Source organism: Myxocyprinus asiaticus, chromosome 16 (assembly GCF_019703515.2).
Source record: "Myxocyprinus asiaticus isolate MX2 ecotype Aquarium Trade chromosome 16, UBuf_Myxa_2, whole genome shotgun sequence".
Taxonomy (NCBI): domain Eukaryota; kingdom Metazoa; phylum Chordata; class Actinopteri; order Cypriniformes; family Catostomidae; genus Myxocyprinus; species Myxocyprinus asiaticus.
The window spans coordinates 6,714,284-6,786,372 of NC_059359.1; the positions used below are offsets into that span (position 1 = coordinate 6,714,284).

The 72,089-nt window shown below is 37.0% G+C and overlaps 1 protein-coding gene across 1 annotated transcript; it reads right to left on the reverse strand.

Annotated features, from left to right (window-relative positions):
- Positions 1-20,999: 20,999 nt before the first annotated feature.
- LOC127453588 (nuclear receptor subfamily 2 group F member 5-like) lies at positions 21,000-38,909 on the reverse strand. The gene is made up of 4 exons (XM_051720058.1): positions 37,786-38,909; positions 29,147-29,427; positions 28,045-28,291; positions 21,000-22,910 (listed from the first exon to the last, which is right to left on the reverse strand). Exons 1-4 carry the CDS (start codon positions 38,150-38,152, stop codon positions 22,594-22,596), a joined length of 1,212 nt encoding a protein of 403 aa, XP_051576018.1. The 5' UTR covers positions 38,153-38,909; the 3' UTR covers positions 21,000-22,593.
- Positions 38,910-72,089: the final 33,180 nt, after the last annotated feature.

The window sequence follows — 72,089 nt, forward strand, 5'->3', positions numbered from 1 at the left end:
ATGAAAGAATTTTCATTTTTGGGTAAACTATTCCTTTAACTGGCCAAGACAGCATTATACACCAATGTGATTATTTCAAATTGGCCAAAAATTTAAAATTAATTGGCCTGGTCAATTTATCGCTCTAGCACTAGTAGCAATAAACAGCAATATTTACACACATATGGGTGTTTCTTCAACTTCAGGCAATTTCATGTCTCAGGGGTTGATTTTTATTAAAACTAAAAGGAATACGAAGGTCACATTAAAACTGACTTGGAACTTTTTAACAGACCTTAATCATTTATTTTTGGTACTTTTCAAATGCCCCTTATTTACAGATTTCACTGTTTTAGCCTTGTCCAAGTCATAGATTTTCAGTTGTAAACTATGAAACTCCATTGTAAAAATACAAATTATGTTTAAAACTATGATAATCTAAACATAGAGGGAAATAAACATAAACCATTTCAATATCTATTCAAAAAATTACAGCTGTCTCTCAGTTGTGGCATCATTTCCACCACACCAGACAAAAAAATTTTTTTTTCAAAAGGTTAGTTAGTGTATTTTTTAACCAAGTCAACAAAAGTGTCAGTGAATAGTATGCTTGAGATGAAACATGAGACAAATTATGTTTTCAGAAAACAAAGAAAATTAAATTCCAAAATATTTTTTATTTGGCATCATTTCCAATCAAGCTGTAATTTTGCCAAATTATGCAAAAAGTGTGAAAATATTATTTAATTGTGTTTATTTAGGATACATAAAGTGCTACCTAGGAAATTAGCCATTTTATTCCAAAAACATAAAAAAATGTCATTTAAATCACCGTCATTTCCACCATGAAATTCTATTAAACACAATACAGAATTTGAGATATGGTGATCTACCAGTGTTGAAAACTATCCTACACCCTTGGTCTAAACCACATTTGCTTGTTTAAGGATATTAAGAAATATGTGCTTAATGTATTTTATAATACAGCTTCACCAAGAGTTTGTTTTGCTTTTTTCTAAAAGTTTGATGGGAAAAATGAAAAACATGATCTCAAGATGGAGGGCCATGTGGCGGGACAAGCTTATAAGGCAGATGTTTATGACTCGTTATTTACAAGCTCTTTAATCCAGAATTTTTTTTTGCCCTTGGCAGTGGACGGGTCTGTGGGTTGCTCCGGCTGTACCCAAGCACCGCCGGTCATTCATCTCCTCCTGGGCAGCTAATGTGGTGGAGTCGCTGGAGCGCAAAGCTGTCAGGGCTGTTTTTCATTTATCGCCTGTTTTCCTGCATACATTTCAATTAAAGGGGCTTAGGGATGCTACTATTCCGCCAAGGGAAGATTCTGGCAAATTCCTTATTTAATACTCCCATCTGTAAGATAAATATTAGCCCCATTGCTGCCCACATCGATTTGCACTAAGGTTAAAAGCTTTGAGGACCTTGGCTTGAATATGGGTTGCTTGACAACTTCCCTTCACCCCCGCTGTTAGATCATGCGGCGGCCTGACCCAGACAGTCGAATTGTGGCTCTTGATTTCTTCCCCCATATATGATTAAATGTTGCCTCCCTCCCTGTCACCCCAACCTTAACCCTGGACCTCTCCGCTCCCAGGTCGCTTAGCCTTGAACCCAATTACAAGATAAGGTTACTTAAAGGTGACCCTCGCTTTGCTTTACTCAGCTAATCGGACGGTCAAGAAAAAGGCCGGCGCAGCTGATACGCTTCTAGCTAATTCACAGGGGTTGACAAAGGTCGCACTCAAGCCATAAAGCAGAGCTTCGATCTTTCATGCAAAATGAAACTCAGCAATACATAAAGACAGGCTGGCAAAGAGCCAAGAGTGTATCATCCTATTTAGATCCTATTTAAATAAGACATTTTTGATACACAACAGTCAACTTGAAGTGTTAACATTCAAACACTGCCACAAAACACATTTTAGCTCACGTCTTAATGACTTGGATTTCTCGCAAAAATTAAAACACATTAGCCAGCAGTGGCAGCTCATCTGTCAATGTATTTTTCCTTTTGATTATAACCCTTTAAGGAATAGTTTAATAGTTCTACGAGCAACATTTCATAGTGTACATGTCTGTCAATAAAAACACAATACACCTTAAAAGTAGTCCATATGTCTTGTGCATTATATTCTGAAGCCATACAATACCTTTGTGTGAGGAATAGACTGATATTGAAGTCATTAATTTACTGACAGTCTAACCCACATCATAGCTCTGAAATCTCATTTACGATTCTGGCACCTCGACACGTCCCATCGGGTTTAACGGCATTGACGCACAACGGCAGTTGTTTTTATTTTTGTCATTAGCGAACGTGTCTTTACATGCATAACAGCCTAAATTTAGGTCTGTTCCTCACACAAAGCTATCATATGGCTTCAAAAAACTTTGTGACAGTTGTCACTATGAACTTTTCTTTCTTTCTTTTTTTCTCCCCTTTTTCTCTCAGTTTGGAATGCCCAGTTCCCAATGCGCTCTAAGTCCTCGTGGTAGTGTAGTGACTCAATCCGGATGGCGGGGGACGGACCTCAGTTGCCTCCGCGTCTGAAACCGTCAATCCGTGCATCTTATCACGTGGCTTGTTGAGTGCGTTACAGCAGAGACATAGCGCGTGTGGAGGCTTCACGCTATTCTCTGCGGCATCCACGCACAACTCACCACGTGCCCCACCGAGAGCGAACCACATTATAGCGACCATGAGGAGGTTACCCCATGTGACTCTACCCTCCCTAGCAACAGCGCCAATTTGGTTGCTTAAGAGACCTGGCTGGAGTCACTATGAACTTTGAACGATTACGATAACGTTTATCGTTAATATAATAATGATTTACAATGACATGAGGGTGACTAACTAATGACAAAATTTTATGTTTTTGGTGAACTAATCCTTCAAGCAAATGCAATATGCATCTCTGCCCTTGAATTCAACTCAATGACTGTTAAAGGCTGAAACATACTTTACACAAGCATGTGAATGCAGATGCTTCTAGTTACACAAACTCGATATCTTGCATTTTTGCGTTCCAGAATGTGTCAGACCGCAATTCATAACACATCGCATGTACACGTTGTATTCTCAACATCGCCATAAGAAGCACTATACCAGACGTTAGTGTGAACCATCCGCTTCTACGTTTAGTTCTCTTTCAAGTCAGCTACTGTAATGGCAGAGCAACAGTTTGAAGAAAATATTGCTGAGCTTATAAGTTAGAGTCAATATATTTATAGTATCTTACCTAAATAATTGTACATCTGGTTGTGTGGCACAAAATTATGAAAATAAACCTCAGTACTCAAGGGCTCGATAGAGTTAAAGTGGTTACCACCACAGTAATGCAAGAACACAGGTTTGTTCAACCGGACAGCACACTGGCAATGCACTAACCAAGTACTCTGGTCAGCGTTCGCATACTTGTGTAAAGTATGTTTCTTGCCTAACTGCTCTAGAGGGGAAGATTATCATTGAAAAGTGACTTAAATTTTAAGAAATGCTTTGCCATGAAGTCAAAATAGTCATCTGAATTGTGGCAAATGCATTAGAATGCACCAGATAGGAGGCTCTTAAAATTCCTTTTGGTAAAAAGACTCTGAACGCCAAAAAAAAAAAAAAAAAAAAAAAAAAAAAAAAAAAGGCACAATATTTTATGAAGAATTTCAGGGTATTCTTTATTAATTTGTACTGTAGATGTAGGAATGAATCTTACAAAACATGCCGAGAACATATATTTTGGTCATATTTCACCCCAAAATCAAAAGAAAAAAATACATTATATTTTGCTCATTGAAAATGTAGCCCAATTTTTAATTAGAGGATTTTATTTTTGCTGTGTGAAATAATTTTCATTAATTAAGTACTTCCTTAATCGTCCTAATTTATATATATATATATATATATATATATATATATATATATATATATATATATATATATATATACATTCTTCTTCTTCTTCTTCTTCTTCTTTTGATTTTGGGGTGCAATGTGACCTGGACATACAGTATATAATAACAGAATGATAACTATGAGAATTTATGTACAATTTGGGAAGAAGTTACATCAGCACTGATTCATGCTTTTCTATGTAACATCAACATTTACATTGTCGATCAAGAAACTTGAGATTAAAACTTAGCAACAGATTCAGACAAATTATGATGTTTTTATTTACTTGAAATTTCTAAAAGTGCTAGATTCTTTAATAGATAAAAGAATTGCACTAAGAGATTGTGGGTGATTTTGAGCAGCCTGATTCACTTCCAAGGTTGAAATGAGGTGAAATGTGATTTTGTAATGTGTATTTATTGCTTCAAGAATTTTATTTGGGCTTTCCATCGTGTGAAAGAATGCTGCTCGCAGCCCCCAACTGCTTAAACTTATCAGCTCATTGTATTTAAGTAAAGCCTTGAAATAGGTCATTGCATTTTTGTGAGGAACAAAAGGGACTCTAATGGGACCCGATATAAAAAGCAAATAGAAATGCAGTGCCAGACCAGTATGCTCAAAAGATCTACATTTGCCTGCAAAGATTAAATGATACTCTTTGAAGAAAAACATTTAGCACAATCTCATACAGAATTAAGCACCTTTGCCATAACCAGCAACATTGCTTGAAGTAGGAATGTGCAAAAGGACGTATTTTCAAAATAGAATAGTCAATGGGTTTCCTGAATGACTGGTCGACTTATCATGTATAAGCCTGTATAATTACACTAGTTTCAGGTTCACCGAGTGATCAGACGCATTTCTTACACATCGAACGCTAGTGGAGGTCAGTGAGAAAGAGAAGTCGGTAGATAATGTTTCAGATGTGGGTAGAACAGCAAGCAACACACACACTTTGGTTCCGGCTGTAGAGCCCCCGCAGCAGGGCGTTTGGGTGACGTCTCGGCGGCATACTTGTTCAGCAAAGCGACACCACTCTCCCGTTCCTGTTAGGGTTTCTAATCGATTCTCCCCACTCATTGATGCACCCACTGAGAATCATTATACTCGTCTTCTAAAGCGAAAAACTAAGGTTTTATATTTGATACCAATCTGTCCTTTGAAAATCAAATTTCCAATGTAATAGCATTCTTACACCTCAGAAATATTGCTAAGTTACGACACATGCTCTCTGTTGCTGATGCCAAAAAACTAAATCATGCGTTCATGACCTCAAGACTAGATTGTTGTAATGTATTACTTGGAGGATGTCCTGCAAGTTCAATTAATAAACTTCAATTGGTTCATAATGCAGCTGCCAGAGTGCTGTCTAGAGCCAAGAAATATGATCATATTAGCCTCATTTTATCATTGTTACATTGGCTACCTGTTAAATTTCATATTAATTTTAAAATTTTGCTAACTACGTACAAAGCTTTGAATGGTCAAGCTCTGCAGTACTTAAGTGACCTTGTACCACGCTATATTTCATCACGTTCATTACGATCACAAAATTCTGTTAATAGTTCCTAGAGTATCAAAATCTACAAAAGGAGGTAGATCATTTTCCTGTTTGGCTCCTAAACAATGGAAGAGACTATTTCTAACACTTTTTGAGATGCAGACACACTCACTCAGTTTAAGTCTAGACTAAAGACTCATCTATTTAGCCAGGCATATCTGCCTTATAAGCTAATTTGTCCATCAACTCACAATTAGGCTGCTTCAGATAGGTCTGTCGGAACCAGAAACATTTATCATGATCTATAACTCTGCAAAAAATTTAATGGCATCTACGCTAATAGTATTCTCTTTGTTTCCCAGTATCAACATCGCGATTCATATCCTGAGGTTACCAGAGCTGGCCAGATCCATCTCCGTTCCTGCTTGTTGTCGGACTCCACTGTTACGTGTCTCTGAGTGATGATGACTAAATGCAGCCGGTACCAGCCAGACATCACTTCAGTCTATTACGATGGACTTCAGCGGATGAACTGATGCCAACTCCAACTGCAAGACATTGGATACTTCATATGCCACTGTCCGAACCTTGGATTTAGGATAGACCTCACCGAAATGACCTGCCATTTGAACTGCGATGCACCTCACGGATTTCTGCCTGCATCACTTGGTCTAATGATGGACTACACTCTTAAAATGGAATACATAGACTATCAATTAATTGCCAACAAAAGCCTTCATTAGCCAACTAACAAAGGACAATGCATCTATGTGAACTTCTGTAGTTAATCCAGGATGGACTTCAAAGACAATAGTCATTAATCTTACAGTTCTTACAAAATCTTTGTTTAAACACTGACCCTTAACACTTACATAGATTACTAATTTTAAATCATGACTTGCACTGTACACAAATAACTAATATTGGCATTACATTCATGCTGTTTAGCCAGAGGGGAACTGGCCCCCACAGTGAACCTGGTTTCTCCCAAGGTTATTTTTCTTAACATCTTTCTTAACATCTAATAACATGGTTATTAACCAACATCTTATGGAGTTTTGTGTTCCTTGCCACAGTCACCTTTGGCTTTCTCACTGGGATTCAAAATACAATTATTATTTAATTATTTAATTATTTATTTTTATACATAATTTACAATCATATTTAGTCAAACTACACAATAATGGCAGGGGCCTGGGTAGCTCAGCGAGTATTGATGCTGACCACCACCCCTGGAGTCGCAAGTTCGAATCCAGGGTGTGCTGAGTGACTCCAGCCAGGTCTCCTAAGCAAACAAATTGGCCCGTTTGCTAGGGATGGTAGAGTTACATGGGGTAACCTCCTTGTGGTTGTGATTAGGGGTTCTTGCTCTCGACGGGGTAAATTGTGCATGGATTGCGGAGAGTAGCATGAGTCTCCCGTGCTGTGAGTCTCCGTGGTGTCATGCACAGCGAGCCATGTGATAAGATACGCAGATTGACTGTCTCAGAAGCAGAGGCAACTGAGACTTGTCCTCCGCCACCCGGATTGAGGTGAGTAACCACGCCACCACGAGGACCTACTAAGTAGTGGGAATTGGGCATTCCAAATTGGGAGAAAAGGGGATAAATAAATAAATAAATAAAAATGCACAATGATGACTAAGATTTTATAGATATTACAGTTTCATTTTCTGTTAATGCATGATTTTCTGTAAAGCTGCTTTAAAACGATGTGTGTTGTGAAAAGCGCTATACAAATAAAAATGACGACTTGACTTGACAACACACTCTCATGACAGAAAGGTTTTTGCCTGCACCCCCAAAACGTCGGCCTTGGTCCGAATTTTAAATGTAACTCCGATGCTGTACTGAACTAATTTCGGAACATCCCATTACTTTACCCAAGGCTAAATTGTCAAATTAAATGATTTTAAAATTCTTTCATCATTTACTCATAGCTTTATTATTTGATTTTGATTGTATTTGCTGTGGGACATAAAGGGAGATTTCAGAATGCCTGAGTTGCAGCTTAAAAAATGAGAAAATCACCATAACATTATCATACAAATAATATATATTTGTGATGCCGTTTGATGGCTTTATGTGAGGAACAGATCCAAATTTAAGTCTTTATGCAACAATTAGCATTCCTATGCACCATAACAGTCAGATCCCAAGCTTCATTAATTTAAACAATAAAAAATTGCTGCCTAAAGAAGCGTTACGACAGCTTTGACGTCATTGATGTCAAATTCCAAAGGCTTGCACATGACTGTGACATTCTACATTTTGAATGTGTATTTTTAAATGACATGTGACTGCCTTCAAGGAGAGGAAGATTTTCAGCTATTCAAACCTTCAGTTTCACAATGTTCCTCACATTGAGCTGTTGTGTAACTTTGGAGGACTTTGAATGCAGCATGAGTCATTTGGAATACTTTTACAGTGCATTTTTTGTCATCTTTTGGAATAATTTATTCTGGCTGCACTTTTATCTGCTTGTTACATCTTTTATGTTGTTGAGAACTGGTTAGGTTTAGGCATAGGGGTGGGGTTAGGTGTTCAAAAATATCTACTGTATATTATAGTGCAATGTAAGTATTGTAACTAAATTTACCTGTCTATTACATGTTTTATATTGTTTATAAGTGAACAGGGGTAGGGGTTGGGTTAGGGGATCTAAAATATTAAAATGATAGTTAGGGATGCACCAATGTATCGGCTGTTGATATTTATTGGCCAATTATTGACCAAATTAAAACCATCTGCATATTGGTCATAAGCATGAAAATGCTGATATGAAAATCTGATGCTGTATTTATAATTAGTAACACACTTTGTAAAAACTCTGTGAATTCAAATGTACAATGCAGAAATAATAATAGCCACAATACAGAGAAGGGTTGGCACTCCTACGAACATATTATATTTAATTTTTATTCTTTCTTGTTCTTGCGTTAATGTGGAAAAAATGGACGTGACCGGTGTGAAAGCAGAACTTACCTATACACTACACAATGAGGGAAACCATCCAAAACACTTTGAAACCAGCAGACTTTGACTTCTGAGATATCCGAAATTATATATATTGGAAATTATTTATTGTTAGAACAGTAAAAAAAGCTTTTGTACCTCTTTATAATTTTTTTAAGCATTCCCAAGTAAAACAGTGATCTAATGACAAAATAAGGAATGTGACAAAATATTGGTATCGATGTCTGGATATAGTTTTTTATTAAAATCTGTATCGGCCAAAATGTTTCATATCGGTAATGATAGTATAATGTAACTAAACTAATGCTTTTGTAAGTATATATAAAACACCTGTTTAAAGACACCATAATTTTAGCAGATTGCTTAGCCTATGTTGGAATTGTTCAAACTAAGGTGAGACAATAGCCGCTTTTCCAATATCGAGCCAAATAAGGGCATGCTAGTGTGTGCCAGGGCCAGTTGCATTCCCACTGTCACTTCCGGGGCTTCATCGTGCCTACTCAGGGGTTTCTCTGGGCCAACAGCCAATGGCCTTGGGCCAAACAAGGCCAACCAGGGATTGAGGCAGATTCAATGTCAAAGGCGGAGTTTCAACGGACTTCCCAGTTTGTCTGTCCAGCACACAACAGTACAGGTTCAGGAAAAAATTCATAAAAAAATGTGAGCACAGTACAAATCCATTAAAACAACCACTGGACAAAGCGGTGCCCAAAGAACTTACTTTCCATGGTTATGGTAATGTCTCTGTTTTGAGACTTGACATAAAACATAAAGACTCTAAAATTCGAATTTCTAAAATTGGACCTACCTGTATTTTGAAATAAGCGGCACCTTAGAAATGCAATGCTCGTGGCCTAGAAAAAAGTCGCGACACAGTGGTCAAATATGTCAGTCTGCACGTAACGATGATGCTTTAAAGATTTTGTACAGACTCAGGGTTTTACTGTGCAAACTGTCTCAACAGCACTCCATTTACAACACTGTCTCCAAAATATAAAAACTGAAAAAAACAAATAAATAATAATAAATAAAAATGTCTAAAACTAGTCAGCCTCACTAATTGACTTGTCTGTTGTTGGATGACCAATCAACAATAATGCCCCAAACCCATCTGGTGATAATGAAAGAGAGAGGGGGAAAAATTGCTTTAGTTTTTAATACATTGTTAGTGTTGCCTGATTGCTTAATGCTGGAAAACCGGGAGAGAATGACTGAGAGGTCAGAGAGAGAGGGAGAGAGAGAGGGAGAGAGAAAGAGTGAGAGTGCCCTGTTAGCGGAATAGCCGGTTGACCGCTGGTTGAACCTTCCTCTGAACTGAGGATGAACCCTCAACTTGAGGAGCGTTGGTCACAGATCTCCCTGGGAGCTACAAACAGGGGCAGCCACTAGCTCTGGGACCAACACACAAGCACTTAATACCCACATCTCACACTAGTCACACACTTTTCTCGCTTTCTCACACCTTCATGATTACTAAGACGCAAGCATACGCACAACGGCACTCATCATTCTACTTTCTGGCATGTAACCATGCATACATGCGGCATCTACGTAGACACATTGGGAATTCATGATTTGAATCTTTTGATACACTATGAAAATAAACAGCTGCACTACCAAAAAAAAAATACAAAAAATACAAAAAATAAAAAATAAATTTGTTAATCAGAATTTTTGGTTTGGTTAACTGTACAAATATCTAAACACCCTTAAAACAAGATATTAAGTCACACACACACCAGCAGCAAATTCTTTATCAAGCATACAGTATATGCAATAGCCCTGCAACCATCCCAACACGACACGCCCAGCGGGGCAATTGTAAAATGCAGAACGGGGGTCATGGATGGGTCAGTGTTGAACATAACATTCCTGTCTCTGTTTGGCATTCTGCTGCAAATGTCACAAGGGAGGGGACTACAGCGATGTTTGGCAGTAGGAACTGGTCATTATGAGGTGAAAGCAGAATTACTGGTAAGAGTCGCATTAAACAACAGCATTGTGCTGTGAAGTGGGCCAAACGTAAACCTCAGGGTGTCAAACAGGGGTGAATGGGAGATCTCAATCTATAGGAAATGCACACGCTGGAGTACTAGATTACTGACAGTGCGCTAGACATAGAAAGCAAAGACGTGACACAATCCAACGCATTGATTGTTTTTTGTTTTTTTTTACCTGTTGCCTCATTCAAATGAAGTAGATTTAATGGAAATGTAATATATTATTTCATAAATAATTCAAAATAAATATTTTTTTTTAGGTTTGTCAAAAAAATAACTAAAATGAATATAATATTATTAAAAATATGTATTAAAATATGTATGAAGTTATTATTATTATCATAATTCTGACAAATTTATTCCTCTGTCAAGATTTTTTTCCATGATGCAGGGAATGTAGTGAATTCCTTACACTACTGGTGGGCGATTCCTTCTGGCAGGCGGTATCGCAGCATCAGGACCCACACCAGCCGACTTCATGACAGCTTCTTCCCCCAAGCAATCAGACTTACGAAATCTTGATCGCTCATGATACATATATCAGCACCACACATTATTAGCATCATACTGGACCCACATTTTATACTTCACTTAATAACACACTGGCAACTAACTATCAACCGACAGCTGAATGTAAACACAATACATATTTATTTCCACTGATTACATGGGGGGAGGGGGGGAGGGAGGTACAGTGTATTTTTATTGTATACAGTCTTCTTATTTTGTGTATACTGTATATTGTATATTATTATTATTATTATTATTATTATTATTATTATTATTATTGTATACAGTCTTCTTATTTTGTGTATACTGTATATTATTAGGTGTATATTGTATATTGTGTTGTATAACAAGATGTGTAAACTGTGTTATTTGTCAATCAGATGTTTATTGTAATTGTCATGCTTGGAATCGCACCCAAGACTTTCTCCCACCGTTGCACTTGTGTATATGGTTGAGTGGCAATAAAGAGATTTGATTTTTGATTTTGACCACCTATTTTCTTTTGGATCCGATACCAAGTACTGTCAAGGCCAATATTGCCGGTATCAATACCAATTACTTATTAAATAGATTTTTTATTTTTATTTTTATGCGATTTCTGAGAATAAAATTGGTCATTTTAGCCTTTTAACAGTATATTTAAAATATTTTTTTTTTATTTATAGGCCTAAACAACAAATTATCAGACATCTATTTTTGTTGAGCATTTATTAACAACAGAAATTAACATTTAAATTTAAACATTTAAATATGTTTACAACAAATGAGTGTGACAGCTTGTTTCTTTCAGCATTTCTGCATGTTAAGATGAGCAAAAGGAGAACCAATTGTACGCAACTCTTTACTTATATAGCTAATTTTTTATCACTTTGAATCTTATGAAACACAATAGTTCTTATTGTAAATAAATAATGTATTTAAAAATAATAAATACAATAACTAGTTTGTATAAATAAAATTAATGTCAGAAACCTTTAGCATTGATATTTTTATGTGAGTATCAATCCTCTTAATACAACATCAGAAACGGAAGTATTTATACTTTAGGATCAATCCGCCCACCCCTTCACAAAACCTTTAGCACCTCAAGGTTGTCTTGGGACAGTGCAACAGTGCAGTCCACTTTTCCAGGGGCCGGCGTTGCTATCGAGAGTTTTTCCGGGAGTTGTCAGTGGAAAAACAGCGGTGTATTCTGACTCTTGCAGGCAGCATGAATCGCAAAGATTATACTTAATTATACTTAAGTAGATCTCTAATTGTAGTAGTAGTAGTAGTAGTAAAATAGTGTTTTAACATTGAAAACATTACATACCTCATTTTCAAAGTAAATATTTAATTAGTAAAATACATAATGAAAACCAAAGCATATTCAGGTTTTTCTTTTTCTGTTTTGCGCCATTGAGAAAACACTAGCCTCAGACCATTTTAGCTATAAAAGAACATTTGATACTTCTTAAATCATTATGTTCTCATTGTATTGCAGGAAGGCCCAGAGCCAAGGACACCTTGTCACTGTGAAAACAAATGGGGAGACAACTGTGACTCAAAAGGTCAGAACAGGTGCTTTTGGGACCAGCCAGAATCCACTGGGACAGCTGCTCTATTCTTGAGTCCGGAACAGAGACGGCTGACTGTGGATCCACTACGACTAATGACAGATGGACAGGTGGATGAGCCCTTGAACATCCCAAAGGTCTGTGTTTTACACCAAGGGGTCAAGGTTTTTCTGGTTAGCAATTAGCCCCTGGTGGTAGATGCCGTATTATGCCGTAAATTATTTTTGCTTGGCTCGTTATACGAATTGCGTAGAGGTGCTACAACAACAATTACTTTTATTCACTTTCACAAAAATCACCAGTAAAGCGACAGATTATCAGTTCATAAACACTTACTTTTCGCCCTGTTCCCGACACAATGCTGTCTTATGTCATCTAAACACTTTTACTATTGTGCATGACTCGCAATACATTTAAACGTTTGCATTACATAATCAACCAACTAATTTTACAAGCTTATTTGAATGTGACAATTTGCATGGTTATCCCAACAGATAGAGTGCAATGCAAAAGAATGTGGTACAAGTCCAGAAGAGCACACAAGTTGAAATGTGAGCCAAAAGTGTCATAGAAGCACCATAAAATTTCCTGGTTGCTTCAGCAGTTGTGTTTTCATCTCACATTTGCTTTTTATGACACTATCGGTTAGGTTTACATTTACAGTTTAAGATTTATAGATTTTGTAGATTTAAAACTTGAGCACTAACCATTAAAACATCATCTCTCTGGGAGAAAATGTAACTTGCTTTTAGTGCCACACAGAGGACATTTAATCTCGGAACTGCCGCGATACCTGTACTGAACCATGTAATTTCATTTTGCAAAAATGTCGCCACAGTCACATACTTTAATGAGATTAGGCTGAAAAAGCATGTTTCAAAAGGATATGTTAGGCAGAATGACAGCTTCTATCACTGATCACTTTCATTGAATGGGCAAAAGATGCAATGAAAGTGAATGGTGACTGAGGCTGTCAGTCCCAAACATTCTGCTAAACAGTCATACGGGATGACAAAATATAAATTTTAGGGTAAATTAGCCCTTAACCACTAAACAAGCCCACAAAAATTAACATAAAATTGATGTTTTTATTGTCTGATTTTAATTGCTCACACGAAAAATGTAAAATCAACAGGTATTTGTTTCTAATTGTTTTTTGATGTCCTTTGGGGGTGGGGGGGTGGGGGGGGGGGGGTTATTTACTCTGATGAACAATATTCACACACACACACACACACACATACACATACACACACTCAGACTTGTGGAAAAACACTGCAAATCATGCAGCTGCAACACCCCACGCCAATTAACATGACTGCGACCTCACACATCCGGGTCAGTGCATCCGAGTTGAGAACAAAGGCAGAGCTGGTCCCAGAATTTGAGTTCCCAATTACCCTTCAGTGAGATCCGCAGAGCACAATGCTGCAGGTGAGAAGTTGGACAGGGCTTCTGTGAGGAGCTGGCAGAGACACAATGGACCTCTGTGGCACTGGCTCGAAATTGCCGCATGTCTGTGATGAAAAATGCTGAGGGCACAAGACAAAACAGACTAATGAATTCAGTGCATGTGTAATTTATGACAAACAGACGACCCTCTCGATTCCTTCTAGTGTTAAACTGCATGTTGCGATTGTGCAAAATTCTGTAAATTAATTTTACATTTAAGAGCAGGTTATCAAAGTGAAACAACTGAGAAAGTCACTTGATGTCATTCTAAAATTGACATGCTACTTTCCGAACCTTGACTATCAACCACTGGTAAACACGTAATAGTGTCTTAAAGGATTAGTTCACAAAAATAAAAATGTCATCATTTATTCACCCCCATGCTGTTCTAAACCTGCATGCAGTTATTTTTTTCCTTGACTGTAAGGATCCAAAAAGGGTAAAAAAAACACCAAAGAAGCACCATAAAATTAGTCAAATTGACTTATGGGCAATGTTGTGACTCTTTTGAAGTTATACACTATCATTTTGTGAGAAACAAACAGAAATTGAAGTTGTTATTCACTGATAATCTTTCCCTCTGCTGAAGCTCTAAAATCTCATTAAAAGTATTGAAGCCAGACTGCATTGTTTTATGTGTGTTGTATCCAAACATAACGTGCAGTTCGAGTATGCAGAATAGAGAATGAGATTTGAGAGAGACAGAGATTTTTAGTGAATAACGACTTCAGTTTCGGTGTGTTCCTCACACAGAGCTATCGTACAGCTTCAGAAGTCTTGAAATATAGTGCACAAGTTGTATGGACTACTTTCATGGTGCTTCTGTGGAGTTTTTTGATAGCCGCTCTCACTATCAACTGCCACTGTATGGAAAAGAGCTGCGTAAAGACTATTCAAAATGTCTTCTTTTGTGTTCCATGGAAAAAATAACAGCATAGGGGTTTGGAATGAGATTACGATGAGTAAATGATGACAGAATTTTCATTGTATGTGCTCTATTCTTTTAAAAATCAGTTACCCAAATGTATTCATTGATAACTGCTCTGGCAAACAGCAGCAAATGCAATCAATTACCAAAGTGAAGTGTGGAAAATACAATATGGCCTAAAGGCCACGAGGAGTGAACGCTGTTTCTCTGTATCTCATCCCAACTCGTTGCCTCTCTGTTAACAGCTCAATGGCATATCATCAGTGCAACAATTACCCTGCCCTTACTGTATAGTACAACTCAATAGAATATGACTGTGATCTAATGTAGTACAGTAGATCCATTATGCTGGTTTCACTGCAACAGAGTTCACACAGGGATCAGGAATCAATGTGCAGCTCTGTAAAGGTTTGTTATTTGTGTACAATTTGAAACAACATAGCCAACATGACAACTCGTAATAATTTGTACGAGATGGTGAAATCGTAAGATATCGTACGACTTGGCTCATCCGGAAAAGTTTAGGGAGTAGGAACATTTTATTGCCGTAGCAGTGAAGTATTAAAGCTTAATGACATTTTTGTGCCAAGTTGTTCATAACAGTTGTCAGTTGTGGGCACTATTTTGCTGCTTTTGTTTTTGACAACCGTTCCTGCTCAATGTCAGTCTCAGTAAATCTCATTTGGTGTTTTTGGAGTGTGGGGTTTTGGAAAGAGGGGGCGTGGCTAATCCAACGGCTCAGTTTGTGGAAATTCTAGAATGGCCAAAATTGCTAACAGCATCTTCAAGTCCTTTTTTGCTATACTTTCTCCTCCCTGCCCAGTAGGTGGCGATGTGCACAAAGAATGTGAATCGCCAAAAACACAAAAAGAATAATGTGAAAGTGAAAGTGGAAATTGATAGGAAAAAAAGGACTTAAATACTGATTTGTTGTGAGTTGAGTTTTTGTGTTTTCTAAAGCGACTAGCCCACATATTCTTGTTCTATATACAAACCATGAGAACATAAATGTAATCATTGAAAATTCTAAATTCTTGTTATTTTAATCAGTTACTTCCAACTGTTTGCAATTAGCTCAATTGTTTCTTTCTGTTCATGAGAGCTCACTGATTCATATACTGAACTAAAGCCCAGTGACATTCAATGCGCTAGAAGTTCACTGATTCCAGACAGTTCTACGAGAGTGGACAGAGCGATTAAATGTCCAGGATTCGCATGCTTTTTATAGATGTTTGCTGGCGAATTTCCTCAGGGCTTTCTCCTTCCTGTTTCATTATGATTTCCATTCTCTGCATTAATGATATCATACACATGCTGTTGCCAACCCTTCAGTCGGAGCATAGATATGATTACACTAAGGCTGTTTCTGGGTCAGTAAGTTAAATATTTCAGATGGTTATTTTTAGACACGTCTGTTTCCATTTTGTGTTTGCTCTCCCCCCGTTTTGCCTTCCCTCCATCTCTCTCTCTCTCCCTCCCTTTCTGTCTGTCTTGGCCTTGGGCACCATTTGACCCAAAAAGTCATCATCATGTGGCTTAAAGGCCTGTCAGTGTTACCAAGAATCAGTATGTGTCATTAGTATAAGAGTATAAAATCAAATAAAAGAGTTGCGGAGGAATGTTATTTGTGTTTTTATTATTGTACATTTCAGTGCAGAATATCTTTATATGAAGTGCTCAAACTGTTACGTCACAATGTAGAATTTCTTTAATGGTTATCTTGATGTTATTTGCTCAAAGATTCATGCTGTAATGCACTTTGCCAGGCCCAGATGGACGTTTTTTGTTTTTTTTTACACTGATTTATGGGGAAAATCTGTGGAATACTGCAAAACGGATTCAATCTGTTAAACAGAGCTGAGAGTACTACATTACTGGTATCTGGAAGCATTGTCAAATTAGCCAAAATATTTAATAAACACGCAAGGGGCGGGGGATGTGTCCCAAGTGTAACCCCTAATCCAAACCCTACACCTAAACCTAACCATGATTTAGATAGGAAAATAACTTTTGTGTACCACAGAAGAAAGAAAACATTGGGCTTTGGAATGATTCGAGGGAAGTGTATTACAGGTTGACATACAGTACATCAGTAATTTGTTTTGAAATAATAAATATGAAATGAGTAACCAAATTTGCTCACAGATGTTTCCTTTCTTTAAATAGTGTGTTGGATAGGAGTCTAGTTAAAATTTGATCCCTGAAATCCTGTTTGTTGATTGGTTGGTCTCCGTGGAAATACCTTTTTGTGCAAGTCAAGTCATACGATATCTTAGAATTTCATCATCTCGTATGAATTATTACGAGTTGTCATGAGGCTATGTTGGAAATTTAAGTCGATATTCACTAAAAAACTTCCCCTCAATCATAGATTGCACATTTCATTCTTGCACTTGCAAATTAATACGTAGCGTGTCGCGATTGGTCACAAGGCACGCGGGAACCAATGGCAGTTGGCATCACTGACGTCAAACCAGTGCTGTGTCTTTAAGCGTCATATATAAATCTGAACGCAAACATTTTTGGGTGAACTGTTCCTTTAAGAGAACTTTCCCATGCTAATGCAGTATTATTATAAAATTATTTAGGCTAATATTGTTTTGAATCATTTACACATTTCACAGAATGAGAGAATCAGAAAAACATGGACCACCCGATGCCTAGCACCCCCAATTAAGAATCTGAAAAGTTTAAATATAAACGAGGGAGATTTACAAATCATTAAAAGAGTATCCTTGTGTTTATTTGGGATTGGTAATGCTGAAACTCCTGCTCTTGGTAATTACTATCTGAGAGTTGCTCTGAGGCAGTTGAGAGACAGCACAACACCATCAATATTGATGCCCTCTGGGTTTTTGGAGGGACTTTCAAACAAATCAATATTGATGCTATTGCCATATATCCTCACCAAGCCCTCTTTAAGGATTCATAACAGTTACAGCAGGGGCATACAGCATTTTTAAAATGACATGGAAATGTTGGTCCCAGTGACTGTGGTGGAGGAATTTATTAATTCTGGATTTAGGTTTGAGGAAGGGTGCTCTGGAATGTGAAATGGATTTCATCAGAGAAAAATGGCATTTTCATAATCAACACTGTATTTTCAAAAAAAAAAAAAAAAAAGGAAATACATAAGTAAAAGGGGCTTTGATTTTAGTGCATCGAAAATGCACAGCCTTATCTTGAGCACCCCGTGTATGTAGGGTTGGGCAAAATTCGAAAAATTATCATTCATCATATCATTAATTCAGTTCATGAGTTGGACTTTGAATTCAATTGTCCATGGCCAACAGAATGTTGAACTGGAATGACAATTAAGTTGCAATTAAACCATGCAACAGAGGAATTTCATTAGTCCAACACAATAACAAAATGGGCAAGAACAGATAAGTTCTTAGATGTTATGTTTAATGTTTCCATCTTGTAAAACTGGTTCATGTTGTTTGGCTCCATTTTGAAGACTTAAAATTTGAAAATAAATGTGTTAAACCTCTCTGGAAAATTAAGTTTTCTTCCACTTCACTGTCCAACATAGTCTCATGATAACTTGTAACAATTCATACAAAATGGCAAAACTGTATGACAGAATCGACTTTTATTCCTATGGAGACCAACCAATGAACAAACTTTTCAATCAAACAAAATGTTCCTATTTAAATCATGGTTATGTTAAGGGGTTACACCTAAAGGAATATTCCGGGTTCAATACAAGTTAAGCTCAATCGACAGCATTTGTGGCATAATATTGATTACATCAAAAATGAATTTTGACTTGCCCCCCCAAAAAAGAAGCAAAAATCTGGGTTACAGTGAGGCACTTACAATGAAAGTAAATGGGGCCAGTCCATAAATGTTAAAATACTCACTGTTTCAAAAGTATAGCCACAAGACATAAACAATATGCGTGTTAACATGATTTTAGTATTATAAAATTGTTTGCTAACCTTTTCCATTTAAAGATAGAGCCAAGTTTACAGCTTCATTTCCATGACACATTAATTTAAATAAACACTAACATGGCTGTAAAAATGATTTAATCAAGTTTACAGCTAAAATAATACTTGAGTTTTAACAGAAGAAATTAAAGTAAGTGCTTTTATAAAATTATAAGCTTCACATTTCTGCCTTTAAACCCTCAAAAAATGTCCTCATTCACATCCATTGTAAGTGCCTCACTGTAACATTAATTTTTGCATTTTTAAAGAAAATAATGCACATTTTTGGATGTCAACTCATATGATTTTTTTTTAATGATTTTGCCATCTTCCATTATTAGCATGACTTCTAATATAATATGTAAATATTACATTAGAAGTCATATATATATATATATATATATATATATATATATATATATATATATATATATATATAGACACACACACACACACACACACACAGTACATACACACACATTCACTGTTAATATCATCTAATGTTTGATGATTAATATCCCATATGTTGTGTGTATGATAACGTGTATGGGGGATTATTAAAAACTACACTTACAGCAGTTATTTGAATTTCTACGAATTATTTCCATTTTAATGCTATTTTAAATTCAAATTCAAATTCTGTATCCTGTTTGCTACCTTAATTCAAATTCAAGAATTGACTTGGACATTAAAAGCCATTCTCAATTCAATTCTGAATGGCACTCAGCCCCGCTCATATGCATTTGTTCTTAATCAGCGTACGCCTTTACACACTCTTTGAAATAGCTGTAGAACAAGCGATGCACTTCAGCAGCTAGCCTCCTGACAGTAAGCCATATATGAGAGACCTCATATGCACAAAGGCTGACCTCAATTCAATCTGTCGTCTCAACTATTGATCTGAACAGGGCTGTCTGGCCAACTCTCCCAGAGACAGACCGCTCGCTTGCCCTTGTAGCCAGCGCTCAAGTTTAGAAGCTATAGCTGCAAGGCGTTTTTATTGTTAATGTTTGATACATGCATTGCCATAGTGGCCTTCAAACAATCTGCACCCAGTTACATTATTTTGTTTACTTAAGATTGTGTCATATCTGATAGAGTTGTAGAGTTAAAATCTGAGTGACTCAAGAAATGACTTTTGCATAGAAACAACACCCCATTTGTTTGCTATAGTAGAGTTTAGAACAATCACTGTCACTTCTAAATGATTTATGGGGAGTGACACAAGACTTATCACTTCAACCACAGACCGAGACCTCACATGTCTATCAAAATGTCAAAGAGATTCTACACAATGGTAAGATTACAACTAAAAATAGTTCAATGCAATGGCATGTGAATTGTTATTAATCCGAAGATGTAAAATACAATAAACATCTTTATGTTTGCTTGAAATATGATGGCCCTGCAAAAGTGAAGTAATATTATATGGTGTGGGGGTGGAGAGGTCACTATTGAACTGGAAGTGACAGTTCTGAAATGAAGGTGTTAGTCATTTTCATATTAGTCGCTCTTGTGCCGTATTATCGCTGAACGAGGTCTGTAGATACAAGGCCACAAGCTTAACTTATTAACTTCTTAACTACCTAATGAATATGGACACTATCAATGTAAATGACTGCTTCATATAATAATCTTAACTTTACGCATTATATTGAATATTTTCGAAAAGATGTAGAAAAAAGTACAAGTTAATTAAGAAAGGAAGAACATTTCTCTTTCCGTTGTTGCAAAGTTGAATGTAAAGCATTTCAATATTTTCTATCATGTTAAATTTTAACGCTGATACATTTTGTGAATTAAATAAAAAGCTGTCTTAAAAAGTCTATTGAATAAAAAATCTGTAAATTACTTACCTGACACTGAACTATTTTCTTGAAAGGTAACAATTTACCGTACATGTCCACTGGCACAGAGCTGAGCAGACTTTTTAAATTCATTCTCAGTGGGAGCCGAGCAACAGGCTTGTGCAGAAAATTGCGTGAGCGACAGCTTAACGGATTTGCTTTGGATGCTGATTAATTTTCAAGTGGGACAATGCCTCAAGCCATATGCCAACAACTAAAAGGGAGTGGTTTGAGAAGAAAAGGTTAGGCCTAAAATGCTCCAACCATTATAAATCAGGGGGGAAATGTATTGGAAGTGTAAATATGAAGGTTTAACAGGAACAAAATGCAAAATTCAAGGGGGTCAACACTTTTCCCCATGCAGCAGTTCTTGTCAAATAATAGTGCTAAAACATTGTACAGCAGCAGTAAATCTGTGCATGGCATTTTATTTCATGAATTCATTTTTCCAAACCTAAAATACAGAAAAAACATACCTTTATAGTAATATTCTGTGAACTAAAACAACAGGTCCTGCTTTCAAAGGTCCCAATGGCTTATATATCCAAATGCTGCCTTAAAAGCTGTAGTGCCAAGTTAAAAATGAAACAACAGGGTTTAAACATATGCAAACGAGCAATAGAAATTAACAAAAAAACTTGATGATACCTATGCTACACATTATACCTGGTCATCAAAGGCAGACTGTTGGCATTGTTGAGGTCTTGAGTTCATTGCTGTAGGGTGAATTAAGGTAATCTGGATCATGTTTTGCACTTTGATTTTCTGTGACTGTCACCCCAACACGTCAGACCATCAAATGGAATTTTATGGTAATTTTACCGTTAACCACATTTTATTTTTATTTTTTGTTGGGTTAAGTGTAATGTTAACATGGGCTTGCTTGTGATATAGCAAAAAAAAAAAAAAAAAACATATTAGAGCTTATGTGTCCCACATTCCCCGATGTCCCAGAATACCCTATTTCACCCTAGTGTTTTTCTTGAAACTAAAGGAGATAAACACCTGCATTTAACAGGACTGACATATGTTGTCTCTGCTAAAAAGACCAGCTATTTCAGCATGCAATTCCCATGCTGGACTAGGCTGGTTTATGCTGGATAGTGCTTGCTTGGTGCTGGTCTAGCTGGTGGACCAGCATAGCCATGCTTTCACTAGCAAAACCTTGCTGGTGAAGCTGGTTAAGCTAGTTTAAAAGCCTGGTGTGGACACCAGAAGCTCAGCATCCCATTCTGGGGGACCAGCACCCAAAATACAACATAAGCTGGTGAACAGCAATTCTATTTTTTTCAGCAGGGGTGCTTGACACAATAACCTTTTTTGTCTGAATACTGAATATTTGGATGTAGCTGAGAAGAGCACAGAGAGTTGAGGGTATCTGGCTGGTTTCAAGTGCCTCTTTCAAGTCTTCCCACTTAATCAGAGACCTAAATGCAAATAAAAAATCAACAATGAGACAAGCAAAATTTCATCTCAGTCATAATTTCCACAAAATGCTTCAGAGAGTTCTATTGGCAATGGCTTTCTCTCCAACAAGTTCTGCAAGAGTCTTTCCATTCTCTCAGTTTTACGGGGCCAAAGAACAAACCTCGTCCATCCCAAATTCAGCTGCTAGGATCTTAGTCAGAATTTTACCGTGACCACACAAATATGGACAGAATCTTGACGCTCTTTTTAAAACAAGTGGTGCAGTTTTCAAGGTTCATCAAGAGTCAATAGCTTTTGTGGTAATATTTTGGCATCAGCTTTAATGGCTTGTGGTTGAATCAAAGTCAGGACAGACACTGCACATTTGACCAAACTGTCCTGCAGCCAAGTTCTATATCTTAGACAACCGTCCAGTATTTACGAAGTGGTCCGTTCCCATCCTCGGAGACAGGTGGCTGGTGCTTCAGATAAGTGAGCAGTGATGATGTGGCAAAAAAGGGCCGTGGCTCGCAGACAGATTCTCTGTATTGGCCATGACCCTACAGCGGCAAGGGTGTGATATGGATTAGGAGGCGGGATCAAGGCCCATTCTCGTTGTAATGGAGGGAGATGGGGCGGTCTCTCTGGACAGGCATGTAAGGCCAGTTGTAGCTGGAGCCGGACAGCAGCATGTCCCGTAGTAGGGTCTCAATGGGCGTTTTTCCTACCAGACGCACAAAGAAGAGCTGTTCAATGACAGGGGAGGAAACGATACGCAGGGAGGGGAGCCGTAACAACAGGCGGCCAAATCGGTTGGGTTGATTGGGGTACTGGTTCCGCACGTATTCCTCAAGAGCACATTGAGACTTCTCCTGGATGCTCTCCACATGGGCTACATCCGACAGACCCATGGCATCTAAAACAGAAAGTAAAAACAGATGGCAAAATTATATTTTTTGATACTGGATACTTTGGATATGGATACTTCCAGAGTGTCACTCTACAACTTGTTTTTTAGCAATTGTTTAACAAGATCTATAATCTATACAGTTCTGGGTAGTAACTGATTACATGTAATCTGGATTAAGTAATCAAAATACAAAAAGCAAGTACTTGTATTCAGATCACATTACATTTTAAAATACTTGTAATCAGATGACAGTTACTTTTGTATGATTTACATGAATACAAATAATTTAAACAATGGCAGTAAATTGTTCATAATTAATTGATTCCCCTAATTCTTCTTTTATGTTATTTTCTTTCTAAATTTGCCTACTGCTGATATACTTATGTTAAGTGTTTTTCAGAAGAGATGGGGTGGGTTGTGGAATTGTACAAATAAGACACTAGCCACTAGCCAGATGGCTATAATTAAACTGAAGATAGAGCGAGTGGTCTGTCTGCGGTCTATCACTATTTCTTTGGAAAGGTTTTGTCCATCAAACGCATTAAAATGCCCAATACGCGTAATTTCGGATTCACAATCGAATCTACACATAAATGCCGATCCGATTGTATTAGCATAGTAAAGTTAGTTTTAGTATAGCAAATTGCTTTTGTATCAGCTTCAAAACTGAGTAAGACCACAATTGTTAAACAAACCCTGTGAAGTTGCAGGGGTGTGGTCGAGCACCGATTTGTGAATGTAGAGCGAGATCGGGAGATGAGAGCGTTAAGGAGACCCACCTGTGTGTGTTATCTCTAACAACTGTTTGTGTTAATTAAAGTCTTGTTGTTTGTTACTCCAGTTCCCGCATCCTCCTTTCCCGAACTGTTACACTGGTGCAGAAACCAGGGAAAGGAGGACGAGGAAGAGAGAGAGAGACTGCTCTGTGTGTGTTCATAGATGTGTCATTATGTTTTCAGTTCAGCGTTTGTGTTAAAGTCTTGTTGTTTGTTACTCCGGTTCCCGCATCCTCCTTTCCCAAACTGTTACACCCTGGATAACCTGTACAGAATTCTCCCATAAATTAATCTTCTTCTATTAAGGTATGTTGATGGTGTAAATTTAAGTGCATTTTTTATTTCACTCAAGAACAGTAGTAGAACATCATATCAAAAAAATCATATCAATTCTCATATTTTAATTCATTACGTTTTCTTAAATGCATTTAAGTAACATTATGTCAAAATGGTTCAAGATTATCAAATCAATCAAATCAAATCACTTTATCCTACTCAAATGCATGTGACACCAAAAAAAAAAAAAAAAAAAATTATGAGGTAATCCAAAGTAATCCAAAAGTAATCATTTTATATTACCTTAAAATGGTAATCTAAGAGATAACGTACTTAATTATGATTTCTGTCAGGTAATTTGTAATCAGTGCCGGATTACAATTCCGATGTAATCTTCCCAGCACTGAATCTATAAGAACTGTCTCTTATTTGCATCACTTGGTGAACTTTTGATTAAAATACAATGCACAGTAAACATTAAAAGATACCCGAAGAACCATTTGGGGTTCCTCAGTGGCGGAGCCCTCTGAATAGACACCCTCCAAACACCCATTCAGATCTGTGAAAAATGTACTTTGTTGCTGCAAGAACTTTAAAGAAGTTTAAGGACTGTCAAAGTTTCCTTCAGAAGCCCCATCAGAATGGAAAGGCTTTGAAGCTCTTGAAATATATTTTAAAGTTCTTTGAATGGAGGTTCTACAGAGGCTTCTGCTGGTGTAGAAGCTTAGGAAGAAGCAGAATGGGGCATACATTTTCTGTTTCATATAATGCCTCTGTGCACAAAGCAAGGGCCATAAAGAAATGGTTTACTTAGTCTGGTGTGTAAACACTTGACTGGCCTGCACAAAGCTCCACTAAACCACTAAACACCTGAATTTGAGCACTGAATGTGCAACATGATCACACAGAACCTAAACATGTTGCTACTGAATGTTTTGGTACCGTGACATTGACCCCATTGTGCTGAGTATCTGACAAGCAATCTCCCATCAGACGTCTTTGCATTAATTCAAATGTATTTAATTTTCCTGTGGCACTACTGATAGGAAGTTGTGAGAGCTGCCTCAGAGACAAGGGTCTTGTCCCACAGAAACCTTGAAGAAATTGCGTTCATATGATAAATTATGAGCATGATTCGGTTGCGTTTTTCCTCTAGGATTATAGTTTTACTCCACTGCCAGTAAGGTTTAGGATTTGGATTAGGGCGTATGGTAAACAACTCGCTTTATAACTCACTTTTGACATTTCAACTGGAAACCGGAGATCACACATGCCCATACGTTCAACAAAACTTCCGGCTTTGGTCCCTGGGGGCAGTGATTTGAATTTCAGTAAGTACAGACCTATTTCAATTGAAGAACTTTTGATTTACTGTGGCCGAATTCACAGTGAGATCAGTCTATTGTCCAACATCAGTGCCTGACCAGTTTTCTTCAACATGAACACTGATGCCATGTTCCAACATCTAGTGGAAAGCCTTCCCATAAAAGTTGATGCTGTAATATCAGTTAAAGGAGGACCAACTCCCTATTAATGCCCATGGTTTTGAAATGAAATGTTCAGCAATAACATATGGGCATTCGGGTGTTCACATACTTTCAGCCATGTAGTGTAGAGTCTTTTACTCAAGTGTGTAAAATTGTCTGAGGGGTTGAAGCCATGACCGCCTTCTCTATTCTCTCTGCCACGGTACTTATCATTGGTGTACATGTACATTCAGTCCTGCTGAGCTTCAGTTCTGATAACAAAAGATTAATTGCTTCATATTTCTATGAGGTCGAGGAGACCTGCTGAGTGGACACAACTGGCGCTTCTTTCTACATCGCATGAGTCCTGATAAAGACATCTACAGTTACTGTAGGCACTGTTTTGTAAGGAGGGGGGACTGATGCATCAGTCTCGAGCATAATGTCTTTGCTGACAAGCCTGGCATGCTTCTACGCCAGTTCCTCTTGTGCCGGCGTAGCACAGCAAAGGCATCCCCTCTCTTCCTTTGTGTCTCACAGTGTGAACACACGCTGAGAACTGCCACCGCACTGCGTCGGGCTATCGGGGCAACTGGCTGACATTAGAGGCCCATCGGGTGATATGAGGTGATGGGAGGTTTGAGCAGAGTTTATGGGCCACAAGAGTTTGTCTGTCCCTGTTAGCTCATGCTTGCGGGTCTCGGCAGGGGGTGGAGGAGGGCTTTGGCTGCAATTGCGGCATGGATCACATTGATGCCCTGGGCTACAGAGGTTATGTAGGTCACAGCCAGACTGAGGCGAATCTCTCTCGCTGCAACTCAGCATGCATAATTCAGTCATGTTGGTGGGAGTCGGGGTGGGGTGGGGGTTGCTTGCCTGATTTCAATAATAGATGGAAGCATGGAGGATTGAGTGATAAAAAAAAGCAAATTGAGAGCAGTGGGTTCAGCCATCCATTTGGAAAAAGTGCAGGTCTGGGCTGGAAAAGAGTTTCTGACAGGTAGAGCAGGGAATCAGAAATAATCTAAACCAGTGGGCAAGACATCTCAGAGTCTGGAGCTCTATACTAGTGTTTGGCAGTGGCACAGGAAACTCTTCCCATCTTGAATGTGTCTTGAATCAGTTAGTGTGTTTACATGCATTTTTAAAGTTTGATTTTAATCGGACTAAAACAATAATTCGTCTTTTTGCGAAGTCAGACTAACAGACCTAGATAATGCGATTGTAGCTTGGCTTCGTCCAGCATGTATACACGTTTATTGGTCCGCAGCTGGACTCTGCGTTGTGCACATACATGCTCCGAAAGACAGGTGATGAGCAACGTGAATTTAACCTGCCGTATTTTTTGCCTTTCCATCAAATATAAGACTAAGCTTTGTGTTATGTGTACATGGGGTGCTTTGCATTTCTTTAATTGTGCATCCTCATTTCCTCGCTCCTCCATCCTGTGACCCGGAAATTGATCAAATTCCGTCATCATGAAGGACGAATCAATTCTCTAAATGCACCGCGAGGAGGCAAGGACAGAGGATGGAGGAAGCTTCCCTAGGACACTTGAGCATGGAAACACAAAAGCATCCTATGCTGAAGACTTTTTTGACGAAACACAAGACAGTTTTAATGCATGTTTCTTCTTCAAAAGTGCATCTTGAATTATTAGGATTTATTATGAATATATTTCAACAACATAACAACAAGTGCTCCGAGGCAATGCAGCTGCGCAGATATGGCACTCGGAAGTGGTGCTTGAGTGAGCAAGGACATTTCATTTTACAAAAGCATCTTGCTTCGATTCCTTCGTCCTTGTTTCCATTCCTTGCATCCTTTCTTTGTTTCCTAAGAGGGTGGGGCTAGGATGCAAGGAAGCAAGGAAAGGAAACGAGGATGCACAGTTTTAGAAATGAGAAGCACCCATGGACAGAGAGATGAAGGCTATAACTTGACTTCGCAAAACCTGATTACAACTGCGCATGTAAAAGTGTTGGGGGTAGCACATTACAAGTAATGTGTGTTACTTAATCAGATTACTTTTTGGAGTAACAAATAAAGTAAGGTGATTGTTGCTTGCAAACTATGTTGCAGGGAGAAAAGCTTTGGAAAAAAAAAATAAAAAATACCACTGAATCAACAAACACCTTTCTAGCACTGACGGTGAGAAGGTTTTTTTAAATGTGTACTATGTACACATGCCTCAAATGTGTCACATCTAGCTGTTTTTTCAGCGTTTCACAAAGCACTCTGTTAATGGTGCTACATCTAGCTGTTTTTGAACGCAATAACGCTTCCCATGTGAACGGCCCCAAATGCATTACTTTCCATAAAAAGTAACAATGTAACTTAATTAGTTATTTTTATTAGTAGTAACCTAATAATGTAACACTATTTTAAAGTTAACGTTTCCCAATACTGGTGATAATTAGTCATCACATTTTACACAGTATGATGCTGTGGGATATAAACAACAATCACAATTCTGACAACATAGATTCCATAGATAAACAGAATGGGGTTTAGATATTTTCTAAATAGTAGACAGTGGATATTATCAGTGAGCGTTATCAAAATGAATTCATAATTGACATACTAATCAAATCATGTTAAAATTAGGTTTGTTATTCTTACCAGAAGTGAAAAGTACGATGGACTTTAGGCAGGAGTACTCGGCCGTGTCTACCTGAAGGGCTTTCAGTTTCTCTACCTGTTCTTGGAAGACACGTATGTGGTCCATAAAGGCCACCACCCGCTCGGCTGACATTGGGGAGGCATGTAGACCAGCAGCGGCCAGCAGTGGTGCCACATGCAGTGGCATAGAACACTGAGCAGCATTCAGAACAAACAGCTCACTCCACGACATGCGTAAGAGCGCCACCTACACACAAAATCATTGTACATTACATGAGAAACACTAAAAGCATTCATATAAACATTCATTAATTTAAACTTTTGCTAATAAAAAAAATTACATATATACATACAACAATATGCATTTGTTGTATAAAGTCGACTTGAAATCATAATCAAAAATCGATAAGTCTGAGTCTAAATTATGATTGGAAGAAGTGCCTCTGAAGCAGTTATAAAATACACACCTGTACATTCTATATTCATTTAGATTATAAATCTATATGTTAGCTGTATGTTAATACATTGTTTGGCAACTGAAAACATATATATAATGAATCACATATTTAATTATATATTGACAGAATATATATAATATATTATTTTGTTTTGTTTTTTTCAGACTTCTACAAATCAGTTTCCCTTTTCATTAAACATTAGTGTTTTTTATATTTATAATTTCAATAAGCCAATCAAGGCTGCATGTCACTGTGATTTAACTACAGTTAAGGAGGTTTTGGGGGTTTTAAGGACATCCCTTACATGTTCTCGGTCTTATTGTGAACAATTCATTGGTACATGATATTCCAAAGAAAACAAAATGCTTCAACTGACATAATCAAACCTTATTTATCAACCTCTTCCCTCTACAAGTAACATAGAGACCACTTTTGTTGATTCATTCAATTCCAGATGGATAAAATAAAGTCCTGATAATTGTTTTTTCTTGTTTAATATTTTAATTTCACTCTGAAATACGTCACATTATGGAAATTTCCGTAATGTGCTGGAAATTTCATGATGACATTTCCCAATGATTCCTGAACCAAGTTGCTAGAACATGTCTAAGAAAGTAACATTGGCTCTGACAAACTTGCTTTACCTGGTCCATGAGCTGTAGGTCAGGAAAGAAAGGGATATTCTTTGCCCACTCCACAGCACTGAAGAGCAAACGGGCAGCCAATTCACAGATGTTCTCAATGCCCATAAGGTTGTTGGACTGCATGCACTGCGCTCCATATCGGGAGGTGGGGTATGGCTCGGCCCGCAAGAGCAGCGAGATGAAGCCGGAAAGATAAGGCTGTCCATTGTAAGGGTCACTCCCATTGGTCAGATACTGTCCTGGACTGGACTGTGAGTTGGACATACGACCCCTTTGGACAGCTAAGGAAAGGAAAATAAAAAGCAATGTGCCATTAGAAGTGGTATTAATGAGTTTACTTGCCAACACTTGTTACACAACACTGTAATAAAGAAAGGTTACAGACTAAGCCTTAACCTGCCAGTACAGATCAGCCAAGTCCCTTGTAAGATACTAATGTGTCTGCATTCTGCATAGAATCTGTGAAACACATCAAGGAGACGACGACCCCTTTGCTTTCCATCAACGAGTAATGAGTGAGTAAACACTATGAGTGTTTTGGACCTTCCTCAAACAAATGGTTCGGCAAAACGGGACATTCCTGAAACAATGCAGCTCGATGCACATTTGGGAAACACCTGTTTAACTATTCTGCCATCTGGCCAATAACTCCATTTACTACTAAACAGAATGAACATAAAAATTAGTGAAAATAAGGAAAAAATGAGTGTGTGTGAGAGAAAGAGAAATCTCATTTATGTTTCATTTAAGTATCAACTATGTCTCAGATAAAAACTCCTTAAGAGAAATACAAGCAGAAACAAATGAGACAATTGCTGACATTCGGTACTAGGAGAAGAGTTCGTTATGAAAACTCTTGTTTTTGATTGCAGACTTTGGTATCTCACAGTTTGAGACTCTTCTGAAACTCACATGTGAGGAGAGATGTGAGATTACTGGGGTCTTTTTCTCAAGAGAACATATTTGAGAAGCTGGAGGCTTAAGCAAATATCTCCATTTGGTCTCAATGCAATCTAATTGCTGTCTAGGCGAAATTTATGAGATATTTAAAAAAATCTCACTTGTTATTTTTCTTTCCTACAGGGATGATCCAGAGTGTGACTTTACGTCTCACTTTGACAGTCATAGGAATTACAGACATGGGCCTATTTTAAACAGGTGTCTATGATCACAAATTGGACATGAGATTAAGGGACAGATCCCCAAAATGCTCTGAGCCAGATTTGAAATACATTCAGAGTTTCTCTTAAAGGAAGGAAGAGTGAAAGGAGAAGAGAAACGGAACTATAAAGATTCAGGAACCTTTGAAAAGTCACCACTGTATTGTTATGGAAACTAGAGCTACCTATGAGTGCTCCAATTAGGTTTATAATTTAAAACTGAAAGGATGACAGAAGCCTTTCTTGTTTCTTGTTTCAAACAGTTACAGACTAAAGAAGAATGTTGTTAAGTACTGAATGTACATTGTGGACAGTCTCTTGTCCAGCTATCCTACGCATAGTTACATACTGGAGCAGCTCTATATTGTCTGATGCATTTAAAGGGGAAGTGTGTCATTTCTGTGTGACAAGTGCCACCAAACAGCATTGCAATTGTCCAAAGACTTCCCCTATCTTCCATTGGTTAAAAAATAGATAGTCCTGCTGCAAACTCATGCCATTGGTTGAGCCACTTTTGCCATTTTGACAGCTCCACAGAGCTGCAGTGTTTACGCCTTTAAAGCAAATCAACTCACGAATAGCTTACTTGCAGTACTAGTCTCTGCATATTAGCTGGCATAGGTATTTTAGCATCAAAAAATTGCACACATCACATTTGAACAGAATTGCAATCTGTTTGAGCGACCTGACTCTACCGAACATAACAACATTGGGGTAAGTTTGGGGTGGGGTTACATGTTTGCAGTGCTGGGTAATCTGGATTACGTAATCAGATTACGAAAATCAAATACTAGGATTAAATTACATTTAGAAATACTTGTAATCAGACTATAGTTACTTTTTATGGATTACATGGTTAAATGTAAATAGTTCATAATTTATTGATCACCATAATTTGTATTAACTTTTCCTTCCTACGATATATGTCCGGAAATTCTTCGAGTGTTTTCGGAATGCTCAAATGCAAATGACATCAAATAAAAGAGTTAGGTTGGAAGTAATCAGAAATGAATCCTAAAGTAATCAGATTATATTACCCCAAAAATGTAATCTGCGAGATTACATTACTGATTGCAATTTTTGTAATGTAATTTGTAATCAGTACTCGATTACAATTCAGAAGTAATCTACTCAGCACTGCATGTTTGTCCCGACAATGGAAGGAGGCAGAAGGGGCGATAGGGGTGTTTAAGAACATTCATTATTTTTTCAATTCTGTTAGGTGCTGATAGTGGCACAGAAATTACACACTTTAAAGAAAGTCCTCTTCCTCTCTTTATTTCTCTTTCAGCATAAAACATGAACAGAAAAGCTAAGAAAAATCTCAAACACTCAGTCTCAACTCAAAACCACCTTCTTACGAGGCTCTGATAAATCAATAAGCGAACGTGCTTCACGTGTGCCAGGGGATTAACATGCGGCTCCTACTCAGAGGTCAAAAGTTATGCAAGCTGGACTTTCCTGTTCCTCCTTTTTTCTCTCTCACTCCCTCAATGTTTTCCATTCTCTGAAACTGGTCAGTTGTGATGAAGCTCAGACATACCAAAAAACAGGGAAGGTGGAGCAGCAAGCAATAACATTTGCGGAGCTAAAATGTGACACTGAGGTGTTAAAACACATTGTTTAACATCAGTCATGCACACTAATCCATTTCTATTTACATAATCCTTATGCCAGAATTATTATTCTGTAATTATTTACAGAATTATTTAGAACCAAGTGTGATACTCATCTGAAGACTATACAGTGGGATCCAACAGTCTGAGACCACTTGTCAAAAATCCTTCCATTTTGTATTTTTTTATGCAGGCTATATTTTTAGCATAGCAATTTGAGAGAAAAAATTGAAAAATATGAAATTCTTAGTATTTGGTATATCCCCCTTTTGCATTATTGACAGCATGCACTCGAGCTCGCATGGACTCAACAAGTTTGTGCAAAACCTGAATGGTTATCCAATATGATTTGAGAATGTTACAAAGAGCATCTTGTGTGGTCAATGGAAAAATAAATCTGACCATTTGTACAAAGGAGTCCACATGGTTAATGCCACAAATGTGCATACCTAGAAATATTCTTTAATATTTACTAAAACTTTGTTAAATTCCAGATTAAAAAAAGAAATCAGATTTTCAATGTGGTTTTTCTGACTTCACTGCACGTGAAGAATCTGAGGTTTTCATGTTACAAAGCAATAATCTGCAAGAAGGAAGAGTCACCTCTGCCGCAGATCACCTGTCCAAACTGGTAGAACAGCAGGATTAGTCAATCGAACAGGTGGCAGGGTGATATTTATCCAAACCCCACAGAGAGCTGACACATTTGGACTTTGCTATGATCCTGTCTATTATTCATGTTTACTTTCCATTGACCTATATTTCACCTGCACACGAGAAGTGAGTGACTTACAGGTCATGGGGTGAAGTCATAGTTTCAGCGTGTTTGTCGAGATGCTAAGCACAAACATGCGGCAAACAATTGCGTTGTTTTCACACCCTGCACAACTGCACATGAAACTCTACAAAAGCTGCTTGGATTACACACAGTACATATATTATTCATACGTATATGCTCGGGCCCCTCCCTCAGTGTAATTCTTTGGGATTCTTTTGCCCTTTTTATTGTCGGCCACGCGAAAATCTCAAGTCTGACTGCTTAGAAAAGAATTGGCACACTTTTCTCAATAACTTGCACTATTTCAGGTATCATTCATTTCCATAGCATAAACGTGGCGGGGCTTGTCATGTGGCAAAATCTAATACTTAGGGATTTGAACAAACCCCTAACTCTAACTCTAAGCACTAAAAATAGTGATACTTACCCTGGTATAATAATAATATGCTTGGTGTAAGAAGAGACATGACATTGTGTGTAAACAAGCGTGAAAGCTCTTCTTAGTGTGAATTTCAGACTTTTCATACAGTCTATATATTGGTATTTTCTCGCTTTGACAAAGGTCACGCCATGGCACACAGAACATTCCAGCAGACGCATATACTTGCAGAAGCCTGCGGAACTGACAAGGCAATCACGCTTCTTTCTTTCAGTCAGAGGTGCCCTTTGCCAGACTGGAATGTCAGTCATGTTAAGAGTAGCCGTAAGGTGTAAGAACAGGTAGAGCGATCAAAGAAGAGAAGTGAGACATCAGCCGTAAGGAGGAAGACAACAGTTCATATTTGTGACTCTTAGCAAGCATTAGCTGAACGTTCTTAAGGTTTCAACATTGTAGGTTCTTCAGATCAGTGTATTGGCTCTAAGAAGTGTTAGAAATCAACTTTTTTTTAATTTATTTTTTTGTTAAGTGCCAATATTTGACCCCCAGGAGATGATTTTAAGGTGCATGTTACCTTTATGAGGGTATTTTGTGTTTTCTAACCATAAAAAAACATAAACAGTATATACTTAAAATATGTTCTCAATCTGGGCAATTATAGCTGTTATCTATAAAATTATACTGTAATAAAAGGAATATTCTGGGTTCAATACAAGTTAAACACAATCGACAGCATTTGTGGCGTAATACTGATAATCACAAAAATGTATTTTGACTTGCCCCTACTTCTTCTTTAAAAAAAAGCACAAATCTGGGAAGTAATTGGGGCCAATCTGTAAACATTAGTCACAAGATAAACAATATCCGTGTTAACATATTTTAGTGTGATAAAATCACTTTCTAACCTTTTCTGTGTGAAGTTGTAGCCAATTTTACAACTTCATTGCCATGATGATGTAATGTCAACAAACCCTAAAATGACTGAAAAAATTAATTTTAACAGAGTAATTAATGTAATTGCTTTTATAAAATTATAAACTTCACATTCTTACCTTTAAACCCACCAAAAGTGGAAGCCCCATTCACTTCCACTGTAAGTGCCTCTTTTTTGCTTTTTTTTTAAGAAAAGGAGGGCGAGTCAAAATAATTGTTTGTGGTAATCATCATTATGAAACAAATGCTGTCCATTGAGCTTGAATTGAACCCTGAATATTCCTTTAACATTAAATGCAAAAGAGACTGTCATGACACAATAAACACTGCTTGAATAGATTTTAAAAATTGGCTAGCCTTTATGTTAGATTAGTTCACTAATGTCTACCATTATTGTATATTAGGACGTAATTGCAATTTCAAGTTTTGAGTGTTTTCAGGGTTTACAGAACTGATTTCAATGTAATTTTTTCATCAAAACCTCCACATTCACATCTGCCTCTGAGACACTGAATACAGATTTTTGACAGCTTTATTATGAAATATATTCAATATTAAATAATAAATGCACTGTGGGTGATTTTTTTTGTCACTTTCGGTGGTATTTTTGCTCCATTAATTTCTGACCCTGGTTGTAGGTATCATCCATTTACAGATGACAAATAGGGGCCTGGGTAGCTCAGCGAGTATTGATGCTGACTACCACCCCTGGAGTCGTGAGTTCGAATCCAGGGTGTGCTGAGTTACTCCAGTCATGTCTCCTAAGCAACCAAATTGGCCCGGTTGCTAGGGAGGGTAGAATCACATGGGGTAACCTCCTCATGGTCGCGATTAGTGGTTCTCGCTCTCAATGGGGCGCTTGGTAAGTTGTGCGTGGATCGTGGAGAGTAGCATGAGCGTCCACATGCTGGGAGTCTCCGCGGTGTCATGCACGACGAGCGATAAGATGCGCAGATTGATGGTCTCAGAAGAGGAGGCAACTGAGACTTGAACTCCACCACACGGATTGACGTGAGTAACCGCACCACCACGAGGACCTACTAAGTAGTGGGAATTGGGCATTCCACACAAATAGACAAATGGAGCCCTCATGGGTTCGTTAAAGCGCCAGGACTAAAGAACTTTAAAAGGTTCTTCTGTAGAATCAGACTGTAAAACCTAGTATTTTTCCTAGTTTATGTCACATGACTATAATCTGCAGCAAACCATAAAAAAGCACTAGAGTCACACATCTACTGTGTTTGTGAGGGTCTGTATGAACCGCAGTGGAACAGGCAGCATGATTCAGCCCCATTCATTACCAAATGCACATGATGAGCTTGTAGGAGTACAGAGTGGGATTTCTGATGGCTACAGAAAAACAAAGAGCCTCACAACGAAATGCTTTTGACCTCATCCAACAAGCATTAGCCATACCAAAGTTCAAGAGTAATTGAGTTTCATTTTAAAGGCTATCAGTGATGTATAATGTCAAATATCTGAGAGATATCTGAGGCATTGGTCTGATTTCCAGACTTATCTAACTACCTTTGTGAAGAATTAATGATGAAAATAATGATGATTAGTTTATGTACCTGTGAGGGGTTGGTTTACACCAACCTGATATGTCAGTCATTCATAATTAAAGTAAAAGTTATGAGAATCCCAGAACTATTCATTATACCATATAATAACCATGTTGGCTGCTGAATACCTGTAATAGTACCTACAGTCCAATGTGCTCCTTATTTCAAGTGACTGAATTGCCTAATTTAGAAGAAATATACCTTAAGAATGAAAAGAAGAAGATTCTGTGAGTGTTCCTGTCTATTTTGTCACTACCAACACAGCACAAACTGGCCTAAAGAGTTAAAAAACGATATGCATACTATTGGTTTTAACTGTAAGCATACAGACAGAAAAACAAACTTGAGTTTAAAAGAAGCAATAATATGAGTATGTGTCTTGACTAAACTCTTAAGGCAGTTTATGTCTACAAAATTCAAATAAGAGTGCAAAAAGTGTATGCTGCATAAAGGCACTATCATTCTAAATTATTTACATTCATACCACTTACGTTTTAGGGACCTAGTTTCAAATAGATGCATTGCATACAAGGAACATTTTCAACTGTTTGTAGAGATAAATGAAACATGAAAAACAGCTAAATATAGCGAATGTTTATTGGGGAAACTTAGAAAACTAGGTCTTGGTATTTTTCTGAATTTGACAGACAACTTCAAACAAAAGCATGCCTGAAGGATATTTGGGATGGTTAGTTTCTGCTTTGTAGCGTGCAATATTATAAAACACAGAATAATTCTGGACCCAAGATTCTTTAATTGAAATGTCTATGCAGACAGCAAAACTGCCTTTGCCCATATTCATATCAAAGGTCAACAGATCATCAGGAGGTTTCCTCTGGTTCTTTCAGTTCAGAAGGCATGACTAGATGAATTTTCGCTGAAGTGTTTTTCATAAACCAAATGGACGTGGAACTCTGCATAGTTCTCACAAGCAACTGGAGAACAGAAAACAACTCATACAACAACCATACAATCAAACAATAACTCCTAGTAACTTGAACCTCAGTTTAAATGTTCTATTTAAGATGTTTTTGCGCACTAAAACATGGTCCAAATGGATAATTTCATGTACTGTTTGTTGAAGTTTATTTCTCTTGCTGTTTAATTTTTCACGCGCGCAATTAAACGAACAAATTGTCACGATTAGGCCCGTCAAAATTCCGAATTCTAAACATTCTCGAACAATACAGATTAGTAGTCGACTATTAAGTTCAATTGTTGCTGCAGCGTTACTTTTTAATCACAAAAATTCTAATTTTCTCATTCTAAACAAATCAAACTCATCTCATGATGAATGCTACACTTAGAATCTAAAGCTTTTCAACCATTCTTCTGTTCAACAAAGAACAGTTTATGGTCCTCAAGTTAAATATATGGTTCTTTGAAGATTGGAAAAGTTCTTGATTTTACCTTATAGCTTCTTCAGATACCCATACTGGTTTCTGGGTTCTTTAAAGCCCCAAAACATGGGCGTTTTTTCCAGTAACTACAGAATAAAAACGTTCTTTTTAGAATTTTTAGGCGACAACAATGGTTTGGTTCTAACTCCAACCTTTATTTTTATGAGTGGCAGCAATATTTCAATTAGAGATGTTTTTCCTCAAGGTTTAGGTTGTATTTGGGTAGTGTAGAGCAATTAACACAAACCATGTTAATGGGAAGTTGTCCTGCACCCGAATTGACGGATTAAATGTGGAGCTTCGCTTTTACGTGAATTGACTCGTCTTTAATAAAGCAATTCAACGAATGTTAAGTGGCAACTAGAGTGTCTCATGAGTAAACAAAGGGGTCCAAGAAGGAGTAATACAACTGCTTTACTTTTGAATGAAGCTTGGGAATGACACCACCAAACCTTTACAAAAAAAAAAAAAAAAAAAAAAATGTCATGTAGTTACTGTGGTAACTTGGTATTTGACACCTCTGACAACAAAATACAAAATGGAAACAAAATGAATGAAAATTGATTCTGAAAGCATCTTACAATGTTTTATATGGTTTATATGGTTTAACGTGCCTAATAATTGTAATAACTGTGGTTTTGTCGGAAACAATGGTGATACATTTTGTGTTTATAGTCACTATTCTATCACACTCAAGAACTGAATTATATTGGAACTTTTGATCAAAACTCAAGGATTCAAAGAAGCAGATTGCCCCTCTGATCAAAAGTTTGCTAATCAACTACAAGCACTAAATGTCAAATCTTACCCTCTCTCCTCATTCCCACTTTCAAGCACTTTTTCAGTCGACAGTATTGGCACTGGTTCCGATGGTGCTGGTCAATGGGACAGTCGCGGTTCCCCCGGCAGGTGTAGCTCAGGTTCCGTCGCACCGAGCGTTTGAAGAAGCTCTTGCATCCCTCGCACGTAAACTGGCCGTAGTGTTTTCCGCTGGACTTGTCTCCGCACACCATGCAGTCCACGTTGGGGATTTTGTCCCCGGAGTGCGCGTCGTTGCCCGGGGTTGAACCCGAGGGAGTTCCCGGGGTCCCGCCGGGCTCCTGACTGCAAATCTGTAGCTGGGACCCGGGATCCGCCGAAATGTTCTCTTGCCACTGATTTACTACCATTGCCATGCTATCCCGTAACACTTTTGGGGTGCCAACAGATACAGTTCAACTCCTCTCACGCGAGGAGGAGGTTACAAACGATCCTCGATGACTTTCGAGTAGATCTACAGGCGCTTCCCAACTCAAAGACCTCTCTAAAACAAAACGTGATATATCAAAACTGAAGTTCTCTAATCAGAATAACTCTTGGAATATTTACAAAGCTAAATAAATGGTGGCATAATCAGCACGAAAGAAAGCACTAAGAGTGTTCATTCTCGGTGCGGAAATCCCCAAAACATGTTCAGCTTGGAGATCCAGTCGCTCCGAAATGCTGTCAATAACGATCGAGGAATGTCCGTGCAATAAGAACAGTCCCGGTCACAAGAGGACCATGGCGATCAGTTCAAAGCTTCGCGATCTTCTCGAAATCCCATGCGTGACCTTTCGCTTCAGTTGCGAAATAAGTTGCGATTCGGTCGTTGATATTATTCTTGGGTGTCTACCGGATCCGATCAAAAAAGGTTTCTAAAAACCATAGCCAATGATGATGATGTTGATGATGATGATGCGGTACTTAATCGCAATCTTCTTTTCGCCAACAAGAACGCAAAGCGAAATTTGTATGTGTACAGAAAACACGTAAATAAAAACCACGCACGACACTGTTCTTTGTGCCAGGAGAGTTCGTAAAGAAGCCGTCAACTTGGAGGTTCTGTTTACAAGCGGGGAACTTCAGCCCGTTCCGTGAGTTTCACCGGCCAGCTGTCCGTCACATCTCTAAGAATCGTAGTTCAGAACTGGGTGAAAGTGACACTAAACAGACTTGGTTGCTGAAGCTCCGCCCACCACACCCATAAAAGGATATAGTGGCCATATAAGGGCACCTAGCTTTCTCATGGGGCGGGGTTTGTAGACCTTTAGCTCACCAATTGGTCAGCGGAGGTGTTTGAAGAAAGCCTTTGTCCAACTGGATAATTAATGCGATTTTTAACAATCTAACATACACACGGAATCTCAAGAGCGTTTGAAAAACACATTAACACTGATAATTATTATTTGTTTGTTTGTTTGTTTCATTTTTGAAGAAATTCTTATTTTATTATTTACCCTCATCAGAACAGTTTATTCACAAAAGACAAATGTATATTTTGAGAAAACTGGTGTAAGTTATGCCATGTTTTTATAGGATCATAATACGATAATCGTTTTTTTTTTCTTCTAGTAGGCTAATTTCAAATTGTGTGCGTTCATAAACCTTATTTAGATTGATTTAATCTAATAGGCGAGCATATGTTTGTTTTATGCACTTTTAACTACTTAAAAAAAAAATCTCTAAAATATTGCTAAAATAATTTTTATGTGAATGCAAAATACATTTGCATTATGACGTCTATTTCATTAAGAGAAAACGAAAACGATGGAATGACTCCACGTGGTAGGTCGTTTGTTTTATTAGGGTGTTGTTGAAGTGTTGGAGTTTACACCATTTGACAAAGGCTCCTCACATGAGTCTACACCTCTGTTAGTTTAGTCTATAATGAGCATATTGGCAAGCTGTTAATGCACAAAAGGCCACAAGGGTATATTACAGTATAGTGACATGCACAGGGTTTTACTATTAAACCTAAAAAAGCTATTAAACATCCAGTTAGAGGCATCGAAATAATTGATTGATGGCATAGTTTTATTTAAAACATAAATTGTGTTTATATGCAATAAGATTTTCCTCCTTTCTAAATTATTTGACATTAGTTCAATAGGAATGCATTCATTTGGATTTTCCTCAAAATGAATTTAGCTCTGCAAATGTTATAGTCAAGGTACTGCTGCTATATTTAAAGTATCTGTAATATATTCATGACAATCATGCATTTATCATTTTACTAAATGTTAACATTTAGCTATAGTGAAGGTAAAATGTGTAACTAAGCAAACGTCTCACTTCCCTTGTTCTATCGTGTAAATGATATTTATGAGAAAACTGATAGATGACTGCATGGGGGAAAGCACTAGTTAGTTTAATTGTGCAACAATACAAACAACAAATGAGACTGCTTAGTTAGTTAGATACAGTATATATATTATTGCAATCTGACATGAAACATTTTAACAACACCACAAAACCACAGTAATGCATTTATTGTATTCCCCACTTTCTCCAAAATCTCCTAAAGTTTGACATTTCCCCTTATTGAGTTCAGAGAGTGCAGTATCCCATTTACCAGTGCACCGTTAGATGCAAAGTAAACACTCATCTTTGTGTTGATGCCTTAGCAAAACACTAGCAATACAACCATCAAAACATTGCCCTCATTATTTACAATGAATTAAAACAAATGAATTTAATTGTTTAAAAACGAAGTATATTGTAAATAAACAGAAATGAAAGAAAATAAATTATTTAGATATACTCACGAAACATATGGTTCCCAATTAAGCAGCAGGCAAAGAAAAGAACTTGATGTTATTGCTGTCCCTATTTAGCACGGCACTTCTAGTGCCAGAGGCCATAAAGTTGCCCTTTAGCTTAGCTTAATTGTTGTCACATGTAACCCTACCTGTCCTCCAATTAGCCTTTTGACTGGCTATTAGATCATTCTGTGGCATACAGGCCAAGGGTGTTATTTGGTGGGGACTGTGATTATGTGTAATTCTATACAGTGCCCGCATTTCAGAATGTCTAAATGAAGTAAGAGCTGTTTTCTGATATCATCAAATAATAAAGGTTCAGTGAAACCAGGCATTTTTAAAGGATAAGTTCACCCAAAAAAGTAAATTATGTCAGTATTTACTCATGTCAATCCGTGCCATACTCAAACCTGTACACTGTTATCTTTTCCAGTGGAGCGCAAAAGGGGAATCTTTTCCATTTAATAACAGTTTATAGAGACGTGGGGCTATCAAGCTCCAAAAAGGAGGACAATAAGAGCGAAATGTGAGAAACAGGCTAAGTCTTAATTCACTGAAAATCTTCCCCTGTGCTGTAGCTCTCAAATGTCGTTCTCTTTTATCCACGTATTCAAACTAGCATGTCATGTTCGGGTTAGGATGACATTTGGAATGACATGAGGGTGAGTATTGATAGAATTTTTATTTTGGGGTGAACAATTTCTTTAATGGCATAGCCAAATAATCGAAAGTGCCACCAAAAATCACCTTTTATTGAATGGAGGTACATGCAAATGTTTTTGGATTGAATGTTATCATGATGACCAGCACATAGAGTACATCCATATGTCAGATATACACTCACTGAGCACTTAATTAGGAACACCTGTACACCTACATATTAATGTGATTATCTAATCAGCCAATCATGTGGCAGCAGCGCAGTGCATAAAATCATGCAGATACGGGCCAGGAATTTCAGTTCATGTTCACATCAACCATGTGATTTTGACCATTGCATTATTAAGTATTTCTGTAACTGCTGATCTCCTGGGATTTTCACACACAACAGTCTCTAGAGTTTACTCAGAATGGTGCCAAAAACAAAAAACATCCAGTGAGGGGCAGTTCTGCGGACAGAAAGGCCTTGTTGATGAGAGAGGTCAACAGAGAATGGCCAGACAGGTTCGAGCTGACAGAAAGGCTACAGTAAATCAGATAACAGCTCTGTACAATTGTAGTGAGCAGAATAGCATCTCAGAATGCACAACATGTCAAACCTTGAGGCGGATGGGCTACAACAGCAGAAGACCACGTCCGGCACTTTATTAGAAGTATAGTGTTCCTAATAAAATGCTCAGTGAGTGTATCTCTGGGTCTAGTTGATTCAGAAGATAAATGCACAGGGAACGCATACCTAGTACCTAGTATGAGGTGACTGATGATTAGAGCATCTGGCACAATGACTCCAAGAATGAGGTCAGGGAGTAAACATGACCACATAGCATGGCCTAGGAAATGCAAAGGCCACTGGTTTGCAGGTTAATTTATGGAAGTTCTGACCGTTTGTGACCCACGATTCTGTGCCCCCTTTTCTGACACGAAAGTCAACCCAGTCCAAAAATGTACCCATAAACAATCACATAGGTAACCTGAGTGTTAGGCAAAATATGGTTTATAAGGTCAGCTTTCCTAAAGTCCTGGGATTATGTGGATGGACAAAGTTAAACTTAGTGTATAGTGAATGGTCTGTTGTCATCTATTAATTACTTATAAATCATTTGTCAGCTCAAAACAAAAAAATAAAATATTTCTCTCATTTTGAAAGTAAATAGGTTAGTTTTTTGGCACTTTATAAGCCATAATCTTAAAATCAATTTCTAATCCAAACGATATGATAGTTTTGTCTTTATATTCTATTATCTATATACAGTATAATCTATATCGATTTAGCCATATGATATGTCTCCAACAATATGTCTTGCAAAACACTTATGACACAATTTCATAATTGTTTATAAAACAGTATAACAAGATAACTGAATGACTGATTGAATATAAATAACTTAAAAAGGATTTCACGGAGTAGCACTAATTGCACATTTAACACAAATGCCTCAAGTATAGCTTTATAGAAAAAAAATAGGGTAACATTTTACAATAAGTTACTAACTACATTAGTTAGCAAGAACTAACAATGAAAAATACTCTTTCAGCACTTATTAATCTTGGTTAATGTTAATTTCAAAGTATATCAATGCATTTTTTTATTAAAAGTTGCATATTAATATTAGTTAATGCATTATAAATTAAAATGAACTGACAATGAACAATGTACCTGCATGAATTAACATTAAACAAGATTAATAAATGCTGTAAAATGTATTGTTTATTGTTAGTTCATAACATCTAATATATTTACTAATGTTAACAAATAGAACTTTATTATAAAGTGTTACCAAAAATAGTATAATAAATCAATTCATACTTAGACGTAATTTCTATTTGTTTACAAAACTAATTGCAATCATTAGCCTTTAGATTAAAAGATCTTTATGATCATGAGAAACATAAATAGAGTGAAGTGTGTCCATATGGTTAATTTAACCTGTTGACAGTTACAACTATAAAACTGTATGATTAACCGTCAAACTACAATGTGACAAACATGCTTACAAAGGAAGATGTGAATCTCAGATAAATACATTTACATTTGTGCTTCATATTGTTGTTCGCTCGGTCAGTTTTTACTCTGCGCTCTTTCCTCTGTCCGATTAGAGTTGATTAAGAGGTTAGATGTTGTGAGGCATGGCGTCTTTAACTGAGATTTATCTGTTCCTGTACTGACCTCTATGGGGTTGCCTGCCCTCACCCCAATGTCCTCTAGATTTATCTGGTTATTTGCTTATCTATTCTGAGGAGTCTTGCATTTCTCCCTATTTTTTTTTTTTTTTTTTTTTTTTTCCTGTTTAGGCATCCAAGTCTAATTTTTCACAGTAGCAATATGAATCTCTTGTCATGTGCTGATACAGTCAAAATACGGGCAAAGGAGCTGATGGCCCTCACAACCTGGACACTCGCCTTAATCACAACCCAGGACATTAGGTTGTACCGTCTCAACCAGGAGGTAGTAAGCTATAACATACAGAAAAATAACCTCCAGGTTTTAAACTAAAGTACTTGCAGTTTTATTATCTGACTATTTGAAAAAGCCTATAGAATACCATGTTTACATCCACGAAGAGCATTATAGTATTATAATTCGTAGTTTCTATTAAGAAACTGTCATTATTTACTCACCCTCATGTCGTTCCAGGCTCGTAAGGTGTTGTTTTTTTCTGAGGAACACAAAAAGGAAAATTGTGAAACAGTGACCACAGCTGTCAACTTTCAAAAAGGACAGAAAACACATAACACATAAAAGTGCAGTAAAAGTAGTCAATACAACTTGTGTCCTATAATTAAAGTCTTCAGAAGTCATTTGATAGCTTTGTATGAGGAAATTTAAGTCGTTATTCATTGATAATCTTCCACTTCTAGAAAGTTCTGAAATCTCATTCTCGATCGCATTCATATTCAAAAAGAATCCTCTGAATATTGCACATATAGCACATACATAAGTAATTTGGACTATTTTAATGGTTCTTTCAAGCAATTCTTTACAACTTTTCTGTTTGTGTTCCAAAGAAAAAAAATAACAGCATAGCTTGGAATGACATGTGGGTGCATACTGTAAATGATGAAAGAATTTTGGGGTGAATTAATCCTTTAAGACCCTAAAATATGGATGCAACACACACAAAATTCATTGAAGCAATTCCAGAACGGGCACTTGGCTATAAACACATTTCTTGTTAGGAGTTTTCTGTGCTAAACGGGGAGAGCAACAGTATGTGGCTTGCATGACCTGGCATGCCTCTGAAGCTGGAGGGGTCTTGACCTTTGCTCCCAGGCTTCAAACCTAGGAAGATGAAAAAAGGGATTGGTTCGGAGGGTGACTCCTTAAACAAGAGCTTCTGTTTTGGCCAGGAATGTCAGCTCCATAAAAAGATACCTATAGAGAAGGGGAAGCAGCTGAAAGAGTAGAGGGAGATAATGAAGATATAAAGAGTGCGTATAAATGGCGTATATTGTATACTGAAATGTATCAGTTCAATCAGTTGTCTGAAGAGTAGAAATGAACATACAAGTAGCCCAAAAAGTATTTGGTTGTAAAATTGTGTATAACTTTACACGGAAAATGTTAGTAAGCAATTTTATCACTCAAAAATCATGTTAACGTGTATATTGTTGGTGTCTTGTGCCTATACCTTATAGGCACAAGACACCAATAGAGTATTTTAACGTATATGGACTGGCCCCATTCACTTCCACTGTGACCCATATTTTTGCTTTTTTAAAGAAAAGGACGGACAAGTCAAAATTATTTTTTGTGGTAATCAACATTATGTCACAAATGCTGTCGATTGAGCTTAACTTGAATTGAACTCAGAATATTCCTTTAAGTCACACTTAAAAATGTATTAATTGCATTGTTTTAGATAGCACAATACCAAACCAAAGGCATTTATTTTAAAGAAAGACAGCACAAACAAACTATTCAAGCAAAACTGTTGGCATGCTGTAACTATGTTTTTTAAGGTTTTCAAATTATAAAACAATAGACTTATTATTCAGAATGAAGACAAAAAGTATTTGTACATGTGCGGTCATCAAACGTCAATGGAACATGTCCGTGATAAACTACATGTGTGGTTACTTTGCTTGGACACCTGCTTGAAATTGAGGGGAGCTGACATCATAAAGGAAAGTTAACTTGGTTTCTCAGAAAAGCAAAGTTATTTCTGAGGAAAAGGTCTAGCATCATTTTTTAGAAGATAGCACTTGCTTTCAAACTTTTTAAGTGTGATTTTAGTGTCCAAATACATTCGTTTGCAGATGCCACTTGGTTTGATATTTGTATTCTAATGCAATGACATTCATACATTTTTAAATGTGAATTGGGTGTCCAAAAGGGTCTAAATACTTTTTCTGGCCACTTTATGCATAGTGGGAAATATGCTCATGGCTAGACTAGATTCATTAGCACCTTTGTTTTGGTCCTTCTGAAAAAGAAATGGAAATCTTATCTCTGCACTTATGTACTGCAAGCCACCAGAGAAAGATATTTGATTATAAACGATCAGGCTGCGAGACTGTGACCAATCAGCTTAACAAAGCAAAATACTTGGCTGAAACAGATTTGCTAAACACCCCCACCAGCCTCTCTGACATAATGTGATGTTTATGGCCATTTTTACCCCCGGACTTCAGTCATGCGATGGAGTAATACATTACTCAAGCAGCTCGCTGGAGGGAAAGTCCTTATGACTCTGCAGTTCTGGCGGGACAAATGTGATATAGAGGGTCACATCTGCAGATAACCTTGTGTTTTCTTACTGTTATACTCCGTCCGCCTGGAAAGCACACATTACCCACCCATTGAGGGTTTCAATCAGGTCCGGGTGGAACAGTGCTGACACGTAGCATCAATACATCTTGAGGTGAACGTTTTTGTACGTGTCATTTTTGTGTCCAGCAGCAGATAAAGAGGCCCAATAACAGGAAATAAGTGGGAACGTACGGAATTGTGAAAAATGAGTTTTACTGCTGATTTTGGATCAGATTATGAGTTCAGCTGTAGTTGGTCAAGCTTATTATAGTCACAGTTCTGTTGGACTATGATTGAGCCAGGGTCATAACCACCATAGACATCGAGGGTGGATATGTCTCCCTCAATATTCAGATTTGTGGTCATTATGGTTTTTTCAATGACCAGTTCTTCAGCTTTTACATTTGGTGCCCCCTAATCTTAAAAGAAATAGTTCACCTAAAAATGAAAGTTCTGTTATCATTTACTCACCCTCACGTTCAAACCTATTTTACTTTCTTTCTTCTGTGGAACACCAAATGTGATATTAAGCTAATGTTAGTCTCAATCTTTTTTACCATACAGTGAAAGTGAATGATGACTGAGGCTGTCATTCATCTAAAATCTCAGCAATGCAGGTTTGAAACAAAACAAGGGTGATTAATAATGACAGATTTTTAGGTCAACTATTCCTCTTAAAAATGAATCAAGTCAAATCAAGTTTATTTTTAAAACACATTGAAAAACAACAGATGCTGAACCAAAGTGCTGTACAATAGTAAGAATTCCAAGTATAATAATAAAGCATAAATAGTAATAACAGCAATGGAAATCACACTGCAAAAATGAATTAATAATAACAAAATTAACAGAAATAATAAAAGACACAAACTAAACAAAGAAACACAGCTAGAACATAAACTTAAAAAAAATAAAAAAAAATAAAACATTTTACACCTCAGAATAATTCAAAAGCTAAAGAATAAATATAAGCCTTTAAACTGGATTTAAAAATGGCAAGGGTAGGCAAAGACCTAACATGGAATGGCAGGCTATTCCACAAGATTAGAGTGAACCAAATGTAAAAGTGTAAGAACTGGTCATTAAAAAAACATGTTGACCACAGATCTGAATATTGAGGGACCCATGTCCCCTGTGACGTCCTTATAAACATCTCCCTGCATTGTGGATAATGTAAGATAGTAATCCTATAGAGCATTAGAAGTTTGGTTACTTTGACGAAGCATCCCATGTTATGGATGGTAAATTAGACGTGTGATTGATCTTGAGGGATAAAAAAAAAAATCACCACTAACTTCAACAGAACATGCAGTTATCACTGAATCTCAGCAAGATTTAGATTTACATTTACTGTAGTTCAACTAGTAAAGCATCGCACTAGCAATGCCATAAACATGAACATAAAGGTTTCAAATGAACAAGTCGTAATAACAGTAAGAGATGGCAGAATCGTAAGAAATCATACGAGTTGGATATAAAAACGTATGACTTTTACTACTATAGAAAAAAAAACAAAAAAAACAACAAACAATCTTTTTACAAATTTTCCTGAGTTTAACCCCTAACTCAAGCCTAAACCTAAACCTAACCATGAAGTCTACATTTATTCAGAGACGTTTCCTTTCTTAAAACAGTGTTGGATATTGTATCGATTTGAAAATCTGTTTGTTGATTGTCCGTTTATGAGCAAATAGTAATACGATATCTTACCAATTTTTACAAGTTGTCTTACGACTGTTAGTTTTAGAGTTTGATGCTATAAGAGACTCTTTTTAAGTTCCTTGGTTCTTTAGAAAAATCTATGTTCTGGCACTTTTAAACACCAGGTGGTTTTCCTCTGTTAACAGCTTAACCTAAAACCAATATGTTGGTCTAAAGAACCTATAATGTAACAACTAGAGCTTTCTTTAATCCCCAAAGAACCACATAGTCAACTCAAGAACCATGTACAGTTAATAATGGTTCTTGATTAAAGGTAGGGTTCTTTGCTGAACTTAAATATTGAAGGACTTTCATTTACCAGTGTTCTGATCAAAAGTATATCTTGAATGCACTCTAAGTCAACTATACTGAACTTGTATCAAGATTTATCTTTAAAAAACCAAAGATGCATCATGTAACCATCAGTCTTGCGCTTACATCAGAGTTGCTGTCCAAGCAGTCTGGATTTCACATAGAAGGGAGGCCAAATTCCCTGCAGTTAAAATCTTAGACGGTGGTCTTTAACACATTCTCGCTCCCTCTCCCTCTACCTCCCAATCCCAATAAAAATATTCTGACCACCAGTTGACCTTTTGCTGTTCTCCCCCATTCAATGTTCTCCGTTCACTCCACCACCACAGTCCAGCGGAGGCCAATGGGGTCCAGCAGCTGTGGGGAGGGGGATATGAGGTCACAAAGGTCACGGTACTGGTAAAGTCATCGCCGAGGCTCCAATGTGGGGCATCATTTCCCCCCTTCAAAGGCAACCCTGATGTCCACGGGGGCCGCCCCGTTGGCCCCACAGTTCCTTAGCTTTCAAGGGTTGAGACGGACAAGGGTAAATAAAGTGATACCAGGTGTTAGCCCCTCAAACAAATTCACTAAACTGGGGCCCCATTTCACACTAAGCAGCCCTGTCTGGGTGTGAGAGGTATGGCAGCACTGCAGGCAAAGCCAAAACAACAGTTTGCTTTATCTATAGAAGATTGATTCACTAAGAATGAATTGTGGCCGCTGATAGCACCATGTATTTAAATATGCCATTTGCATTGTTTTAGCACCCGATTCACTAAAGGAATTAAGAAAATCAGAAGAAAAGAAAAAACACACAAACATGAACAAATAATTACCACTGTACACATTTTGCAAGGCAAAATTCCTGATCTTTTGGGTCAGTTCTGAGTTGTGGAAGGTGCAGCCGACCACTGTGATCTAGCACACTGAAAGGGATATTCAAGGTTCAATACAAGTTGGCATCGTCTTCAATTCCAAAAATAAAAATAATAATAATAATTTTGACTTATCCCCTATTTAAAAAGAAAGCAAAAATAGCAGAAAGGCACTTACAATGAATGTAAATGGGCTAGTCCATAAACAATAAAATACTCAACGTTTCAAAAGTATAGCCACAGGATGTAAATATTATACATGTTAACATGATTTTGGTTAAATAAATTGCTTACTAACCTTATCTTTGTAAAGTTATATCCAGTACTACAACTTCGTTGCCAAGACAATAAAACCCTGTAGTCCCGGTATTGAATATACTGTAACTTTACACTGATATGGTTAGTAAGTGATTTTATTACACTTAAATCATGTTAACACATATAATGTTTGTGTCTTGTGGCTATACTTTTGAAACTATGAGTATTTTAGCATATAAACTCACTGAGCACTTTATTAGGTATTCCTGTACACCTACTTATTCATGCGATTATCTAATCAGCCAATCGTGTGGCAGCAGTGTAATGAATAATATCAAGCAGATACGGGTCAGGAGCTTCAGATAATGTTCACATCAACCATCAGAATGGGGAAAAAATGTGATCTCAGTGATTTCAACCGTGGCATGATTGTTGGTGCCTGATGGGCTGGTTTGAGTATTTCTATAACTACTGATCTCCTGGAATTTTCACACACCACAGTCTCTAGAGTTTACTCAAAATGGTGCCAAAAACAAAAAACATCCAGTGAGCGGCAGTTTTGCAGACGTAAACGCCTTGTTGATGAGAGAGGTCAATGGAGAATGGCCAGACTGGTTCGAGCTGACAGAAAGGCTATGGTAACTCAGATAACCCCTCTGTACAATTGTAGTGAGCGCAACATGTTGAACCTTGAGGCAGATGGGCTACAACAGCAGAAGACCACGTCGGGCACTTTATTAGGACCATAGTGTTCCTAATAAAGTGTTCAGTAAGTGTATTATCTGACCCCATTCACTTCCATTGTAAGTGCCCTATTTTAACCGCTTTTAATAAACAAGGAGCGAGTCGAATTAAATTTTTTGTGGCAATCAACATAATGCCACAAATGCTGTTGATTGAGCTTAACTTGTATTGAACCCGGAATATTCCTTTAATTGGTACTGTACAGCATCATTTCACTGCTATGGCACCAAACTTTTGATATGCCAAAATTTGAGCTCGACAACACAGAGCACATCGATATACAGGTATGCCTGGTAATAACACTCTTTTCCATTATTTAGTCACTATTTGATGAATTACTACTGCCATGATCAAAAGAAAATGTCTGCAAATATCTCTTTTTACAAAAAATGCAAACTTCTCTTTTTAATAAAATTCCAATTATTGCATGCTTTCTACTTTTGTAAAAAAGGTGCAATCTATAATAAGCCTAATTTATATATAAATTTGTCATTTACGCTGAAAAGGATGTCAATTACTTAATTTAAATATTTTCAGTGCATTTAGAACCTGGTTAAACTGGATGGTGTGAAGTTGAATGAGACACAGGTTTTTGCGTGGAAATAATGTAAGCAAAAGTGGTGCAACTGTATAGTGAATTCAGCCCTGAGTATTTAAATTTAAAGCTTTTCCAAAAAAGGGCATCTTAGCTCAATGGAAACATAAGCATGGATCTGGAGTGGGATAGTGGACAGAGGGGGTGGGGTGGGGGCCATCAAAGCCCATGACCACCAAAAAAAGCTGACCTCTTGAATAACTGGGAAGATCAAGCCAAGTGAATGGAAATCATTGTGGTGAAAACAAATCAGCTCTGACAATGAGTGAAGAACAAACAGAGAGAAAGCGTCAGCAGGCAAGTGCTTCTGCCCTGGTGTTATAAGCAAAAGGGGTGGCTTTGAAAACTCCACCATGCGCAGGTCACCCCCTCGTCTTCCTCCAAATCCCTCCCAAAACTGTGCAGGGGCCCCAATTAATGCTAATTATCATCAACGACAGGCAAGAGGCCATTAGTCCAGCTAATCCATGGTTTACATTTTCCTCCTGGAACCCTGCTGGCCAATTCTCACCCCAATCATAGAAAGGACACATTGTTAAAAAGGCTAGCATCAAAGCCTTTCCACTTCGCAAACTGCCCCATTAGTCCAGAATCTGGACTAGGATGGGATCGAACTCAAAGGCCCCGAAGGCTGGGTGTCAAGCCAAGTCTCTATGGTTTGGACCTCCATTCTGAATTATAAACAACTTGTTTGGCCTTTTACAGAGCAGGTGGTCCATAAAAGAGTTTAAAGATGTGATACTGTAAAATGCCCCATTATAGAAGTCCCATTCTGTCGGTATGTGCCTGTACTAATAGTGAAAGAAGCTATGTTCTGCGATGAGAGCTAGAAAGGATGGCTCTTCTCCAAAACCTAGTGAGATGCCTACATAGGCAGAATTTCAAGAGATCTTAGGCACGCTACTTATTTATAAAAAATAAAAAAAAATTTAAAAAAAAGCCTTCTAAGATAGGGGAGAGCAGGGCACAAACTAACACTTTTTGGTTTTCTTAAGTTTGTGTAAATGTACTTGGGGTTCGATGTATTCTTTTTTTTTTTTCACATTAATTTCACACGTGTCTATTACACATATGTGGTCTTGTTTCATGAATACAGCATATACTTTTTTCGCAATCTACCTCAAAATAAAAGAACGTGAAATGTTACAATGTGCCCCATAGGCGGGGCATGTTGCAACAGGTGAGGGGCACATTGTAACAAGACCACATAACAGCTTAAAACCCCCCTCTAACAACTGTGTCTGATCTAATTAAAAAGCCTAGAAGATAAACTACATTTTCATGTCAATAAAACCATTTATTAACTTTGTCATATAGAATATAGCAAGAATTTTGACACTTCACAATAAATACACAACAAACCCACAGCATTGACCGAAATAATGCATGGCTTGATGATAAAACACACACACTCCCGCGCGCACACACACACACACACACGCATTAAGGGGAATTATGTAAATTACATATCTGACTGCATGGAATTGCATATAGTTTTTTGTAATTGGGGCACATTGTAACGCAGTGTTACAACGTGCCCCATTGGCACAACTGGGATTTAAACCTGGCTGGTCACTTCTGCTGGCTATCTGAGAATTAAAAGACTATGTATGATGCTAGCTAAAAGATTGGAGATTAAAAGGATACCAGGTTTGCCTCATTTTAAAAAAACAGTAAAAACAGAGATGAAAATTTACTTTCATGTGAATTTTTACTTTTGCTACTTTAAAATGAACTTTTGACGATATCTTCCAATTTTATTTATTTTTTCGCAATTTTTTTCATCTACACAGTGTTGATATGGCAACAAGTAAACAAATGAAGTTTCATCTTACCAGTGTGTTTAGAAACGTTTAAACCATCTGTGTTACAACTAGGGTTGGTCTGTGCCCCGCGCTCCCCTACCTTCTTTTGGCAAAATGCAAAGATCAAAGATCGTAGGTGGCGGACAAAGCGAGTGAAATGTTGATTCTAAAAAATATCCATACTGAAAAACATTGATAAAAATACTTAAATCTAATTAAAGATGTACTATTTCACCCAATATTTGTGTGTGCTAGATGCTTATTATAATATTGCATTGTTAGCTTAGCAACATGTTAATGCCAAACTCAAGGGTGTAGATTTGGCCTGAACATTTACCCATGTTTCCATTGATCATGGTAGAAATATTGCAGGGGTTGTACTTGCTTAGATAGATTGAGTAGACCCCCCTCCTCGGAATCTACGGCCCTGCCCAAACTCTATTGAATTCAATATGAGTTGAGTCTCCCATGTGCTTTTTAGCGAGTTGCTGCCTAAATGTAGAGCATTTCCAAATGGTCACTAATGATAGGGTTTTATTTCAGTTAGCATATGTAGGCAGTAGACTGTGAGGGAGCTCACTAGATTTTGGTGAACACTAGAGTTGATGTCACTCTATGATAACACTGCACTCTCTAGAAGAGTTAAGAAAAACAATCTACAGGCCAACGACTCAAAGCAGTGGGGTTAAGTACTTCATGACGAAATATTTTGAAAATAATATTTCAAATTAAATAATTAAAACAATAAATGTTAATAAAACCAAGTCAAATTAATCTTAATGTCTGTGATGAATTATTGTTAAAGACATGGTTTACATAATTGGCCAAATAAATAGTCTAACGGGAAAAATATGTGGCAACAAAACATTCTTGTGCACTATCAAGTAAACAAGGAGTCTGTTAACCAGTACAATACACCAACAGCTGAAATCTCTTATTCTGACTTGGGAGTTTCACTTGAGACACAGAGCACATGTTGGGTGACGATCATTTACAGAGTTCACAATGGCGATACTAGTAAAGAGGATAGAACATGTCAAAACATGTCAAATCAGGGTTCCCACCAACCCAGTCTGATGAAAATTCATACATGTTGTATGAGTTGGCTATTTTGTATGATTTTGTATGAGTTCGTTCGTATGAATTTGTACGATTTCATCACGTGCAAATGCCTGGATGTGTAATGCGGAAGTAAGCACGAGTTTCGCACTTGAGGCATTAAGGACATGCTTATTAATATTATGCCCTTACCCAAACCCATTATCTAAACTTAACCAATCAGCAGAGTGTGCAAATATGATAGGAAGCTGTTGTGTGCAAGTAAATGTCACGTATTAGATTGAAACGATGTCCAGCGACGTCATTGGCTGTAGTGAAAGTCGTACGAATTAATATGAGTGCAGTCATATGATATTATACGAATTAGCCAAATTTAGAAAAGTCGTATGAAGGGGGGCAGCGAGAAAAGGCGCTGACTACCACCCCTGGAGTTCATGAGTTCAAATCCCAAAGCGTGCTGAGTGACTCCAGCCAGGTCTCCTAAGCAACCAAATTGGCCCGGTTCCTAGAGTCAGTATAGAGCCACATGGGGTAACCTCCTCGTGGTCGCTATAATGTGGTTCACTCACGGTGGGCGCGTGGTGAGTTGTGCGTGGATGCCGTGGTGGATGGCGTGAAGCCTCCACACGTGCTATGTCTCCGCAGTAATGCGCTCAACAACCACGTGATAAGATGCACGTGTTGACGGTCTCAGACGCGGAGGCAGCTGAGATTCGAGGCGAGTCACGAGGACTTAAAGAGCATTGGGAATTGGGCATTCCAAATTGCGGAGAAAAAGGGAGAAAAAAGAAAAGAAAAGTCGTATGAATCCTTACGATTTCGCCCTGAGAGTGTGTAGGTTCCCACATGTCCTTGAAAACCTGGAATTTTGCAGTGCAGTTTTTCAGTCATGGAAAAGTCATGGAAAATTAGAAAAATACCAAAATGTCCTGGAAAAAAAATTATTTGTCTTGGAAAATAATTTAGCGTAATAAAACTGTCTGACTGTGTCGCTAACAATAATTTTGTTACATGTACAAAACCATGTTAATGATCAGGACTCTTTTGTCACTGTCGGCGGCTGCATGTTGGGAAACAACATCAGCGGTTGACCATAGTGAACTCTAGATCTCTGCTTTGCTCTGACAAAATAGTTTAAGTATTGATATAGTGCTAAATATGATTTTTTCGTTCTAACATTGCTGTTGTGTTAACTACAAAAACATTTGAGTTGTAAATTTTAGACAATGGACCACAAACCTGTTGTGACACCTTTCTGCCTTCTTTAACAACGTAAATGTAGCAAAAAATTTTATATTTCCAATTTGATAACATTTATAACATTGTACTTTGTATTATATTACCTTGGAATAAGTTTTAAAAAATCAGTTACCATAGCTGCGATGAGGCTTCTAACACAGCTGATGAGGGAGTGACAAAAAACTTGACCTATTGCTCTCTTCTTACTGTTGTTATCCAGCGCTGTATATTTTTATCTTCTTTTACAAAGCTGTGTTGGAGCAAACAGGTAAGCAAAAATTGTATTTGTGTGGTCTCCCATTCACCGGCATTCAAGTTTATCCAAATATGACGACTTCCGCTTTGTGAGCACGGACGGGTGGAAAGGTTTCATGATGATGGTCAGATGGCAAATTTTTTGTTAATATTTTTATTTTTTTATTTTTTTTATGAATTCACACATCGGGATGTGAATTAATGTGTAATAATTCAACAATCGGCATCTGCTTATGCCACGGCTGCCACATGTAGGGCCCTATGATTTCTGGAATGTGGAAAACGGACGGAATCAGTAAATCCAGCATTAGCTATAAAACATGGAATTTCAAGGAACATTTGGAACGAAAAGAAATGTTTGAATGCACAATCAATCAAATTACAATTGTGATTAAACTGCAACATGCTGCAATTTAATTATATAATATAATATATAATATAATAATTTATAGTATAAATATATAATCTACATATGCTGCAAAATGAATGTGTGAAGCCGGACGCTCATACCCTGAAAACACCACATCATGATCATCACGCATGCTCTTGTGTGTGTAGTAGATGACAGAGAGGCTGAGTGTTCTGAAGTTTGCAGCACATACAGAGTATATATTTATTTAATTAAATCACAGCTATTGAGGTTTAATAATCACACTGGGCCATGTAGCGAACTGCTTATCCGGAGGTGAGAAACTACTGTCAAAAACACACACAAAAAAAAAAAAACAAAAGCTAGATTTAAATGGACGTGTGAAATTATGAAGAAAAAAAAAACAACAACAACAACAACAACAATATATTACTACTGTACAGTAATGAAATGTTTATTATAATTAAATAATAGTAATAATTATGTGTTAAAGCAATTTCTCATATGTGTGAAGTTCTATTGTGCAGAACTTCATTTGACAAAAATATCTCCAGTGTTGTTTCGGATTGTGCTGTGAGGATTTTGTATAAAAGCATTTCATTTGCTAAAAAAATAATGCAATGTTTTTTTAAATAATTCAAATAATGATATTTTCATTTGATTAACATTTTAATCAATTTATTTAATGAGAAACCATTTTAATAATACAATTTAATTAAAATGTCAAATAACCACAGTATACATGACCTCTTGTTTGGTTTTGCTTAAATATTACACCCGTTGGGCACATAAAATGTCCTGGAAATGTCCTGGAAAATTGTGCCTTGAAAAGAGTGGGAACCCTGCAAGTTTATAGAAATTTGGTAACATATGGTTTAATGTTGGTTTCATACATATTTTTAAAACATTTTAAACATTTTCTATAAAAAAAAATAAATAAAAAAAAGTTGTTAAATGACTTAACCAAATGTCAAGTGGTGTATCCACCAATTAAAAGGTATTAAAATACTTTCCTTGCACTTTGAATGCACTTGGGTATTGACAACTTAATTATTAATTTAAAAAAAGTTAATTTAAAATAATGTTTTATTTTTATTTTGTACAAATATCATGAATTTTTAAGTCATGAATATCAAGTAGGCTTTCTTAGGGTTACTCCATTTGACATGAACAAAATGTGCCTTCTCATAAAAATGTCAATGTATCTCTTTTTTTTTTTTTTTTTTTTTTTTGTCACATGACAATAGAACGGCTACCTGCAAGTTGGTTACACCACCTGACTTTGATTGGTGGAAAACGTAAAAAAAAAAATAAATAAATAAATAAAATTATAATATTTTAAAACAAAATTGTTTCACTGATTATTTAAGTATGTATATATATATATATATATATATATATATATATATATATATATATATTTCAAACCTATGCCAACCTTTCTTTTTCAAGAATTTTAGCTTTTAATGATACTTTTATGTATTTTGTTACTGTCTCCAGATTTATCAAAATGACTTTCAAATGACATTTAAAATTTGTAAACATGTTCATCATAGTAAAGGTGTATTCAGGTAATTGTTTTGTGTGAAAAAAAGAGAGCATGATGTCATTGACCCTTGTATAGACAATAGAAAATAAGTTTGGCTCTTTTTTTCCAAACTGACATTGACATTCTGAATATCAAGAAATGGTAAAGCACAAAAAAATGCACAAAAAAACCCAACTTAATTTAACTGCTAAGATCTTCAAATTAAAATATGTTTTAGGCCTTACTGAAATGCTAAACCAATACATACTTTTAAACTAATTACTTCTGTTGTTTTAACGCAGTTGGATACATAACGTAAGGGTCAGCGGTTATTGGGAAATCATGCATTTCGTAGGTAAAATAAAAGTCTCGTCTTGAGAAAATATGTTAAAGTTTGAGTGAAACCTTATAAAGCCTTGGAGCTTAAAGGGCAGTTTGGAGATGTTTTAAATAAAAGTTGCTCAGAAAAAGCTCACAGATATACTGACACCTATTGCTTTAGGGCTGTTCCCTCCCCTCCCCTGGACCTGAAACCCGATCTGTCAGCATGCAGATTGGAATTCTTCATTCACCCTGACATTTGACCTCTGGCCTTTTTGGCAGCACAGAGAAGAGAAGATGAAGTGTCCAAGGCTCTTTTTCTCCAACACAAAAAATCTCCTGTTCTTGCATCCCTCCCACACATTCGTGCTCGCACACACACACACACACACACACACACACACACACACACGCACACACTTACACACAGAAAGACTTTCGGGATTACTTCTACCGATGTATACCCCTTGTTCCTGTGATCCATGGAGCACAATTACGTATAATATCTGGCTAATAGTCTATGACATCAAGGGAAGTGTGATTCCCCACTCTCCTGTTCAACTGCCCACAGATTAGTGCAACTTAAAAGCTTCACACAAAGCATTTTCAAACATCTGACCATTATGAGTGGTGTATTATGTGTTGGATGGAGCTCCACTGTCATTTTCCTCTTTGATTGCACTATTACAATGTAATCAGTGTTTGAGGCAGACTGAAAAGGCTTCTTGTATTGCGTCTGAGTAATTCTTGCCTTGCTAGTGTGCGCACAGCTTTAGTTCCATTCATGTGTGCAACAACAAACTGACTGTTGAGTGAGTGTCAGGCCATTTGATATATTGCCTCACTTTGTCAAGCGGTTATCGTTATATTACTTTTCCCTTTTACTTGAAATTTGGTCAGTCAATACCACGCACTATCCCTTAGGAGAGAACAATCACAAGTGATATCTCTTTAAAACCTCAGTTGTTTCTCCTAGACATCATTGAGGATAAATGGAGAGAAATGGTGACTTTTGGTAGTGTTTTGAGCTAAATACCCCACCTCACATGTGAGTTCTCTAGAGTTTCAGAAGAGATCTCAACAATGTCTCAAAGTGTGCTCAGATCTGCCAAGATAATAAAGCCTGCAAAAAAGTCTTAGATTTCAATATGAACTCATTAGATTTTTTATGAACTATCATAAAATTCTCTCAAGACCAAATTATCTGAGCTATGCAATCTACATTAATGTTATAGCTTTGTACTGTATGTCAGCTATTGTCTCATTTGTGTCCTTTTTTATTGTCCTAAGAAATTTTAGGGGAAACATCTCAGACAACATTATTTAAAACAACTGAGAACTCCATTAAGTCTCCTCAGATTTATTCTCCTGAGAAAACGACCCTAGTAATTTCACATGTGTCTCCTCTAGAGTTTCAGAAAAGATCTCAACAATGTCTCAAAGTGTGCTCAGATTTATTCTCCTGAGAAAACGACCCTAGTAATTTCACATGTCTCCTCTAGAGTTTCAGAAAAGATCTCAACAATGTCTCAAAGTGTGCTCAGATTTATGCTAACCACATAAAATGTATAGCCCTATACTCTTACTATATGTCAACGAATGTCTCATTCATGTCTATTTCACCTTTAAGGAGAAAAATCTAAAAAAAAAAGTTGAAATACTCAATTAAAGGAACATTCTGGGTTCAATAGAAGCTATTTTCAGTTAAAAGCATTTGTAGTATAATGTTGATTACCACGAAAATACATTTTCACTTAAACCTCTTTTTGTTTAAAAAAAAGAAAGAAGCAAAAATCAAGCATACAGTGAGGAACTTACAATGGAAGTGAATGGGGGCAATTTTTGTAGGGTTTAAATGCAGAAATGTGAAGCTTGTAATTTTATAAAAGCACTTGCATTAATTCTTCTGTAAAAACTTGCGTGTTATTTAAACTGTAAAGTTGTTTACATAGAAAACTTTACATAGAAAAAGTTACTAAGCAATTTTCAGGGGTGAAAGAGAACTGAAAAATTATACTTGAGTAAAGTAAAAGTACCTGCCTTAAAAAGTACTTACAGTAAGTAAAAGTGCAAAGTAGCTCATTTAAAAGTACTTAAAGGAAATTTCCGGTTTCAATACAAGTTAGGCTCATCCGACTGCATTTGTGGCATAATGTTGATTACCACCAAAAAAAATAAATAAATAAAATAAAAAATAATAATAAATTGACTCGTCTGTCCATTTATTGCAAAAAAATAAATAAATAAAAATAAAAAAAAAGGAAAAAGTTTAGTTACAGTGAGGCACTTACAATGGAAGTGAATGGGGGCCAATTTTTGGAGGGTTTAAAGGCAGAAATGTGCAGCTTAAAGTTTTATAAAAGCACTAACATTAATCCTTCTGTTAAACCTCATGTATTATTTGAGCTGTAAAGTTGTTTAAATTGTCATTTTTACAGTCGTTTTAGGGTATCTGACTTACATAGACATGGCAACAATGTTTTAAAATTGGCTATAACTTTGCACAGAAAAGGTAAGCGATTTTATCACACTACAATCATATTAACACTCATATTGTTTATGTCTTGTTGCTATACTTTTGAATCTGTATTTTAACCTTTACGGATTTGCCCCATTCACTTCCATTGTAAGTGCCTCACTGTAACCCAGATTTTTGCTTTTTTTTAAGAAAAGGAGGGGCAAGTAAAAAAAATGTTTTATGCCACAAATACTGTTGATTGAGCTTAACTTGTACTGAACCCCGGAATATTCCTTTAAGCGTAGTGATTAGTGAGTATTGAGTTGCGAATGCTATGCCCCCTTGTAATAAACACTGTATGCTGCAATTAAAAAACTTAAGCATACATACAGAGATGAAAATATGAAAAAGTTATTTTCAATACACTGATCACCATTTTAAATCACAGTGTATGAAAAACATTAAAATCATTCATGTGAAGGATTTACATTTCCCTTAATTTTCACAGAGTGTGTTATTTTACACATAAAATAGTATGTTCAAAACAATGCAAAGAATGCAAAAACCATTTGAAAAAGCAAACAACAACAACAATATAATGTCATGTCCCGCACACTAAATAGGGTATAGAGAATAGGCGAGTGGTTGAGAATTCAAAACTTTGCCCATCCATCTGGATCAGTTAGCATGAAAACCAGATTTAGCATTGCAGTCTGGCAGTAGTCATTAGTCCAAATCCAAGAGTGGATTGTCTGGTGTAGATGCACTCTTCGACACGAAAGCAAATTAAAAATCTGTGAGCTTGTTATTTCGCTGTCAATTCCAATGACAAAACTATGTGACGTTTCGCTGCTGGGCACTTAACAGTCATAACTTAAAGGGGTTCAAGGGGTTTGATTCATGAGGAATCAAATTTGCCATGATCTTTTGAAATATAATAGGTCATTGTACTATGAAAACATACCGTAAGTTTCAGAAATCAAAACTTCCTCCTCACTGCAAAAAGAGTATTTGTTGAAACCAAGCTGCCAAAATGACTCGTTCTCTTCTTCCTCTGCATTGTGATGTCACAGTGTGGTATACTGTACATTTTCATCTGACCGCCTCCACAACAACACAACAACTTTACCTTTAATCACTTCTGTTGCCCCGCCCAGTAAGGGTGAGCAGTGAGATGGCAAGTAGAGAGAGCAGGTCAGTCAAGAGCAGAGAGCCAATCATAACAGTTACTGTCAAGTCTTAAAGGAGAGGCAGCACCAAAACCGAGCGTTTTTGATAGAAGTTCAGAAAGAGGGCAGAAAATGATACAATTTTACAAATATATGACTGTTTTTTGTACTTTACTAATATTATAAGTGAACTTCAAGGAACATTTTAAAATAATTAAAAAAGGCATGTCATGACCTCTTTAATGTGACGCTACGTTTGAAGCGGTTAACCTCACCAAATGCATTGCTATAGGCAGAGATAGCCAGTTAACATTAATTACATTACTGTTCAATAATATAGATTGCTAACATTGCCTATCTCACACAGCAGCCCAATAATATCAGTGATAACTTATTTTCAGGCTACATTGTACAGATAATCTAGAAAGCAGAAATACAAAATGTACCTTGATATGTTTCTTCAAATTAGGAGTAAAATCCTTGAATACCGATAACTTGACTGGCTTAAAGGCATGCAAAGCTGACGTAACATGATCACGCAATTGTCTTTCTTCTTCTTCATTGTGAAAAGCACTTTCAGGTGCGGCCATCAAGGTGTTGTGCTGCTACATTACCACCCAACTCTTCAATGATTAATAATAGTTTTCTATGTGCAATTTGATTTGATGTGAGTCACTAGACTAGGGGATTATTCTCTCCCTAGCCAATGGGACAGAGATATACTGTAGCGAACAGAGACAGAGGGAAAATAGTGCAGTAAAAGTGCAATTACAGCACTTAAAATGTCCTCAGGTAAAGTATATCATTTTTAAACTACTAAATAAAGAGCAATTCCTAAAATAAAACTACTTAATTACAGTATTGAGAGTATTTGTAATTTGTTACTTTACAACACACGCAATTTTGTCACACTAAAATCATGTTAACACGCATATTGTTTACATTTTGTTGCTATACTTTTAAAACAGTATTTTAATGTTTACGGATTGGCCCCATCCACTTCCATTGTAAGTGCCTCATGGTAACCCAGATTTTTGTTTTTTTTAAAGAAAAGAAGTGGCAAGTTGAAATTATTATCTGTGGTAATCAACATTATGCCACAAATGCTGTTGATTGAGCTTAACTTGTATTGAACCCTGAGTATTCCTTTAAGTCTGCTTAGCTTTGAAAAAGCAACCTCTGTGCAATAAATGTTCCTGTAAATTACTACCATTATGCTGTTTGGATTATTAAAAGTAGAAAATCTGTAAAGACAGCACGTGGTTTCATTTGTTCTGTCATTTGAGGAATACTTTCAACCCCAGTAACCAAGTGTGGTGGATCCTTAACTGTGGAAAATCAATGAAGGAAAAGCTCTTTAAACTCCTCACCGTGTCTGATTAAATGTAGCCAATTTCTACGCCTGTGCTTATAGAGTCAAGGCATGAATGGAGAGTCAGAGCGAGAACCAGTGTGTGCTGTCTCCCCAAAACCCCCGAGGGCAAAAAGAGAAATAACCCACAAACTGGTTATAATGGTCATCCCTGATAGCAGAGGCCATTTCCCCCCCACAGAAGTGTCATGCCCATTCAAACTGGTACATGCCCTCTCAGATATTTGAACCAAGTGGATTCAGAATGTAACTTCCAATTTTTTTAAATATAATTAACAGACTGATCTCACTGTGAATTCGGCGACAGTGTGCTTACCGAAATTCGAAGCACTGCCCCTAGTGGCCAAAGCTGGAAGTGTTGTTGAACAAATGGGCACGTGTGAACTTCAGTTTCCGGCTGAAATGTCCACAGAGTGGCGCCAAAAGTGAGTTGTTTTTAGTTGTGAATGATGATGAAATGCAGTCAACAAGAATGCATAATTTATCAACCACATGCCCAGTAGTGTAGTCTAGGGCATACATAGGCATACGCCGTATGCCCATCTATCTTTCTTAGGATTTTACGTATGCCCACCTAAAATAATTTATGATACGTATGGCTGTCAGAACAATGGGTATGCTTTTGACCAGGAACTTTTTCAATCTACTAAATTCCCAGTATGCCCACCTCTTCAGACACTACTATACCACTGCATCCGCCCAAACCCCAAAACTATACCTAACCGTCAGTAGAGTTAAAATGTAATCTCAGTGGGAAAATGCAACCTCCGAATTGCGCTCATCATTGATCATGTGAACACGATTACTTCCTGGTTTCCATAGGACAAGAACCCATGTCTCTACGGCTGCTCACACAACATGCTATCAGAAGTGCTACAGGAAAAAGAAAACATTTGAATTGATGCAGAAATGTCTGATGAGAGATGGCACTTGTGAGTAACTCGGCGATGTCAGGGTACCAGAACAGTCAGTAACAACATTTTGGTTTCCCGGGTGATCATGTTATTAAATGTGCCTTTAGTGATTTTTTTTTTAAAGAATAGTATTTTTGAAAAAATAAAACATTTAAATGATGTACACTCACATGAAATAAAGTCTCTAGCCATTTCAGTCTTAGAGGAAAAAACTGCTTTATTCTACATAAAGTGCTACACTGCAAAAAAAAAAAAAAAAAAAAAATTCTTAATTAGTATTTTATTCTTGTTTTCCAATAAAAATATCTAAATATTCTTAAAACAAGATATATTTACTTGACAAGCAAAATGGCACAAGATAGTTTGACTTGTATTCAGAGAAATCTGACAAAATTTTGTAAAAAAATATCTGCCAATGGGGTAAGAAAAATAAACTTGTTTTTCCTTTTAAATAAGATTCTTACCCCACTGGCCAAATAGTTTTTTCATCTTTTAAGCATAAACATCACTACATTTTCAATTTCTCTGAAAACAAGACAAACTATCTTATGCCATTTTGCTTGTCTAGTCAATTTATATTGCTTTAATAATGTTTAGATATTTTTACTAGGAAAAAAAAGGCAAAAATATTAATTAAGAAAAGGATTTTTTGCAGTGTAGGCACACATTCATGAGTGCTGCCATGTTGATATCACATGACCAGCTGAAAATTACTTTATCGCAATAGCCCAATTGGACGCTTTCACTTGTGACAAAAATGACTCATTGCTGACTGCGAATAGTGCATTTCTGCTATATCATTGTTAAATTAGAATTTTTGCTCTAGCGTGATGCTAAATCTATGCCGCTTAGTCACAGCGCAACATCAGCAATTAAATTACTGAGTGCACCTGCAAGTTGCACAATTATTGTAGGTTTAAAAGCGTGTTTTTCTAAAACGCTGTGGCAGAAATCACCCATTCACATTTCTAAATCTGGTCAGTGCAATCGAGTCTTCCTTTGATCATTTGCTTTAAATCAAACATTTTGTTGTTTCTATCAATGTCGCTCGAAACTTGTTTGCCTTTTTATTGTAGAACACAAATGGGGTATATTAACAAAGTTTGAAAGCTGCTCTTTTGCATACAACGAACATGCATGGTGATCACTGCACTGCAAAAAAAGAGGATTTTTTGTCTTGTCTTTCAGTGAAAATATCTCAACATTCTTAAAACAAGTTAAATTGACTCGAGAAGCAGAATGACAGAAGATTTTTTGTCTTGTTTTCATTGGTCCCACTTTATATGAGGTGTCTTTAACTATTATGCACTAACATTAAAATACATATAATGTACTCATTGAGTAACTACTTGTTGTACTGCAAAATTCTCACACGATTCACATTTGCTGCTACTGAGTTTGAGGTACAGGTAGGTTTATGAGTAGGGTTAGGGTTTAGATTAGGGGTTAGGGTTTAGGGTAAGGGTTGGGGTAGGGTTAGGTTTAGGATTAAAGGTATGGTTAACAATGTAATTACAGATGTAGTTAAATGCAGGTGCTTAAAATGTAAGTACAACGCAACAGCAGCTATATACATAATAAGTACATTGTATCAAATGCTTAAGTACACAGTAGTTTACCTCCTGAGACCCCCGCATGACTTCTGTGTGCATTTTCCATTCCCCTTTTTGATTTGTAACTAGTAGCACCTAATAAACAAGCCAAAAAAAAAAATAAAAATAAAAAAATTCTCTAGCAAATAGTTTTCCACATATGTGGACAGCGAGATTACGTTGTGAAATTTTAAATAACACTAAACTATAGAAATTCAGATTTTTTTTTTTTTTTCATCAAATTGTTTATGTTTCCAGGAGTGTTGGTTATTCTTGTTTTTGATACGTTACAGACATTACAGCTGATTTTCTGTAAATCTGAATAAATTATTCTTATTCAAAGTATGTCCAGCATTATCCAATCACTGCCGACCATGTTAAAATAAAATGTAGCATTATAAAATTCTGAATCTTTGTACTGATTACCATTGTCCCATGTCTGCTAAGTATGTTGAGTGGTCCATATATCATCTGCAACCTGAAACTGAACTTTTGGTCGGATTTTAGGATTGAATGCACATTGCTGCATAAAAAGCTATAGGATGCTCACTTGCTCCGTATTTAGTGAATGACTTAACCTCCAGTGTGCTATCTGTCTGCACTGGTCTCAGAACAGTTTGAAATGCACCTTATTTTCATCCTAACTCCATATAAACCCACTGAAAGCAACGTTTTTTTGGATGAACCCATTTATTCTCAATGTGAAAATGCACAATAAATATAGGAATGCATTTACTACTGTTAATGAATAGAACTGTATTATACGGTGTTAACAAAATAAAATATAAAAAATTATATTAAAATGAAGCTGAATGACCCACAGATGTGTTAATGTTGAAATAGTCAAAATAACTAACATGTTTTTTCTACTTTTGAGGAAATCAGTTTCCACAAATGTGGACATCATGTTTATCAGCGTGCTGACGCATGAAAATTAACTTGATTGACGGCTTATCAAACCAAACTATAACCAAACTACTCTACTTTTTACAACCAAACATGTTTCAATGAAAAAACTTAGAAAGATTTCTTACCAGAGGCACTTTTGATTGCACTGCGTACATAGAAGCGCTTCACGGAAATCGACATGTTGTTGTGTCATGTGACTCCAGAAGTTGTGCGCCAGAAGTTAACACTTCAAATGACAGTCTAGAGTCTTGTGAACAGTATTCAGTCGGTTTTTATTAATTTAAATTATGCGTTGCATATAGCGAAGCCAAAATACAATGTCCACACATGTGGACTGGGGTCGCACAATGTTAAGACACCTAATATAAAGTAGTAGTAATTTACACTTATAAGAAGATAAAACTAGTTTTAAGCATCAAACTCACTCTTGTACTCTAAACAAGACTTCATATCTTTTTAATATCTATGATACTTAGCATTACTTAATAAATGTATCTTGTTTTAAGGAAGTTTAGATATTTTTACTTGAAAACCAGACAAAAAACCTTTTATAAGTACTGGTGCTCCCTCCAACATCTTTTCCATAGCTGGATTCAAAACAACACATGGAAACACACGCCTGTGTGCCATAACCATGCAGAAACAAATGCTACATACACTTTGGTCACCTCTTAATGTGTGACCCTCGCCGGGTCAGTGTAGCCCATCCTAACCCATCCTAACACTCTCCCGAGGGAATCCTGGGAAAGCAGCTCAGAGGTAAAAAGCCTTCGCATCTGTCTCCTGCCTAAAGGCAGAGTGGGAAGACATTCCTTCAGGGAGCGTCCCACCCATGACAGGCTGCTTTATGAAGCCATCATTCACCCGATCAATGGCTCAGCGGCGTGAACTAGCCTCCCCAGGAGCAAGAGAATAGGGCAAGGTGGAGCCGCTGTCTGCAGTGGGACGGGCGGCCCACAAGCACTGTGATCTCTCACTCCGGCCAGTGAGGGGGCAGAGGAGAAAGTGATTAGCTTCCTTTCTCTCACAGCCAGGCACAAACAACAACCTTCACACTGAAAGGTGCGACTTTTTATAAATGGAGAAGAGGACAAATTTAGATACAACAAACAATACACATCTTTTGTTGGCCTACCTTCCACAACAATACAGTTCCACAACATTACATTACAATGCACAAACAGCACAAGGTGATACTTTAACTTTTATACTGGCCAACTGACACATGCCATTGAAATAAATTGGAGACAAATTGAACAGCGTGTTTTTTTCATAGTAAAATGTGCTCATTAAGTGGTAAAAACTGAATGGAGGTCATTCTTATATGTGTTAGAATGAATTGTAAAACATTTTTATCTGCCACTTTTCTTTAAAGTTGAAGATTGCAATTTCTATGCCAGAAGCATCACCGATCAAAACGGAAAAATGTTTGACTGTTTTCGAACAGGTTTCAAAACAACCCATCTTCTATTGGTTGCCCAAACAGATTGCTCCGCCCACAACTCACGCCATTGGTTGGGCCAATGTTGCTATTTGGGGCTGCTCAAACAAACAGAGCAAAGATTTGATGATGCCACAGAGCCACAATATTTGCACTTTTAAAATAGAATTATAGGCCATATTTTCACTTTGTAAAAATGACACATTTAACTTTTAAAAAACATGATTTAAAATGTAAGAGTCTGCGAATCAGGATCAAGGCAAACACTTATCACAGTCAACTAAAAAGAGAGGAGTTATTAGCAATTACAACTGATAGCATTAGTGTTAGACAACAAAAACCATTCCTAATATTTCTACAACACCACTGTGAACTCTTTAGTTACCATCGCCTCTACTATCTATGTATTAGAATTACCTAATTAGCTGACCTTAGAGTAAATGTAGGTGTTCTTACTGTAAAATTCCATTAAAAACTATCCAAACACAACTTCCACAGACATACATTAGAAAAGAGCAAAAGCTTGACTGATAATATGGTCAGTACATTCAAAAAACTATTATTGCTGCTTGTTCAGTTTACTTGGTTAAAATGATCTATATCAACACAATTCTTGAACTTTTTGCTGACCAAACTCTACATTGTTGTGCTTTCTGCCAACACTAAACATGTAGCATGCTAACTTGCACTATTTCTAGCTTGTAGTTAACTGAAAGAGATTGATTTGAGTTACTTCGACATGTCTGATTTTATTGGGGTTTACTCAATTCAGTTAGGTTCCTGCCACATAAAGTATTTAACCCTTGTGCAACCTTCTGGACATTTTTGTCTTTTTCATTTTTGTTTTTTGCCAACGGCATACATTTTGCCACATGTGTGTATTTTTGGGGGAATTTTGGAATTTCAACCTCAGTTCCTAAAATACATCTATAATACACTGTATACACAAAATAGTTACACTCAGGACCTTAAGGACAAAAATGTCCCCATTGAAACTCATTAAAACTGCAATATTTGATCCCATGAATTCTATGATACTATGCTTTCATTCCAGAGACCTGGCTTCAAAATGTACATTTTAATATTTTCCACCAGATGGCGCCATTTTTCTCATGTTTAGCCTATGGAGCAAATACATGCTTTTTTTCTATTTTCTGTTTGCTGTATTATAGAACACTGCAGGCCAATTGAATAAAGGATGCAACTAAAATTGTGTTAGAGTGTTGTTATGGATGTCAGAGTGTGTTTTGTATGTGTGTACTGAGAAATGTGTGTGTGTGTGTGTGTGTGTGTGTGTGTGTGTGTGTGTGTGTGTGTGTGTGTGTGTGTGTAAAAAACAACAGTGGCATTATGTAACAAATTGACATTTAAAAGGTTAAAATCCTGAAAATGAATGAATATTTGGTAGTTATGATCAGGACTGATGTTTGTTCAAAAAAATTAACTCATCGAAAGTGGTAAATAATATTAATATATAATATTATTATGGCAGTTTTTTGACGTGGACGTTTTTGTCCTTTAAGGACCTCTGAGTAACTTTAAATTCACGCACAAGGGTTAAGCTGAGGTAACATGGTAATTTAAGAAAAAATATCTAAATCAACACAATTCTTACAATTTTTAGTGACCAAACTCTACATTGTTGTGCTTCCTGCCAGCACTAAACATCCAGCATGCTAACGTGCACTATTAGCTTGTAGTTAACTGAAAGAGACTGATTTGAGTTACTTCAACATGTCTGATTTTATTGAGGTTTACTTAATTTATTTAGGTTCCTGTCACATGAAGTATTTAAGCTGAGGTAACATGGTAATTTAAGAAAAATTATCTAAATCAACACAATTCTTGAATTTTTGGTGAACAAACTCTACATTGTTGTGCTTCCTGCCAGCACTAATCATTTAGCATGCTAACATGCACTATGTCTTGCTTGTAGTGAAACGAAAGCGATTAAGTTACTTTGACATTTCAGATTTCATTGGGGTTTACTCAATTTAGTTAGGTTCCTGCCACATGAAGTATTTAAGTTGAGATAACATGGTAATTTAAGAAAGCTCAATGAAAACATGTGTAACCACTGTCCATGATTGAATTATGTTCAGCCAAAGTTTGTTTTGTTTGAGTGTAGCATGTTAAAGGTGGGGCTTATTGTAGTGTAAATTAGTTTATTAAGACTTTTCGTTGTGTCAACAAAATAGGAACACACCACAGTTTTAGCACTCATTTTGATGCGAGTATTCATTAACCAGCTTCTCTGAACATCCACTTGATCCTCAATTTGTCTCTTGGTAAATCATCTACAGAGCACAAAGGTTGCCATAAACAAGAAACATTGGTGCATTGCAAGACTCAGCTGTCTTTATTCTGCCCAGTGAGAATGCTGGCACTGCATGATGCTTTAAATGGGGTTTTGATGACCTCAGCTTCTGCTCTTTGTAGTAGCAAATCCTGATGAAGCTAAACTGGGCTTTTATTGAGCTACCAATGCACTGATTTGCACAAGCATTGAATGAGTGTTGTTCAATGGAGTCACTAATTGGCCAAATAGGTTTATAAGGAATGAAGGTACAGACAGGGGCAGACTGGGACTAAAAAGTGGCCCTGGACTTTCTGGCCCAGAGCGGCCCACCAAACCTGGTTTCCAACCCACCACGCCATAACACTCCAGCTCAATTATTTTATTTTGTTTGTTGAAAAAAAAAAAGAAAGATATTTCTATTGACTGCTTGTCATGACAACAGGCCCTACAGTGCAAAAAACTTAATAACTTTAAAACATACTGTATAAAACCACTGTAAATGTGATGAGTGGATTTTTTAGAGAAAGCACTAAAAATAAGCACTTTATAGTTCAGACAAATAACATGTCCAAAAACTTTTTTTTCCCATCATACAGATGTTAGGTTAAGTGTGTATTTTATGTGCTGTGACAAGTCAGCATTTCTTCAAAGTTTTTAAAGATCTTAATCACCTTTCAACTTTTTTCTGGAAGTGCAAATAAACTATTTGTCACGGTTCCGGCGTTTGTGCCGACTCATCCTGTTGTTTGTTTTGCTCTCTCCCTTGTGTCTCACAGGTGGAGCTGGCACGCGTGAGCAGCGTTTACATGGGAACGCGTCGCTCCTGGGGAGGTGCTGATCATGGCAATGATTTACTTGCTGTTCCACCTGCTTCTCACTGATTGCACTCCCTACTTATCCCTTGTGTTTTCCCTCTTTCTTTGCCAGTTTATTGTTTGCTGTCAAGTGTTAACAGTGCTCTCTTGTTTAGTTGGAGATTGCTCGTGTGTCTGTTGGTTGCCTGTCTCTAGAGGTGTGGTTACTTTCCTGTTCGCCATCACCTTCGCCTGTATTGTCGTCCAGTTCCCTTGGAGGAGGGTTCCTCGGTCTCTGCCCACGTGTCGGGGAAGAAACTCGCCTGGGCTTTGCTTCGCACCACACCAGCTTCAACGGACTCTCTTAGGATTGCTCCTGACTTCCACAACACATGCACTCATCATACTAACACACTCATTCCTTAGCCTGCTGAGCGGTTATAGCTTTTGACTCTGCTCACCACTGCAGCCGGTGCCGGGTGTGTCTGTCCTTGTTTATAAACATTGTTGTTAATAAACTCATTGACTGTTTCCCTCTGACACTATTGTCTTTGTTAATATGAGGTTGTGGAAACAACAAGTATAATAATAATAATATATTATATATGTATATGTAGCTATACAATATCATAAAATGTTGTTTAAAATAGTTAGATGAAGAAAGTGTCACACAGCAGGACACTGATGATAATGCTTAAAATGTCATGTCAGTTACCCACATAACTATGTGTAAATGTTTTTTTTTTAAAAATCAATGAAAATATATTTGGCCAGAATATGTACATATATAAATATAAACAAATATAAATATATGTAAAAAAATAAATAAAAATAAAATAAACATACCTCTTAAAGTGTAGATCTTTGCAGATATTTTGCAGAATAATTGCTCATATATTCACTCTATGCAAGTTTGTTGAGTCTTTATATCTGCAGTGTTTTAATTCCTTCCCCAGATTATTTCTGAGAAAAAGTGAAAAGCCCAATGCTTTGACAAAAGCTGTTTCTGCTATCCTTTAAACAAAGTAAGCTTCAAAGACTCAAATAGCCACAAGCTCAAATTGCTGATTTTTTTTACACTGCTGTTATTGTATTTGTTGTAACTTGCAGTTATTTGTCATTTTGTGATAATTCAGAGCTCATCTTATACTTAATATGTTGTTTTTGGTTGTCACCATTATTGTGATTTGTATGTCAAATAATCACACAGAGAAACTGTGCCGTGAATGTGATTTCAAAATAAAAATAATTACATGATTTAAAAACAAAAGCCATTGTATTGTCTTGACCTTACTAAGTGTATTGAATTCTCTCTCTGTTACAGGTCTGCATGGCCATATTGGAGCCCAGGCGGCCACCTATATCGCCTGTAGGAAGGGCTGGTAGTTGCGCAGCAGCGGGCCGGCCCAAAATACCCAGTGGCCCACCACGAAAACGCCCGGTGCTCCTGAGGGCCAGTCTGCCTCTGGGTACAGCGAGAGGGAGGGTGAGCAAGTGTGACGCAAGATTTGGGTGACCAAATAACCACAACAAAAATAAATATCAGGACACATGTTCCAGTACAGGGGTTTTCAAAGTTTTTAATGTCAAAACCCCACAAAATGATGATCCCCTCGTGTAACCTCAGAACTCAAAGGGGTGATAAAGTTACCTTCAAAAAGTTTTTCAAAACTGGATTTGTTATTATTCAGGTAAATTGTTATAAATATATTTGCTGCATCCGAATAATCATACTTCCCTACTATACATTATGCCAAAAACAACATGGCAATGGAGTAGTATGTCCAAAACCTCAGTATTCATGAAACAGAAAGCAAGAAATACCCGGATGACCTACTATTTCCAGGGAGATGCTGAAGTGTGGATCGACAATTAACGATCCCATAATCCCTCGTGAGCTGAGGTGTCATGTTCCAAATGCTGGATTTAAAAGAATGGCAGTGAACTTCTCAAATGTAAGCTCACTCGCTCTCTCTCTCTCTCTCTCTCTCTCTCTCTCTCTCTCTCTCTCTCTCTCTCTCTCTCTCTCTCTCTCTCTCTCTCTCTCTCTCTCTCTCTCTCATATATATATATATATATATATATATATATATATATATATATATATATATATATATATATACATATACACAATGGCAGCCAAAAGTTTG

Excerpts from the sequence above, each read along its gene's own strand:
- LOC127453588 (XM_051720058.1), bottom strand. The coding sequence starts at position 38,152 with ATGGCAATGGTAGTAAATCAGTGGCAAGAGAACATTTCGGCGGATCCC. Across the intron at positions 29,428-37,785 it reads AGTGGGAATGAGGAGAGAGG|CTGTCCAAAGGGGTCGTATG; the intron begins GTAAGATTTGAC and ends TCCTTTCCTTAG. Across the intron at positions 28,292-29,146 it reads ACCTACAGCTCATGGACCAG|GTGGCGCTCTTACGCATGTC; the intron begins GTAAAGCAAGTT and ends TTTTGTGTGTAG.